Genomic DNA, 62176 nt, shown 5'->3' on the forward strand with positions numbered 1-62176 from the left:
CCTTTTGACCCCGTGAGATCGTGTGAACCTGGTGTGCTTCTAACTTTTGATTTGTTTATCAGTTCATTCTTCTGTCTATTCCAAACGTTATCATTTCCGATATTATTTGCCATACTCCGGTTGACGCTCTCCCAGTAATTCGCGATCTACTACAATGTTCACGACTCCATACCTGTATTATATTGTTCAAGTCATCCATCCCTCCTATCTCTTCTCGTCGAGTTTATTCCGACGCGACCATGCATGCCGCCAGTTTTTTTTCTAAAATAGCAGCCAGTTGTTGATGTCCAGCTATCACCTACATGTAGTTTTCGAATCACGAGGACGTGATTGTATTTGAGAGGGGAGATGTAGCGTATAGTGTATTCCCGTACGTTAGCATATCCCCGTATGTTACTGTATTCCCGTACGTTAGCATATCCCCGTACTGTATCCTCATACGTTAGCGTATCCCCGTACATTAGCGTACGGAGTCTGCCTTTGTATTAAAGCTGCTGCTCACGTATTGCCAGTCAGTTAATTTAGTTGCCAGTCAGTTAATTTCGTTGCCAGTACATTTCAATTGCCAGTTACAGTGTGTTCACTGAGACCCTTGTATTTTTGCCTCCGAGAGACTGCGGCCCGCTACAGATGTAGGCGTCAATCAAAATCATAAACGTTTGCACCACAGCAGCAAAGGAGCGCTCCCCGTCCTATCCATTCTCTGCGATAAGGCTGCCATGACGAAGCTTTCAGTCGTTCACTGCCTGAGCCTCGTGGGTCCCAGGAATACCGTAAGTCGGACGAGTTCCGTGGCAACTGGCGCCTGTGGAACGATGTCGTGGGCAGAAAATCCAAGCAATAGACGCATGGCGAGGGAAAGATGAGCAGCGTGGAGACAAGAGTTTGATAAGCGGACACAAGAACGTTGAAGTAACAAACCAAAATGACCAGTGGGAAAGCGTTTGTTGATGCGATAGCAGATAAATGTATGTTCTCTTCGCCATCTCGTATTCATCAAACTTTATACATGTACTCTCATTGTTGCAGTTTGCAGATGCTGCATGGTAAGGAGTAATTGTGCAGGGGAGGAATCAGAAAAGCACACAAGCCATTCTATGCACTTTGTTGTCCAAATTTCCCTTATCTTCATACTTTTTAAGACCAAACCTGATTGCTAATCTTTTTGAAATGGACTATAGTGCCATTATCTGCAAGAAAAGGCTTGCACATCAATGCTTATAATACGGTATTGAATTTGATATGATGCACATGTAGAGGCGCTACATGTAGGCCATCGTTTAGGGCATTCCATTGGTGACACAACTATTATAATAATCATCCTTAGCCAAAAAAAAGAAGAAATTATAGCAATAAAAACTGCTTTATGGCAGTTTTCTAAAAAAAGTTATTGTGTTCTAGTCCATGGACCCCGTCTAAAAAGTAAGAAATTAACGAAATGTGATAGCCGAAAATTAAAATTTCACACAAAACCTCACAATAATCACAACACTTGAGGATCTTAGTTTAAAAAAAATACTGCTTCAACACTTGTTTAGTCCGACCAAAAGAGTCCATCTTGGTCTGACACTTCACGGGTGACTTGTACGAGTACTGCGCCAACATGCCTTATTATTTGGAAAGAGGACCACGAGGGGAAAAGGTCTTCTCGCTTTTCATCCTGTGTGTGATTATTGTGAGGTTTTGTGTGAAATTTTAATTTTCGGCTATCACATTTCGTTAATTTCTTACTTACTTACTTACTACAGACGGGGTCCATGGACTAGAACACAATAACTTTTTTTTAGAAAACTGCCATAAAGCAGTTTTTATTGCTATAATTATTATTGAATGCAGATGGAGAATGCCCAGTTACTTCTGGGTGTCGAAAATTGACATCAATATTTTATTGGAATTCGTTTTACCTGCAGAAAAGGTGGGTGGGTGGGTGGGGGCTGAAAAATACTAAAACTTTTCGTTTTGTAAAAACAATCGGTAACCCCGGACGGCCCGGCCCCTAAACGGGCGCTCTAAATTAAAAATGACTGGGTGACTAAACGCGCGCTCTAAATTAAAAATGACTGGGTGACTGATCAAGGCGGGCTTATCGTAAGCCTAGGGTTGAATAAGCACGGGCTTATTTTTCTCATGTAAACGGCCCCTAAGTCTAATAATCAATGGAAGACAACCGCCTTTTCAGATTCATCACATTGTTAGAGCTAATAACAACTACTACTGTAGTAGCTATTAGCAAGCATTACAATTACAATAATTCTCAATCAAATTTTCGGCCAGGAGCCATCATCAGGATTGAGGAGAAAAAACAAGTGAGGTGGACCTATAACAGGCAACACAAAGTGGAACTAAACTACACCATACGTGATAAAATTGCACCATCCTTTGGCAGCAAGTCGCCGGTAAGTTAGAGGTTATCTCGCCTTCCGAAGACTCCATATTAGATGTCAATGGCCTGATCGAAAGCATCAAGACCGAAATAGTTGGGACAGTCAAGACTGAATTGGCCGCCCTTCAGGAAGTTTTTTCAGGGATCTCCTCGGCAATCGTCAACATGCAAGGGGAACTCTCCATGATTAGAAGAAAGCAAGCTGACCTTGCCCACACGCATACGCCTATTATACGGTGCAATCAGATTCCCGTATATCTGCGCTGGAGTACAAGTGTCTAAGGAACAGGAAGCGCGCCTCAAGTCAGTAGAGCATGTACTACACACTTGTTGTCAATTCGCACACCAGACAATCAGAGATACCCGTTTACGAGAGTTGGTAAAGTAACGCTCGCAGCTTGTTCAACAAAATGGACGAGATTGCGCAAGTAGCCATAGAAAAGAGACCCAGTCTTATCGCCATATGTGAAACTTGGGCAAACCCCCTAGAGCCAGACTCTCTATACGAACTCCCCGACTACTCCCTTTATAGGCATGATCGGCAGCACTGTAGAGGCGGAGGAGTCGCCGTGTATGTTCACTCATCCATCCCACACAAACACAAAACAAACATCACGATGAGCAACTTCGAATCACTCTGGCTCGAACTTGACCTACCGAATGTATCACTTACAGTCGGATGCTCCTACCGTCCTCCAAACACAGATCCGTACACATTCTGCCAACAACTGGAGCCCTGTCTAGGTCTCTGCAACATGAACTCTCCGTTTCTATTGGTAGGAGATATGAACGCAAAGCACACCTCATGGCTTCCCACTGATATCACTGATAGAGCTGGCGACCTGCTGAGCTACCTACTAGACACTGCAGGATTAAACCAGCACGTGTCTTTTCCGACCTGTATTTCCAGAGGCAACTTGAAGTCCTGCCTCGACGTTGTCATCTCCAACGTACCAGAAGAAGACCTATCTGTCACATCGTATCCCCCTGTCGGAGCGTCAGATCATGTACTCGTCGGAGGACATGTGTCCCTTGCATGCCCACCACAAGCACCAACACCCCAGCAAAACGTCGAAGCTTGGCGCTGGAACTGGGACCCTGATCGCGTCGTCGCACTGAAAGAAGCCCTGAGCTCAATGCAGCTTTTGCCACCAGCTGAGGAAATCCCGCAGTTATCAATGACAGACCTCTGGTCGCATTGGCATGACTCGCTTATCAACACAGCACACTTGTACTGTACTAACTTCGCACCACGACGTACACGCCAGACATGCCCAGGTCGGCGACCATGGATGACTCAACAGCTTCTTTGCAGCATTAAACTCAAGCATCAGCTCTACCGTCAGTATCTCAGAAATCGCAGCGCCGAGAACTGGCTCACATTCGTTACTCAACGCAATAGGACCACAACACTACTGAGAGAAGCTAAATCCGCCTTCGTATCCACTACCACGCAAGGCGACGTAACTGGTGTCCCACAGCGAAACCTGTACAAGTTAATGAAATCACTGCGGTCGTCCCCGAAAAAGGAGCTTCCACCTATTTCAGCGAACGAAACAGTGGCTAGATCAGATGGAGAAAAGGCGGAAGCGTTTAACAATTTTTTCATTTCGGAAAGCCAGAAGTCCGTCTCCGGACCAACTGAAGCCGTGCCAGAGATTGGCGTGTCGCGCATCATCGGAAGCGAACTGAAGGAAATCATCACCACCCAGGAGGAGGTCAGAAAACTCCTTTCCGCTCTTGATTTCCGGAAGTCGGCTGGGTACGATGGCATCCCGACGAAATTGCTCAAGATCACTGCAGACGAAATATCGTGCTCCCTCGCAACACTTTTCAACGAGTCTTTCTCGCGAGGCGAGCAGCCACAGGACTGGCGCGACGCCACTATCAGTCCTCTACACAAGAAAGCCTCTCGTGCAGAGGTCACCAATTATAGACCAATCTCGCTCCTAAGCGTTGTCAGCAAGGTTCAGGAGAGGATTGTTCACCAACGCCTCTACACCCACATTGAGCCCCACCTACCGGCCGACCAATCTGGATTTCGATCTAAGGATAGTACTGAACTACAGCTCTCCCGCCTAGTGCATGAGATTTCCGCCAGCCGAGATTCCGGTCAGGCAGTGTCAGCATGCTTCTTTGACTTATCAAAGGCTTTTGACCGAGTCTGGCATGCTGGCCTCCTGGCCAAACTCGAGCACCTTGGTGTCCGTGGCATTGCCCTTACCTGGCTCACAAGCTACCTGACTCGCCGCCGACAACGCGTCAAGGTTGGCTCCGCTTTGTCATCATGGAAATCCATTCCAGCTGGAGTACCCCAGGGCTCTGTCCTGGGGCCTCTTCTTTTCCTGGTGTACACGATCGACCTCCCCCCAGCATGTACAAACTCTCACACTAAATGCAGCCAGTTCGCCGATGACACGGCACTCATCGCGACGCATTACACGAGGGATTTGTCAGCTGCATTCCTCCAACGTGCCGTGGACGCAGCAGGACGATGGTTGAAGGATTGGCATCTCCTCGTCAACACCACGAAAACCGTCGTCCTTTCCTTCCAACCCCAACACACCATCCACATCACGCTCCACTCGACTCGGCTGCAGCAGGTCCACCAACATAGGCACCTTGGTGTTACACTCCAAGACGATTTACGATGGACCCAACACATCATAGAAACCACCAACAAAGCCAAAAAACTACTACACCAACTCCACAAGACACGTGGCACAATGAACGCTTCCAGCCTATTGTTAATATACACAACCTACATCCGACCCGTTCTCGAATATGGCAGCCTTGCCCTCTCGAACACCACACAGCAACAGCGGGACACACTGGAGAGAATTCAACGCCGTGCTATACGCATCTGCCTTCGGATTCCCCTCTTTCTGTCCCTCCAGGAACTTGCGATTCCGCGGCCGCGTTGTTTTCCGCGATTTGAACAAAAGTCCGTGATATCCGCGATATTTGAAAAATCATCCGCGTTATTGTAGAAAACTGTCCTTGATACTTGAACACCGCGATATTTCGAAAAGCAACCGCGATATTGGGGTCTTTCTTCGATGTTCTTTAGTTCTTCAAGCTCGTCAGTAGTTTACTTGTGAGATCGACACCAGAATGTCGAAGTTTCTGGGCAAATCAGCGGCTGACAAGTCACGAAATAAGGCTCGCGTCGAGTGTTGTCCTAGGATGGAGGAAAGCTGTCTTGCAGTTGAACGCAGTCAGCGCAGCACACGTACGTTCTGCTTTGTCATGCATGATTTATGCTGTACGACTCGTACATCGTACACCACTACAGTACAAGTACCAAAATCGGCCGCAATTTCCGCAATTTTACCACAATAATCCCGCAATATTTGACAAAATCCGCAATATTCCCCGCAATTTGTGGCATTTTACCTCGCAACTTTTTCCGCGATATTTCCGAAATGTCTCCGCAAGTTTCTGGAGGGACAGCTCTTTGCACCAGTTCACCACAGCTCCCTCCTCCATCACGCAAAGCTCCCCACCCTTAGCTCACGACTCCTTGTTAAACAAGCCCTACTAGCATGGGACATCCACCACCAAACCTCCCCACCACACCTGCAACAACCACATCTTGCACCACAACGTCAACACCAACCATACACCCTTCGACAGACAAGGACCTACTCCATCGGACACGCACACACGAACAGGCACCGAGACTCCCCCATCAACAGTGCCCTCACCCTCTACAACTCACTCCCTATCGACATCACAACCCAACCTCGTAGAAATTCTTTCCGAAACAATGCATCCAGTCTTCTTTTGAGCAGTACCTGCTCCTGCTCCGCGCATCCCCCTGGTTTCTGATATCTCGAACGTGTACTTAACTATCTCGATCACCCCTGCTAACATTATTGCCCCCGCTTGTTTTTCATGATCCATTGCTTCTTGCCTCCCGGTTAATTTCCATCTAGCTGTTTCTGGCTAGAACCAGTTCTATCGCACTTATTAATCATCCTTATTGGCGTCACGCCATCGTGGAATAAAAGAATATAGATATAATCTCATAGGACGAGGACAGAATTATTCGACATCAACATTAGGGAGTGGATTCGACTTCTGACTAGATTATCGAAGTTTGGTTATCTTAGAGTGAACTAGAATAGAATGTACGGTACAATGCATGAGCGCGCCCATTTAGCTGGGCGCGTATATTATGTGTATAGCCCGACTATGTACACTATAAAGGGATGTAATTAGATCAAATGTACGGTGGGTTTTATGTGCAGGGGCAGAAGGAGGGAAAACGGGCTACAAATGTGTACGGTATTAATTATAACATGCAGGGGCAGCGGGGAAATGGGTCAAATATGGTTATAAGTGTGTACGTACGAACTACTGCATGCAAGGCTAGGGATAGGGGTAGGGGATAATGGGTCAAATATGGTTATGAAGTGTGTACAAACTAATGCATGCAGGGCCAGGGGTAGGGGGTAATGGAATGCGTATGAACTACAGCATGCAGGGGTAGGGGGTAATGGAATGTGTACGAACTACTGCATGCAGGGGTAGGGGGTAATGGAATGTGTACGAATTACTGCATGCAGGGCTAGGGGTAGGGGGTAATGGAGTGCGTATGAACTACAGCATGCAGGGGTAGGGGTAGGGGGTAATGGAATGTGTACGAATTACTGCATGCAGGGCTAGGGGTAATGGAGTCATGCCGGGGTCGGGATCCAAATATGGGTGTGCGTATAACACACTGAACCGACCCCACTGGCGATACCGTATCCAAGCCGGGTGCACGTGGGCTGCAAATGCAGCAAGCCAACCAAGGGCGCCTCAAGTGAGAATATGTTAACAGCACACTGAACCGACCCCACTCATAAAGGCTGGCGATACCGTATCCAAGCCGGGTGCACATGGGCTGCAAATGCAGCAAGCCAACCACATGGATACCACTACAAGTTGTAGCACTTGCAGATCCACGACCCAGCAGCGCGTATGGGCATCAGTGCTCAATAGCTCCAGTGACAACAGAGCACTTCGGCCCTCCTCCAAGCCATTGGTCACTGCGCAGCCACCTCTCCAACAGGAGCACCGCCAGCAAACTACCCAGCACCAACGACCCAAACAGCGACAACAACAACAACAACAACAACAACAACAACAACAACAACAGCGCCAGAAGCAGCAGCAGCAACAACAACACCAGCAACATCAGCAACACGACGAGCAATGGACTACATTTACCAGCCGCAAACTGAGAGGTTCTCTTGGCTCCCTGCGGAAAGTATACTTTGTTGGAAATATTGATGACGGTTGCGACGCAGACTCAATAACGTCACACTGGGTGCAGAATGGCATCACACCCACAGCTTGCCGCACCTTTCCTTCTCGCAAGCATGTAGGCACAAAAGCTGCTAGGCTTACAGTCCGAGAAGACCAATGTGCAGCCATCGAGGCAGATGGGTTTTGGCCAGCGCCCATTCAGGGTCGGCCATGGGACTTCAGCGAGGCAAATAGGCCCGCCACCAACTAATCGACCGTGTTCCCACTCAATCCCCATGCACCAGTCTTCATACCTCGCACCTATCGTGCCCAACCCCGCTCAACAGCAGCCACGACCGTGGTCCCACTCAATCCCCATGCACCAGTTTTCATACCTCGCACCTATCGTGCCCAACCCCGCTCAACGTGTGTAAGTGGTAATAAGCTCAAAGTCGGCAATGTCAATAAACGTAGCCTCATAAACAAGCAAGCCGAGATCCTAACCCTACTCCACGATCATCCTCGGGGAGCTCCTAAACCTCTCAAACTTGGCCTGGTCAACTGTCGTAGTCTTCTCAGCAAGCTATGCTACATACAGACTCTACTTAGTGAGGAGGCTCTTGACATCTTATCAAGAGTACATGGGGGGGGGGGGTATGTACTCTTGATCTTATGTGTAAACGAAACGTGGCTAAATCCTTCCATACCGGATGAATGTCTAGCTATGCCTGGGTACAAGATATATCGTAAAGACAGAAGCAGAACCTCCCTACCATGGTCTCTGCTGGGCGGAGGTGGCGTAGCAATGTTCGTGCATGAAAGCCTAAACAGTGACCTGCACCTAACCTCCTCTTCAGTTAACGGAGAAATGATCAATGTGGAAGTCAAGCATAAGACTCGATCATTCTTTGTGTCAGTTTGGTATAGGCCTCCTAGGCAAACGATGACATCGATCACTTCCATGTTTGATCAACTCTCTGATGTTTTTGATAATCATGATTGTATCATCACTGGTGACTTCAACGCTAAACATTCCGCATGGAAAGACTCGGACGCTACAGACCATAATGGCAGGGAGCTTCAGTCGTCCTTCATGAACTATGGTTTCACTGTAATCAATCGACAAGTTGGTACACGACCAAACTTGCGTTCTGCCAACAACCCCTTGCTTGACATCATGGCATCTAATGTGCCAGATATTTCCCTCTCCACGCATACCCTTGCTCCATTGTCGGACCATTGCCCAGTGGTCGCTACACTAGCTCTTCAGATACCTACTTCTCACCAAGCAACCCAACTGCGCCAGAAAACGGATTACTCCCGCCTTCGGTACCTCGTGGAGAAGGAGCCATTTCTCGAACGAATTACTGGCTCTGATGAGGTTGAAATGGCGTGGAAAGCTTGGGATACGCACATGCAGAGTCTCATAGATAGATGCTCTTCCTGGTACCTTCACCAACCCCGGAAGAAGGAAACAGTATGGTACACGCCTGAGCTACACAAGTTAAAGCGGAGGCAAAACCGACTCTACAAAGCGTACCTGCGGGATCCGCAATGCACTGTGGCGAAGTCAGCTTACTGCATAGCTCGAAACGTCTACAAGAACAAGCTTAGGGAAGCCAGGAGAATTACGCTAGAGCAGGATGCTGCGAACATCTCCAGCAATTGTAGACGAGTGAGTTTTGATTGGTGGATAAAGGCAAAGCAGTTCTGCAATCTTTCATCAGATGCCCCGAATGTACCCGATCTGACGAACCCCAGCGACCCAAGCATCCAAGCATCAACAGCACTCCAGAAAGCAGACTTACTTGCTCGGCATTTTGCCAGATAGTGTACCGCACCAACATCAGCCAACAGCACCGCAGCAACTTTTGCTAACCCTATAGCCCAACCATTAATCTGTTTTAAGTTACCCAGATTTACCCCGGGACAAGTTTACCATGACCTTGTCCATCTTTCGTCCCGGAAGGCGACTTCAGCCAACTATTTAGTCTCGATACTTAAGAGCATGCCGGACTTACTGTACGAATCGCTTTCATACCTATTCAACATGAGTCTGTCAATGTCTTCCTTCCCATCAGCTTGGAAATTTGCTACTGTAAAACCCATGTATAAACGTAGAGGTAGTGCCCACCTACTTACCAACTATCGCCCCATCTCCCTTCTTCACCCCATTAGCCGCATCTTTGAACATCGTATCGCCTTATGCCTAAGTAATTTTCTAGTCCAAAACAACATCTTATCTACATGCCAGTTCGTATACGTTACCGAAAGATCTGCCACTGACCAACTACTTCTCCTAACTCATCAGATGGCACGCGTCGCAGATAAAAACATGAATTTGATTGTGTATTCTTGGACTTCACCAAGGCGTTTGATAAAGTACACCACGCTAGCCTGATCAGCAATCTGAGCGATTTCGTGGAACAGGAAGCAATTTCCTGGTTTGAGAGCTATCTATGCAACAGAAGCCTATCAGTACGCCTAGAGGACGCAGTATCTGAACGCTATGAGTTGTCCTGTGGAGTCCCTCAATGGTCCCATCTAGCACCCCTTCTCTTCCTTATATATATCAACTCTCTCCCTAAAATTGTAAAGCATACTTCCCCCTATCTGTTTGCAGATGATGCCACCCTCCTCAACGTTCACGCACGTACTGATTCCCTGGCTGGTAACTTAGGCAACGTCCAAGCCGATTTAGCGAGCTGCCAACAGTGGGCAAGAAACGTCCACGGCACGTTCTCTGCAGACAAGACAAGTATAATTATAGCAATAAAAACTGCTTTATGGCAGTTTTCTAAAAAAAGTTATTGTGTTCTAGTCCATGGACCCCGTCTAAAAAGTAAGAAATTACCGAAATGTGATAGCTGAAAATTAAAATTTCACACAAAACCTCACAATAATCACAACATTTGAAATGCTGCTTTCAACTTTAACTTGTACTGCACCAACAATTGGCAACATTCATGCATAGGAAAGAGGATGACGAGGGGAAAAGGTCTTCTACATGTACATGTAGCTTTTAATTCTGTGTGTGATTATTGTGAGGTTTTGTGTGAAATTTTAATTTTCAGCTATCACATTTCGGTAATTTCTTACTTTTTAGACGGGGTCCATGGACTAGAACACAATAACTTTTTTTAGAAAACTACCTCAAAGCAGTTTTTATTGCTATAATTTCTTTTGTTTTTTCTGTCACCAATCAATGGAATGCCTTATAGCAATATGTAAATGATGGCCTTCACATCATATCAAGAGGTTTATGTTAGGCCTCCACCAAATATTCTTGCGCATATTTCCACATATTTTTGTGAGACAGTTCATTATGGCATATTGAGCGACAAAGGGAATTTTGGAATGAAGCCAGCATAATTATAATTCAAATATTCTGAAGAAAATGAGGACAAAACATTCATATTATGAACAAAATGCATTCAGAAATACCTTTTATGGATGAATTTGGTATGGTTGAGGCGTTTGCTACATTTCCCCATGGATGAACACTATCGCTACTGTAGCTGGGGACACACCCCAGCCATACTATTCCGCATGTGTTTTGATTTGCACCATAAGCATGATAGCCGTGAAGCCAATGAATACTCCAAGGTTGTAATTTTACTGAAATGATGTACACTTTCTGCTTATGTCGAGCATATTTTGGCATATTGTGGCATATCTTGCTAAGCCTTTTGGCATATTATGGCCGTTTTCCCTGATATGCGACGAGCATAATATGCTCTTTTTTTTAGCATATTTGTTCGAGGCCTAGTTTATGTACTCTTGATCATATCAAGAGTCCATAACCCAAGAGTATGCAACTGTGATCTCTTTTCTATGGGCCAACCGCGCGGCGCGCTGCCTTCATTACATCATTCAGCTGCAGGCCGCGCACTGCGGAAAATCAAACACCGCACTTTCCCTCTAGTTTGAAATGAACTTTCGTACGGAACTGGAGTTCACGCGCCAGAATTCAGAGATTGTGTAGGTACTGGAACGAATCGAGCAAAAACGAATGGGCTCGTGCGAGAAATTGAGAGTTTGAATGCATGCTTCCAGAGCGTGATGAAGGCAAGTTACGTAATGAAGGCAGCGCGCCACGCATGCACCCATAATCACAGTTGCATACTCTTGGGTTATGGACTCTTGATCATATCAATACCGTATTATACGCATTGATGTGCAAGCCTTTTCTTGCAGAAAATGGCACTAGCATAATGCATGTTCTTCTGCGGGGGAACATGTGAGTAGTAGTGGTTATACTTTCTTTTATACGGAGGTCATTCTATGCATGTTGCTGTTGCAGAATTTCATCACTGTCATAAATTTGTCTTGCCTTTCAGATATTTCAGATTTCCCTACCCTCGATCAGATATATTTGAGAAATGTAGCCATGCGCCAGGTGCGTGTCGCAGATGTTTTTGTTGATTCTGTGTTTATAATGGTTTATAGTCATGGGTTATCGTGGTAAGGTCATCCAGCATCATATTGCACTGAAATCGGTATCCTGTTGATGTCGATACAACTTTTTGTAAGTAGTTCAATGACATCAAACTGTTAGTCCACGATTTTCTAAAGCACACAGCAAAGGAGGAACAATAAACATGTATTAAAATGTAAACAAATACATTGCTGAGTCCGACACCTCGTTCCAACAACTACACTGATCCTGAGGATAAATGGGTCAAGGCTATGGTTGGAGGTACTGATACTGAGAGATAAACAAGGCACTCCATGATAATAAAATCTTACACATCTTTTGGTGAGTATGAATGATATCCAGTCGAACCTCTTTAGGGCGAACACCAAGGGACCAATGGTATTTATTCTGTGAGTTTGTCTTAATCCATTTTATAACCAGTGAATACAATTATTTCTCCAATAGACATACGAATAGATTTCTTCTACAGCGAAAGATTCCAAGCCACACAGACTCATTGACTCGTCTCATATGAAACAAACGAGTGACTGAACCTTTCTTTAGCAACATGACTGCAACTGAAACAGCAAAAGAGAAAGTACGATACATGTACTGCACTTTCTTGCAGGTACTACAAACAGATTGCAGATCGTAATTCTTGCTTTGGCGGCCCGAAACTATATTTGGGGCAGTGCAATTTCGCCGGTACTCACAAATCAAACAGCCCAGACTCTAGTAAACAAATCCAATCATACAAGTACGAGATTTTCACGAGACGAGACTGCACCCATTGGCTTGTTTCGTATGAAGCAAACCAGTTACTGAACCTCTCCACAATGGAGAATTTTCCCTGATATGCGACTTTATTTGGCAAACTCGGTCAATGAGTCCTTGAACCTTTCTCTCCAGATTGGGAACTGCCAACGATAGTATGCCACTGACCAGTGCCTTACTTGTAACGTACTAATGTGCAATGAATATTATTTCGACAACACATCTAACATAGCCTTACCGTCAAGAAGGTGAACTCGCGTTCTTCGCACACTGTAGGCAAGGGCAAAGAGATAAAAATGGATCTAAATCCGAATAAAATCAGCACACGTTTCCGTAAATGAAAGGGTGAGCATAAGCAAATGAATCGAAGGAAACTGGTCAACTCAGAGATCACCTGTCATTGAGTATTCCGTAAAAGGAGGCCTCGGCAGCGGAAAAGCTAAATTTAGAAAAGAGATCCTGTCAGCTTTTCCATTATTAAATTCCACCTAAAATCAGCACACTTTTCGTAAATGAAAGAGTCAACACAAGCAAATTAATCAAAGGGAACTGGTCAACTCACCTGTCATTGAGTAATATTCCGCGAAAGGAGGTCTCAGCAGCGCCGAAACGAAATAAGCCAGGCCAGGAGACGAAATATCCGAAACAGCTCATGCAAGAAGCAGTTCCAAAGAAGGAAGTTCCTCGTGCATGCACATCCGAAAAGGCAACAACAAAAAGTCTGCAATGCACACGCATGCGGCCAGCCGGCCGCGCGATGGTAGGAGCCATGGAGTAGCTCCCTGGTCCAGGACCAGGTACCGAGCATCTTACGTAGAAACTTACGTAGCTACGTAGACAACGTGTCTGAATAGCGGTGTCGTTAGGTAGCGCCATGTGAACACAATAATAGAAAAGCTGACAGGATCGCTTTTCTAAATGTCCAATTACGACCTTCCTCCTGGACACTCTGTGCAGATGGACAATGTAGACTTAAACTTCAAGCAGGATTGTAAACATTTAGGAGTGCAGCTCAGCAGTAATCTTAAGTTCGATAATCATTTCAATACCATATCCAAGAAATTTCAGCAAAGAGTAAATCTATTGTGCTATATGGGTCGCTATCTACCTTACCCCAACATTGCCTTGCTCCACAAATCATATGTAGGCCCACAATAGAATATACCACCCCAATCTGGAGCCTCACCCTAACTACTGCACAGCTAGCTATGTTTGATGTCCTGCATGCTAAGGTGTGTAGCCGGTTACTAAGATCAGCCAAGATAAAATTTGACAGATATAGATCAAAAGATGGTTTAAATAGTATGTGTAACTTAGAATCCCTCCATTTCAGACGTACCCTCATTGCTATTACAATTCTTTTCAAATACATCCACTTTCAACCTCATATCCTAAATCTTTTTGATATCAATATTTCTCGTAGTGAACGCGATCTGCGATGGATGCGTGCGATGCGAACTCGCGAAATACCATTCACAGAAGAAGTCAGCGATGCGACAAAGTTTTGCTGATTTGGGTACGTCACCATGATATTCGCGCGGTTTGACACAACTTGTAAAAATTTATAGGCAACTCTTGCACCTTTGTACAACTTTGCTGTAGAAAAGGTCAAAATCGTACACCAAATCGCTTGTCGCATCGCATCGCATCGCAAAAGTTGAGCCAAGCTCAACTTCTGCGATGGCCCAGTTGCGTGGGCCGCGACATGGCTGCGATTTGGGGTTTTCCCGGTTTCGCGTGTCGCATCACAAAAAAGCTTCTGTGAATCCCGCTTTATGGGAAATTTTCATCTTCCATTTTCTTACATAAAATCGGCAAATTATGGAATTGCCTTCCACCCAAGATTACCGCTTTAGAATCTGTTTCAGAATTTCGTGCTCATCATAAACGGCATAGTTTTGCCTGCACAAGTCGCTTCACTAGTATATCAATCAAAGATCCTTTTCGCTGTTAGGAGATCCCCCGATAGGCTATGCCTTTGGGAAATCCTTTAAATAATAAATATCATAATCCAATTATCCCATGGTACGGTACTATAGGCCTGTTTCAGCCAATCAGGAGCCTTGCTGACCGGGAAATAATAGCCAATACAATCCCGCGCGGGATGATATTCATTATTAACTGGGTTCACTTTTACCGTACCTACTACGGTGCACCCTGCATTGGCATATGCCCCCACCCCCTCTCGATTCGATGCAATGCATCTTGCCACTGGACTGGAGCCTTTCGATCAGAACCCAGCGACAAAATGCACTACACAGAACCGTGAGAGGGTGGAGCATGCCAATGCAGAGTGCACCGTCGGTACAGTAAAAGTTTTACAGTAAAAGTGAACGGAGAGAGCTTACCTCCGTGACTACGTCCAAAACCAGATTCCACACACACAAACAAACAACGAACTCCAATCACTATTCAACTCAACACTACGACACAAAGGAGACTTCGAAGTGCATCTGTTCTCATTCACTCTTTGTAAACTCGAAAAGTACACAAAGTATCACCATCCGAGTGAAAATTACTAATTGCAAGGAGAGATACCGTAACAACTCGAAAAGCACAAGACGTGAAAGTGAGAGGAAAAATCTTGTAGAGAATATTCAACAGTGTGAAAGAAGAAGAGCTCAGCAATCCATGTGTTATGTAGATAAGATAAATAATGGATGCAAGATGTGACCTGCAGTGATTATCGTGACATTGTATCCAGTACGATTACCACAAGAACAATCTAAAACGTAGATGCTGCTACAAATCCAGTATGCCTATAATATAACAAGATCAACGTTCTTCTGGTTGCATAGTGGCCGATAGTGATACAACCAAGAGTCTTGATACAACGAAATGCACTTTACTCACTGGTGCCAATGTCCGACGATATGTACAATGTGGTTACTGCCTGCACGGACAGTGTTCAGCAAGGATCGCAAACCGTTGAAAGTTAGTTCCACGCCGATCCAATGACAAGGAAGTCAGCACCAGCATCCATAATGACGTTGTATCTCGCTGTGACTTGAAGTATGGCCCTTACTTTGAACCAAATGACTATGTATCATAACAGTGCAATCTTCGTCAATTCTCTAGTCCAACTACTAAAATGCAACTTGTCTCCCGAGCTCCATCGTTCTCAAACCTTGACTGGATTGAAAAGAAAGGCAGCATCTTGTTTTTGGTATAGCTGTACCTTGGTAATTGTATTCAGAACGCAGTTGCGTCGATCCCCAAAATGCGTAGATGTACCTGGGATAAGGCCGCGGTCACACCAAGCGCGATTCAGCCATTCAGCGGAAAAAAGCGCTTTTTGACGTCATCGTCGCTACGGAAACGGCTGAATTTTCGGCTTCAGCCCTTTTCAGCAGTCAGCCGTTTTCAAAGCGCTGAATGTAGTCCATCAGCCAGTGGTGCCAAAGTGAGTCCCCTGTTGCACTTACAAATCGAACACCTGGAACTGACATCAATCGACAGCAAAAGCATCACTGAATCCGACCTGCCTACTTTCCCTGGCGAAACTCTTGCACTCCTTTTGCAGTGCGCCGTGGAAGTTCGACAAATTTCTTCTTCTTCGTCAGCCATTACGAGGTTTTCCATCCGTTTTATTAGGACATCCAATGCGTCTTCAGTGAAGAACGTGGAGTTTTGTCAACGTGTGGTGTGGTTTTCCGTGGCGATCGACCTAAAATCGCGAAATAAATCGCCGTCGATTTGAGCAGAGGTGAGTTGGCTTGGAGCACGTACAGATTCAAATAATTGTTGTATGAGCCCTTTAGACCCGTACACATTCCCGTATGCACACACTTCCGTACACATATACATACACATCTGCACATCCCTGTACACACACCCATTCATGCACTCCCCGCTGACCTTTGCCCTGCTAACCCTTTGCCTCCCTTACTGCATGCACCCCTTTTCCCGCTCACCCTATTGCCACTTACTGCATGCACCCCTTTTCCCGCTCACCCTATTGCCACTTACTGCATGCACCCCTTTTCCCGCTCACCCTATTGCCACTTACTGCATGCACCCCTTTTCCTGCTCACCCTATTGCCACTTACTGCATGCACCCCTTTTTACCTCAACAACTTTAGATATAACCAGAAGGCTGCGCTTGCGCAGTGTTGGATTCTCCAAGTAGTTCTCCTAGTCGTTCTCCTGGTTGATTCTCCGAGTAGTTCTCCTAGTGGGTTCTCCGAGTAGTTCTCCCAGTTGTTCTTACAGTTGATTCTCCGAGTAGTTCTCCTAGTAGATTCTCCTAGTCGTTCTCCCAGTTGTTCTTACAGTTGGTAGTCCTCCGAGTTGTCTTCTCCTCATAATTGCCCCCGAGTCCTTTACTTTAGTCCTCTTTGTGCTCAGTGAATATAACTGTTATCATAACCTACAATTCCGTGCTGCCGTGTAAAGAGTGTGATAAGTAGAGTAGTAACGTAGAGTACAGTACCCATATATAGACGGTGTACATTTGATAACATAATATGTGTACATGCGCACCGGGAAGAAGATGAAGATGCTCACCATTTTCAAATAACTAATTCAAAAAACTACATGACTATTGTACTGCAATTGTTGTAGTTACTTGTTTGCAACTACAATGGTATCAAGTAGATAATCAAGCGAGGTACAGAGGGATTGATGGCTGATCAAAGCCCAAGGGACCAGCCCGAAGGGCTTTGATCAGTCATCAAGCCCGACTGTACCTCGCTTGAATATGCTTCAGACGATCCCCAACAATTTTTTTGATTTTGAATTCAATCGCTTTACTCTTTGGGTGATCTCGAGTGGAATGTGTACGAATTACTGCATGCAGGGGTAGGGGGTAATGGAATGTGTACGAATTACTGCATGCAGGGCCAGGGGTAGGGGGTAATGGAGTGCGTATGAACTACAGCATGCAGGGGTAGGGGGTAGTGTAGTGCGTATGAATTACTGCATGCAAGGGTAGGGGGTAATGGAGTGCGTATGAATTATGCCGGGGTCGGGATCCAAATATGGGATGCGTATAACAGTAGATAGTAGTACAACTGTAACTGTACTACTACCTGGTTACAACAAGCTCAAAGCAGCCTTGCCTTTATTTCAACTGTTTGCTGTCAGCATCCAGAGCCATGGCGTTTGCTAGTTTGTCATAATGGAGAAGGGCGGAACTGCAGGGCATTCACTCGATGTACATAACATCCATCGCCACAGATTCCTTACTTTTAGCTCTCCACGTTCCTTATTTTTCCAGGGATCAGGACCTTACCGGGGTGATTCCATTCAGGGTGGAAGCGTAGATCGCTTTTGCCAAACAGTAAAAACTACGCTTCAAACCTGCTTGACATGACTCGGGGTGCATACTTCGGAAACCCGAAGGTGGATGATGTTCAATACTAGCTCATTGTAATCTTCCTGAAGATAAATTCGGATGCTCAATTAAATAGAACAGTGAAAGAGATGCGTAATGGAACAACACTCTGCAAGTAGGCGAACAACAATTTTATTGTAATTTGAATCCAGGCACACGTGTAATACGGAAACTGCAATGGTTTACACTGCAAATCTTCTCGATTTGCAAGATTTTTCCCGTAATTCACAAAAATCTGAAAGTTCATTCCTGAAACCCGCATGGCACTGATTGGAGATTGGGTTTAGGCCACAACAATGGCTGTCGATGAAATGCCAAAAATGGTCACTTTGTCGGCTTCCCCCTGCAGAGCGTGCAAGTCGTGTACTCTTTTTATTTGCGGATTCGGTGTACAGGGTACCTAAACTCCCCATTGAGGCCAAAATCAAGTATTCGATTTCTAAGTGCAACAGGGTGCTTGAATTTGACGACTTCTGAGTTCTTGGCTGATGGACTAATGGGAGCGCTGAATGGATTCAGCCACTTTCAGCCATTCTGGCGCAATGGCGGGAAAATAAACTCGTTCAAAGCGCATCTTGGCATGATCTTGCAGCTTGCATCGTGTTCTGCCACCTTCCGGCTTTCGTTGTTGGTTTCGTTCTTGGTGAAACTTCTCTCCTTGCCTTTTTGTCGGTTATCATGGAATCCTGGACAGTAGCACTGGAGCGGCGACTACTGGAGCTTTGGTTTGAAGCAAAAACCAAGTATGAGACCACTATGAAAAAAATACCAGAAAGAGAGCGTGGATCTTGGACGAACTGAAGAAGTGTGCTGGAGAATTACTACTAGAAGGCGGACGTGAAAACAAGAGAAAATCATATTAAAAAATGAGCGGGAAGAAAAAAAACTCTAGCACACAAAAAAATCCAGCTGATTTCGCGCCGTGGTGTGACCAACCGCCCCATTCAGCACAAGCCACTTTCAGCGCAAGCGGGAAACGGCTTGTTTGGTGTAACCGCGGCCTTAGTAGGATATTGACCCGCGTACTCGGGTGTTACCGTACCCTCATATCATCCCTCCTGCTACGCAGTCGGGATGATACTCGGGTTCGTTTTTCTGGAAATGCGTAGGGGTACCTGGCATAAGTATATGCACCATAGTCCACTTTAAACTCCTACTTTGGCGGAAAATGAACGTCCCTTTTTCCGCCAAAGTAGGAATTGGCCCTGTTTGTATGTGTGACCATACACACGTGGTTCCGCTGGAGCGACACCAGGCTCGCTGCCGCAGAACCTCGCCGCCGCAGAACCTTCCCGCTTAAAATTAATAAGCTCCCGTAGCATATGTACTCTTGGTTTTGTATGTACCGGTACGCGGTACTGGTAGTCTGGTAGTAGGTCCGGTACATACTTCACCAAACCTGGGTTGCACAAAGCAAACCCTGGCAGTACTTAAGTTGGCAGCTCAGTCAATGCCAGCTATCAGAACTAGCTTTGTGCCTACGCTGCCAGCAGCAAGTCAAGACTCTCCTTTCCTTCCAGTATAGTAGTGCTTGTTTTTGGTTTGTGCGTGAACAAATAATCGTTGCCATGGCTCTGATAAGTGCTCACCAGTTTCTCTTGGGTAGTGTGCTGAGCTTGTGGGCGATCGTACTTCTGCTGTCATCTGTTCCCACCAGTGAAGCTCAGCAGCTGGTGTGCCACTCGAACAAGGAGTTGCTGTGTTATGCCAATCAAGTCTACAAGTGCAACAAAGATCTGGTTCCTGTTCGCCGTGATGGGAAGCGTTGCCAACTGTCTTGCTACTTTGGAGGCCTTAAGTACAACGATCAGGAGAACGTGTTTTGCGTACGGAGGGACAATACCAGAATCTCCTGCTCCCGTGCTTTGCTAGCCGAAAACACACAGCAATGCGTGTGCCTCAAATGCAACAATGGGCGCCTGAAGGGGCTCTTTGTTTAAGTTAGCTTCAGTTATCAAGTAAGACTTTCGTCATAAAGTTACATTAATTGCACTTTTGTTAGCCTGCCTGCTGTACCCGATGCAATAAATGTACAGTAATCATATCAGTGATCAAGTTTTCACAGCTGTATGTCACTTCTGCTGCTGCTGCTGCTGCTGCTGATGATGATGATGATGGCTTTTTATCATCATGGGGAGCATGTTGTTGTTGATGATATAGACAATGTACGTGATAGCCACTTGGTATACACATGTGTGCTACCCTGCAGATGCCTAGGTGTATGGAATTATTCTAATACATTTATATTTCTGAACGTTTTCAAAGCCTTGTTATCAGAGGAATTACAGGCAAGTGAACAATAGTAAATAGCAGGCAGGCACTAAGACAACATGCAAAGAATGCAAAGAAGACTTGAAGTTACAGATCGCAGGCCAATGGTGTGCAGAGCATGTGGTACGGATGTGAAGAGTGGTGAGTGTTTGGACTGAGAAATTGGAAGGTTGTCTAATATACCGTAAAGTACCGTTGATCCGCCCCCACGCCATGTCGCTTCCCAGCTGGGTTTTTGGCAGGGGGCGGGAATTAGATCAAGGCTGTCAAGTGCAGTACGATGTACAACAACGTAGAAGTAAGACTCGATGCGCTGGATTGTGCACATTTTGATCCTGGATTGGCAAGTATTGTGTACAGCAGTGCATGCGTCGGTTCAACATCGTATTTCGTTGTATACGCCGAAGTCGCTTCACAAGGAGAAAATCGACAGGGGGCGGGAATAGTCCTTATGCACATTGTACAGATGTACGAAGTTCTGTACTATGGCCGTAGGTGTGTACATACCCGGTTGGGTATTCATTGTGTGCTATACCTGCGCGTTTGACCCATTTAGCCTCACAATTCATGGCAAACGATCACTTTTGAAGCCTTCTTCAATTTGGGATTGAACTAACGACTAGCTAGATCTCTGCCGGAAAAAGATTTCGTATGAAATGCCTTCATGGCCCATTTCATAGTGGAAATAGCAGTAAACACAATAGGGTCCTGCACATTTTTTTTTTTTTTTTTTTTTTATCCAAGCCTCTTGTACGGGCAAAATAAACACAAGTGCAAGGTCAACAGCTTAGTACCGAGAGAAAATGAGCTGAAATGGCTGTGAAAACAGTCTTATACGGAGGAAGCTACAATGGCTGTGAAAACAGTCCAATAAGGAGGAAGCTAAAATGGCTGTGAAGACAGTCTAATGCGTAGCAAGGCGAGCCTCAGCCTGGACGAGGTCGACAGGCACAAGGTTGATGTGACGGCGGCGAACGGAGCGTGATCCTCGAACGCACCGGATCGCAGACCTAGCAAGAGAGAAAGCCAAGCAGCAGCGCATCCAGCAAACGACTTTGCTGTAGCTCTCCTTGCGCTTAGAAGCCAGAGCATCAGCAATCCGCTTGACGACGATGGCTGCCTCTGGACCCATTCCGCCGCAAGAGGAGAAGACCAGTGGTGTGAACGAGCCATGTTCAACTTGGTTAACTCTTTCGCCATACTCCCGCTTCTTGGCACCTTCCAACTTGCGATAAATAGATGCAATGGGCTGGGACCGATAGCTCGCTGCGTGGGGATTGAACACCCTCGTATCGAAATATGCATTGCGGCTATGGTTCCAAAAGCCTCGCACCCGGATGTCCGCTCGCGCATCGGGCTCAACATTCCTGCACATTCAACACCCAACCGGGTCTACGGGATTCTACAAGATTATACGGGATTTCGTGCATCTGTACAATGTGCATAAGGCCTATTAGAGAGGGGGCGGATCAACGGTACTTTACGGTACATATGTCCTTTCGGTGGGTTCCCCTCGATCCGCCACAACGAGATGCGCGACATACTGGCAAGCTCATTGAAGGGTGTCGCCCACAACGTTGCAGTGGAGCCGCATCTCCAACCCCTGACTGGGGAGCAGTTTCAGCTCCGGTCAGCATCAACCGAGGATCAAGCTCGTTTGGATGTGGCGGCCAGTGGAGTTTGGGGGGTCGGTTCGAACGCACTTTTATAGATGTACGGGTGTTCAACCCTTATGCGTCTTCGAACCGCACCTCCTCTCTCTCTGGCTGCTACCGGCACCATGAGCAGGAGAAACGGCGTCGATATGATCGGAGAGTCCGAGAAGTGGAGCGATCCATTTTTCTCCCCTTTGTGCTTTCTTCCACCGGAGGATGCGGCAAGGGTGCCGCTGCACTGGTGAGCCGGATTGCACATCTCCAGTCACTACGTGGGAGGGAGGCGTATTCTGTGCTAATTGCCCACCTCCGCTGCAGGCTGTCTTTCGCCCTGCTGCGTTCGAGTGTCATGTGTCTGCGTGGGGCTCGCCGAGTTTGGCAGCCTCCAATGGATGGCTGTGCCTCCCTGGCTGTCGTGGAGGCTAGGGTGTCTCGTTGAGCCTTGCCCCGTGATTGTGCGGACTATGCTATGCTTCTCTTGCTGTCTGATCACATGCGACGTCATCATTATGTGATTTGTTTTCAAAAAAAAAACTTTAAGGTACATACATGTAGTAGTAGTAGTAGTAGTAGTAGTAGTAGTAGTAGTAGTAGTAGTAGTAGTAGTGGCGGGAGTGCTGCAGGAGGTACTGCCCGATGTGGAGGTTGAGCCACATCTGCTCCCGCTACACGGTGAGGACATCTCTGCCGTCTCCGCGAATCGTCAGCCAGAGGCACGCCTGGACATACGGGCTAGGGGTTTCTGGTCGCGGCAGCAGGACGCCTATTTTGATGTAAGGGTCACTGACCTTGGGCCGTCCTTGCTGTCTCGTCCGGAAATCCTTAGCCACCTGAGAACACATGAGAGAATGAAGAAGGCGGCGTATGGTGCCAGAGTCAACCAGGTGGAGAGGGCATCATTCACCCCACTGGTGTTTTCGACCTCGGGTGTGGCGGGCAAGGAAACTTCTATATTTCTGAAGTCGCTAGCTGCTCTCGTTGTAGACAAAAACAAAGACTTGGTATATTCTACTGTGATGGGTGAGTTACGCACCCGAGTTTCATTTTGCCTGCTGCGATGGGCAGTCACGTGCTTCAGGGGCTGCAGGGCCTCTTACATTCGCCGCAGGGTCGGGAGCCCCTTTGCAGCTTATTGCCGCCGGCTCTGCTGACACGGCCAGAGCTCTGACCGTTCGCCTTTGCATGCCCGTAGGCATTGTTATTAGGTGATGATTTCGTGTGAAGCTTTTCAGTTCAAAGTTTTATATTTCAATTGAGTCTTCTATTTTATTCCGAAATTGGGTTGTCTTTTTGCTTTGACTCTTACTTCATGGTGTTGTGAATAAAACCGTTCTCAAGTAGTAGTAGTAGTAGTAGTAGTAGTAGTAGTAGTAGTAGTAGTAGTAGTAGTAGTAGTAGTAGTAGTAGTAGTAGTAGTAGTAGTAGTAGTAGTAGTAGTAGTAGTAGTAGTAGTAGTAGTAGTAGTAGTAGTAGTAGTAGTAGTAGTAGTAGTAGTAGTAGTAGTAGTAGTAGTAGTAGTAGTAGTAGTAGTAGTAGTAGTAGTAGTAGTAGTAGTAGTAGTAGTAGTAGTAGTAGTAGTAGTAGTAGTAGTAGTAGTAGTAGTAGTAGTAGTAGTAGTAGTAGTAGTAGTAGTAGTAGTAGTAGTAGTAGTAGTAGTAGTAGTAGTAGTAGTAGTAGTAGTAGTAGTAGTAGTAGTAGTAGTAGTAGTAGTAGTAGTAGTAGTAGTAGTAGTAGTAGTAGTAGTAGTAGTAGTAGTAGTAGTAGTAGTAGTAGTAGTAGTAGTAGTAGTAGTAGTAGTAGTAGTAGTAGTAGTAGTAGTAGTAGTAGTAGTAGTAGTAGTAGTAGTAGTAGTAGTAGTAGTAGTAGTAGTAGTAGTAGTAGTAGTAGTAGTAGTAGTAGTAGTAGTAGTAGTAGTAGTAGTAGTAGTAGTAGTAGTAGTAGTAGTAGTAGTAGTAGTAGTAGTAGTAGTAGTAGTAGTAGTAGTAGTAGTAGTAGTAGTAGTAGTAGTAGTAGTAGTAGTAGTAGTAGTAGTAGTAGTAGTAGTAGTAGTAGTAGTAGTAGTAGTAGTAGTAGTAGTAGTAGTAGTAGTAGTAGTAGTAGTAGTAGTAGTAGTAGTAGTAGTAGTAGTAGTAGTAGTAGTAGTAGTAGTAGTAGTAGTAGTAGTAGTAGTAGTAGTAGTAGTAGTAGTAGTAGTAGTAGTAGTAGTAGTAGTAGTAGTAGTAGTAGTAGTAGTAGTAGTAGTAGTAGTAGTAGTAGTAGTAGTAGTAGTAGTAGTAGTAGTAGTAGTAGTAGTAGTAGTAGTAGTAGTAGTAGTAGTAGTAGTAGTAGTAGTAGTAGTAGTAGTAGTAGTAGTAGTAGTAGTAGTAGTAGTAGTAGTAGTAGTAGTAGTAGTAGTAGTAGTAGTAGTAGTAGTAGTAGTAGTAGTAGTAGTAGTAGTAGTAGTAGTAGTAGTAGTAGTAGTAGTAGTAGTAGTAGTAGTAGTAGTAGTAGTAGTAGTAGTAGTAGTAGTAGTAGTAGTAGTAGTAGTAGTAGTAGTAGTAGTAGTAGTAGTAGTAAGGCCTCTTTTACGGGCAAATGACGCATATGCGTAAACCAAAAGCAACAAGAAACTCAATAAACAATGTCCAACAAAAGAATCTGCTGACTGCAAAAAAAGGACACAAGGTAAAACTCAAGTCCAATAGATCGCGTATGGTACGTATGTGTGAACAAACCAAAAGCCGATTGAGTGGTGAATGTGGAATGTGTAAGTTGAAAACTCGAGTCTGATAAATAGCCTATTGGGGGTATATGTGTAAAAACATCATAAACCAATAGGGTGGTGGATGTATAATTTGTCTGCGTGTGAATGCTTATTTCGATCTGTCCGATAAACAAAACAAAACAAACTATTATAAAAGTAGAACCAAAAAAACAAAAAAAAAACAAAAAAAACAAAGACATGCTCAAACACAGATATGTCCGTTACGTCACAACATCCGTTTAGGATCGGCCACACAGCCCCATGCCACTACCGGAGCAGCCTGCACTCCGTGACAAACGAATTGCCACGGCGTACGCCCCGAGCTCCCCGGCATCCACGCAGACAGGTTACGGCCCAGCGGAGGAGGCAGAAGGCAATCTTGGCACGAAGATGGTGCATGACGACGGAGTACTGTAGGTCAGAGTGCTTCTCCACCACGCGCTGAACAAGCCGCTTCAGGAACATTCCACACTCTGCCCCAGCCATGCCATTCGTAGCAAACACCAACGGAGTGAAGGCACCTCGCTCGACGTCCGTGATCCTCTGGCAGTATTTTCGCTTCTTCTCCAACTCGTTGGTGCGCAGTTGGCCAAGGGCTTCCGAACGCGACAGCAGGGACGCTTTAGGGTGGGTGACCCTAACATCAAAGAAAGCGTCCTGCTGCCTTGTCCAGAAACCCCCGGCCCTGATGTCCAAACGAGCTTCAGCGCTGCGATTGGCGGTCCGGCCGGCGAGCACCTCGCCATCGAGAGGGAGCAGTCTAGGCTCGACCTCCACGTCTGGCACGACATCGCCAAGGACAGCCGCCAGGGTGTCCCGGATTTCGTCATGACGTGCCATCGGGTACCCCCCATGTGGACACGTCATCGAGTGGTGTAGGGTGGTGTCCGCTCCACAAGCGCATTTGCACGGGACATCCAGTGGCAGGTACCCATAGCGTATGCACACCGCATCTCGAAAGTCGGACTTGTTCAGAATTGTCCGGTGCGCAGTAAGCGGGGCACACGTCAGCCATGACGACACGCCCTTCTCACCGGCGATATCTGTGAGGCATTTCTGAGGCGGTGGCAGATCGGGATACAACGCCGCGACTAGTGCCTTCTGCGACTTCTCCTTGTCCTTGCGACGTGAGACCGCTCGCTTGCGGGACTCGGTAACGGCTGCGACCGACGGGTTATCACGAACCGGCTGGGTGGTGTGGACCCCAGGTTCTGGCCGGGTCACAGGTCCAGGAGGATCACGAACGGACGCAGCAGAAGACGCAGCAGAAGCAGAAGCAACCGACAATGGTGGATTCCGGTGCGATGCTAAAGACACCTCCTCGCCATCGGGCACGGACGCAGCAGAAGCAGAAGCAACCGACAAGGGTGGATTCTGAGGCGATGCCAAAGACACCTCCTCGCCATCGGGGACGGCACTCCCCGAACCATCACCGACCATCAGACGTACAAGCGGCTCCGTCACCGCAACAGAAGTGGAATACTCCCGCTCCGCCTCAGCCGCCAGAATCGGGATGTTTAGGCCTCCAAGGCGGGTGGGCACTGAGAGGAGTCGCCGAAGGCTTGCCTCATCAGGCACCTCCCGACCCAAGAGGAGGGGTAGCAGGTCACGGTTGACCAGGGTATCCAGGCGCTCTAGTAACGCAGGCGGGCAGGATGCCACTCGGAGCACGTAGCGCCACTTGGAGTAGACACCCTGCAGCGTGGCGTAAACTGCATGAGGCTGAGTACGGGCCACAGATACCAGGTTCACCACCTGCTTGCACCAGGCGGATACCGCCTCCTCAAGGTACGCGGCCTTGAAGCTTCCTGTGCCGAGCACTCCTCCCAGATATCGACAACCGGAGGTGATGATTTTGATGCCGGTGCCGGCGAACAGGGTGGACGCCTCCTCCAAACACTCCTCCTTGACCAGCAGCACCGTTTTTGTTGGGTTAGGGGTATATCCGTAGGCCGGGCCAAGCTCCTTCACACTGTTCCAATAGCGCAACAGAGACCGGACACGGCCAGCGGCGGAATCGTCGTCAGCGTACCACTCCTGCACGATATCGGGGCAGAGCTCTCCCAAGCGGCGTATGAGAGGCGTTATGGCCACAGCGTATATTCCCATCGCCAAGGGATCGCCCTGACAGGTACCCTCGCGCGACAGCACTTCGCCACCACCAGCAACAAACAATCGGCTTGGCGAACGGTAGGTGTTGTGGAAGATCTGGCCAAGCGGCGGGCAGACCACGGGTACATTATGCATGGCGACGGCACGGTTCAGCGAGTTGAAAGCGTTCCCTGCGTCTACCAGTAGGATCGCCTCAGTCGCTGGTTGCTCAAAGAGGTGCTCCATGGCATGTACCGCAGCCTCGCAGCCAGATGGGACACCCGCGCACAGCTGCAGAGGAGCCGTGACCATGAGCATGTCAGGCTCTATCACTCGGGCGACAGCCTTGCAGACGATCCTACGGAACACCTCACCCACTGCGATTGGCCGCACGCCCGGGTTCTTATTGAGCGGAATCAGCCGGGCCGCAGTGAAGGCTGCCAAGGAATCCGGGTCAACATCCTCCCTGCACAGAAGCCTGGCGGTCTCCGCCATGGAAGAAGCCAGCCGGTCCGAACAAGCTCCGTAGCATGTCAGCATTCGCTGCCAAGCCTCTGCGTCAAGGCCAGACGGGCCGGATGAGCCGGACATCTCGCGAGCGACGCGTTTAATCAAGGCGGGTGTCAGCCTCTCAAACAGAATGGGATCACATTCAGGCCTGTCCGCCGCATCAACCAGAACGCTCGGGTCAGGGCTAGCAGGTAATGGGTGCTTTTCGAGAAGTGCATCTCTCACGGTCTTCCCAGTGTCGGCGTCCATGACCTCATCCATCGCCAATACCCCACCGGACGAGGCTGATGAGGCGAGACGAATGGCCGATTGTATTCTGCCGGAGAAGACCAGCTTGCTGAATCTCATATCATCAATTTGCCCATCTGCCTCCCGAGGCCCAGAGTCCCGAAGAGGGGGCAAATGTGCCTGGAGGCACCGTCCCTCGCGCAGCAGCTCACCAATCCGCCCAGATTCCCATAGGCCGAGACGCCGATCAAGGTGCGGTGCCGAAGCCCCGTACTGGGTAGCACATGGCTTCTGTAGGAGCAACTGGGAAGCCACGACCACAGCCGCCCAGGCATGCCGGCGCGCTGCACCACCAACAGCAAACGAGTGGATGAGGTCAGCCAGTAGAGCCACAAACCGCCGACCCACGGCTCCATGTGGCACAATAAATAGATTCCGACGCCACGTGATGACCTCCTCATATGCGCTGAGAACAGACTCAGTAGTAACAGCAGCAGCAGCAGCAGCAGCAGGATCCGGTCCCGGATCCGGCACAGAACCACGTGCACCAGGGGCGTTAGAAACCGGCTCTGATCCAACAGCAGAGCGCGGTGCCACATCCGGGGCTCCAGGCCGCGGAACAGGCTCCGAAACTGGGGCACTGTCATCCCTCGAACTGGGATCCCTGGAATCACGGCTGGGGACATTCATCGCCGCAATGGAGACAGCAGCAGCTGCAGCACCATCAACACACCCGGCGGGCGGTGGAGTGGAAGCGCCACGCACAGGGCCATCAATGGGTCTCAATCGGGGCGAAAGTGCACGACGGCTACGACCACGGCGTCCCGGTACACGAGCCACCGGAGACCTGGAGGTCGACCCATCCCGAGCATGACTCCTGCCCCTTCCGACAGCGCCAGGTGATGAGCGGCGCTGAGCGGCGCCGCCGCCTGCCCAATAGTAGTAGTAGTAGTAGTAGTAGTAGTAGTAGTAGTAGTAGTAGTAGTAGTAGTAGTAGTAGTAGTAGTAGTAGTAGTAGTAGTAGTAGTAGTAGTAGTAGTAGTAGTAGTAGTAGTAGTAGTAGTAGTAGTAGTAGTAGTAGTAGTAGTAGTAGTAGTAGTAGTAGTAGTAGTAGTAGTAGTAGTAGTAGTAGTAGTAGTAGTAGTAGTAGTAGTAGTAGTAGTAGTAGTAGTAGTAGTAGTAGTAGTAGTAGTAGTAGTAGTAGTAGTAGTAGTAGTAGTAGTAGTAGTAGTAGTAGTAGTAGTAGTAGTAGTAGTAGTAGTAGTAGTAGTAGTAGTAGTAGTAGTAGTAGTAGTAGTAGTAGTAGTAGTAGTAGTAGTAGTAGTAGTAGTAGTAGTAGTAGTAGTAGTAGTAGTAGTAGTAGTAGTAGTAGTAGTAGTAGTAGTAGTAGTAGTAGTAGTAGTAGTAGTAGTAGTAGTAGTAGTAGTAGTAGTAGTAGTAGTAGTAGTAGTAGTAGTAGTAGTAGTAGTAGTAGTAGTAGTAGTAGTAGTAGTAGTAGTAGTAGTAGTAGTAGTAGTAGTAGTAGTAGTAGTAGTAGTAGTAGTAGTAGTAGTAGTAGTAGTAGTAGTAGTAGTAGTAGTAGTAGTAGTAGTAGTAGTAGTAGTAGTAGTAGTAGTAGTAGTAGTAGTAGTAGTAGTAGTAGTAGTAGTAGTAGTAGTAGTAGTAGTAGTAGTAGTAGTAGTAGTAGTAGTAGTAGTAGTAGTAGTAGTAGTAGTAGTAGTAGTAGTAGTAGTAGTAGTAGTAGTAGTAGTAGTAGTAGTAGTAGTAGTAGTAGTAGTAGTAGTAGTAGTAGTAGTAGTAGTAGTAGTAGTAGTAGTAGTAGTAGTAGTAGTAGTAGTAGTAGTAGTAGTAGTAGTAGTAGTAGTAGTAGTAGTAGTAGTAGTAGTAGTAGTAGTAGTAGTAGTAGTAGTAGTAGTAGTAGTAGTAGTAGTAGTAGTAGTAGTAGTAGTAGTAGTAGTAGTAGTAGTAGTAGTAGTAGTAGTAGTAGTAGTAGTAGTAGTAGTAGTAGTAGTAGTAGTAGTAGTAGTAGTAGTAGTAGTAGTAGTAGTAGTAGTAGTAGTAGTAGTAGTAGTAGTAGTAGTAGTAGTAGTAGTAGTAGTAGTAGTAGTAGTAGTAGTAGTAGTAGTAGTAGTAGTAGTAGTAGCAGTAGCAGTAGCAGTAGCAGTAGTAGTAGTAGTAGTAGTAGTAGTAGTAGTAGTAGTAGTAGTAGTAGTAGTAGTAGTAGTAGTAGTAGTAGTAGTAGTAGTAGTAGTAGTAGTAGTAGTAGTAGTAGTAGTAGTAGTAGTAGTAGTAGTCACATCCTTTATTGCTGAACCCACAAATAATTGTGATACAAATTGTAAACCATCCGAGGAAGAAGAGAAAGCCATTAAAAATAAAAAATAAAACAAAAAAGGTTATTGTACCATGCCAAACGGCTATTATTAAGTCATGTACCAATTGTAATACATGACGTAGTATAGTAGTCAAGCACCTACAAAATACTTTGCAGGATAATATTTAAATTGCCTAGCATGCCTACAAATCCGCAGAGCATGCCAATGTTAAATAGGCCAACATATGAATACCGAAGGCGGTTACATGGACAGAAGGCGACATTGGTCGAGAAAAGATGGGCCTATTCTCTTCCTCAAGTAAGACGCTCTGCAACCACGGAGGCACGTGATTGACCACCTCAGCAAAACAAATGCAATTTTGCAGCGTAGCTGTGCCATCACAACAGCATACTGGAGGTCACTATGCTTGTTTACCACCAGCTGAACAATGTTCTTCAATGCACGAGAGCACTCCGTGCCACATACGCCGTTTGTCGAGAATACGAGCGGAGTGAATGACCCCCTCTCGACATCGACAACACGCTGAAGATAGGCCCGCTTCTTCTGATGTTCATTCCGGGAAATCTGTGCAAGGACTTCCTGTCGCGACAGCAAAGATGCCGAGGGGTGAGTAACCCTCACATCAAAGAATGCATCTTGCTGTGGCGACCAAAAGCCCCTTGCACGGATATCCAATCGAGCCTCTGCAGCACGATTAGCGGTAGCGCCGTGAAGTTGTTCACCATCCAACGGCAAAAGCGGTGGCTCTGTCTGAACATCCGGGATGGCAGAAGTCATCACCTCCACCAGCACATCACGAAGCTCATTGTGTCGCAGACTTGGGTAGCCCCCTGTAGGGCATGTCAATGCATGGTCGACAGACATGTCTCTACCACACACACAAGTTGGTGGGAGGCCATCAATACCCCAGCCATAGCGCAGGGCGAGACCATCCCGGAAACATGCTTTATTTAGCGCAAAGCCGTTCACAGCCAGAGGCTCAGCCGTTAGCCAACTGGACACGCCAGCATCAGCAGCAATCTCCAACAGCACTCGCTGACATGGGCTGAGCTCAGGACGCAAAGCAACCTGAGCCTCCTTAGCCGCAGTAGCCATTCTCCGACGTTCGGCATTTCGCAACGCTATTACCTCCGCCTGCAAATCAGCCGGAGCAATGTCAGCATCAGGGCGACGAAGCAAATCAATCACCGGCCGTGCCGAGGCCATACTGGAGGTCCACTGATGCACTGCATGGGGCCCAATGGCAGGAATTGAGAGACCACCGGACTTAACAGGCAAGCCGATGAGACTCCGCTCAATGGCGGACATGTTCTTCCGACCAGTGATTGCTGGTATCAAACTGTTGTCAATCACATTATCTAGCCTGCCGAAAGCATCCGGCTCCGGCAAGCCATGTGAGGACATATGATAGCGCCAACGCGACCTCAATCCACGGGAGAAAACAGAATATGCAGCATGTGGCTGGGTTTCCGCCAGAGTGGAGAGAGTACCGACCTCCCTGCACCATACGGAAACATGACGACACAGACTCTCCTGTACAAATTCCTCCTCACCAATGGCCCCACCAAGATAACGAACACCATTGGTCAGCACACGTATACCCGTTGGGTCGAACAGCTCTCGGGCTTCTGACTCCAGGGCGGGTTTCACCAGCAGAACTGTCTTGGCTGCATTAGGGTAATATCCATACTTCGGGCCAATCTCCTCGATTGATTTCCAAAACGAATGCACGGCCGCCAATCTGCCACCAGACTCGCCATCATCCGCGTACCAGCATTGGTTCACATCAGGGTGCTGTTCACGGAGTTTACAAATCATAGGAGCCACCGCAAGAGCAAACATGGCCATGGCCAGAGGGTCTCCCTGACAAGTTCCCTCGCGCGAGTACAATACCACGCCACCAGGAAGAAATAGTGGAATATCCGCACCATATGTATTACGACAAATTTTTTCCATCGGTGGACACACACGTGCGATATTATGCAAGGCGGCCTTCCTGTTGATTGCGTTAAAGGCATTAGATGCATCGATGAGTAAGATTGCATCAGTGTCATCGGCGAGATATTGTTCCTGGACGGCACGCACAGCCGCCTCACAAGCCGCCGGCACACCAACACACAGCTGATGAGGGATCACGGCTGTCGCGATATCAGACGATATACACTGCAACACAGCCTTAGCGATGATCCGGCGAGCGACTTCCCCCACCGCAATCGGGCGCACACCTGGTCTCTTGTCCAATGCCACGAGCCGTGCCGCAACAAAAGCCGACAGAGAAGCAGGGTCTATATCCGTCGTGCATATCCTCTTGGCAGCAGCAGCAAGAGCGGCAGCCAAATTTGAAGAAGCACCTTTAAAGGCCGAGAGCATACGCTGCCAGGCCTGCACGTAGTAGTAGTAGTAGTAGTAGTAGTAGTAGTAGTAGTAGTAGTAGTAGTAGTAGTAGTAGTAGTAGTAGTAGTAGTAGTAGTAGTAGTAGTAGTAGTAGTAGTAGTAGTAGTAGTAGCAAATTGTAAACCATCCGAGGAAGAAGAGAAAGCCATTAAAAATAAAAAATAAAACAAAAAAGGTTATTGTACCATGCCAAACGGCTATTATTAAGTCATGTACCAATTGTAATACATGACGTAGTATAGTAGTCAAGCACCTACAAAATACTTTGCAGGATAATATTTAAATTGCCTAGCATGCCTACAAATCCGCAGAGCATGCCAATGTTAAATAGGCCAACATATGAATACCGAAGGCGGTTACATGGACAGAAGGCGACATTGGTCGAGAAAAGATGGGCCTATTCTCTTCCTCAAGTAAGACGCTCTGCAACCACGGAGGCACGTGATTGACCACCTCAGCAAAACAAATGCAATTTTGCAGCGTAGCTGTGCCATCACAACAGCATACTGGAGGTCACTATGCTTGTTTACCACCAGCTGAACAATGTTCTTCAATGCACGAGAGCACTCCGTGCCACATACGCCGTTTGTCGAGAATACGAGCGGAGTGAATGACCCCCTCTCGACATCGACAACACGCTGAAGATAGGCCCGCTTCTTCTGATGTTCATTCCGGGAAATCTGTGCAAGGACTTCCTGTCGCGACAGCAAAGATGCCGAGGGGTGAGTAACCCTCACATCAAAGAATGCATCTTGCTGTGGCGACCAAAAGCCCCTTGCACGGATATCCAATCGAGCCTCTGCAGCACGATTAGCGGTAGCGCCGTGAAGTTGTTCACCATCCAACGGCAAAAGCGGTGGCTCTGTCTGAACATCCGGGATGGCAGAAGTCATCACCTCCACCAGCACATCACGAAGCTCATTGTGTCGCAGACTTGGGTAGCCCCCTGTAGGGCATGTCAATGCATGGTCGACAGACATGTCTCTACCACACACACAAGTTGGTGGGAGGCCATCAATACCCCAGCCATAGCGCAGGGCGAGACCATCCCGGAAACATGCTTTATTTAGCGCAAAGCCGTTCACAGCCAGAGGCTCAGCCGTTAGCCAACTGGACACGCCAGCATCAGCAGCAATCTCCAACAGCACTCGCTGACATGGGCTGAGCTCAGGACGCAAAGCAACCTGAGCCTCCTTAGCCGCAGTAGCCATTCTCCGACGTTCGGCATTTCGCAACGCTATTACCTCCGCCTGCAAATCAGCCGGAGCAATGTCAGCATCAGGGCGACGAAGCAAATCAATCACCGGCCGTGCCGAGGCCATACTGGAGGTCCACTGATGCACTGCATGGGGCCCAATGGCAGGAATTGAGAGACCACCGGACTTAACAGGCAAGCCGATGAGACTCCGCTCAATGGCGGACATGTTCTTCCGACCAGTGATTGCTGGTATCAAACTGTTGTCAATCACATTATCTAGCCTGCCGAAAGCATCCGGCTCCGGCAAGCCATGTGAGGACATATGATAGCGCCAACGCGACCTCAATCCACGGGAGAAAACAGAATATGCAGCATGTGGCTGGGTTTCCGCCAGAGTGGAGAGAGTACCGACCTCCCTGCACCATACGGAAACATGACGACACAGACTCTCCTGTACAAATTCCTCCTCACCAATGGCCCCACCAAGATAACGAACACCATTGGTCAGCACACGTATACCCGTTGGGTCGAACAGCTCTCGGGCTTCTGACTCCAGGGCGGGTTTCACCAGCAGAACTGTCTTGGCTGCATTAGGGTAATATCCATACTTCGGGCCAATCTCCTCGATTGATTTCCAAAACGAATGCACGGCCGCCAATCTGCCACCAGACTCGCCATCATCCGCGTACCAGCATTGGTTCACATCAGGGTGCTGTTCACGGAGTTTACAAATCATAGGAGCCACCGCAAGAGCAAACATGGCCATGGCCAGAGGGTCTCCCTGACAAGTTCCCTCGCGCGAGTACAATACCACGCCACCAGGAAGAAATAGTGGAATATCCGCACCATATGTATTACGACAAATTTTTTCCATCGGTGGACACACACGTGCGATATTATGCAAGGCGGCCTTCCTGTTGATTGCGTTAAAGGCATTAGATGCATCGATGAGTAAGATTGCATCAGTGTCATCGGCGAGATATTGTTCCTGGACGGCACGCACAGCCGCCTCACAAGCCGCCGGCACACCAACACACAGCTGATGAGGGATCACGGCTGTCGCGATATCAGACGATATACACTGCAACACAGCCTTAGCGATGATCCGGCGAGCGACTTCCCCCACCGCAATCGGGCGCACACCTGGTCTCTTGTCCAATGCCACGAGCCGTGCCGCAACAAAAGCCGACAGAGAAGCAGGGTCTATATCCGTCGTGCATATCCTCTTGGCAGCAGCAGCAAGAGCGGCAGCCAAATTTGAAGAAGCACCTTTAAAGGCCGAGAGCATACGCTGCCAGGCCTGCACGTAGTAGTAGTAGTAGTAGTAGTAGTAGTAGTAGTAGTAGTAGTAGTAGTAGTAGTAGTAGTAGTAGTAGTAGTAGTAGTAGTAGTAGTAGTAGTAGTAGTAGTAGTAGTAGTAGTAGTAGTAGTAGTAGTAGTAGTAGTAGTAGTAGTAGTAGTAGTAGTAGTAGTAGTAGTAGTAGTAGTAGTAGTAGTAGTAGTAGTAGTAGTAGTAGTAGTAGTAGTAGTAGTAGTAGTAGTAGTAGTAGTAGTAGTAGTAGTAGTAGTAGTAGTAGTAGTAGTAGTAGTAGTAGTAGTAGTAGTAGTAGTAGTAGTAGTAGTAGTAGTAGTAGTAGTAGTAGTAGTAGTAGTAGTAGTAGTAGTAGTAGTAGTAGTAGTAGTAGTAGTAGTAGTAGTAGTAGTAGTAGTAGTAGTAGTAGTAGTAGTAGTAGTAGTAGTAGTAGTAGTAGTAGTAGTAGTAGTAGTAGTAGTAGTAGTAGTAGTAGTAGTAGTAGTAGTAGTAGTAGTAGTAGTAGTAGTAGTAGTAGTAGTAGTAGTAGTAGTAGTAGTAGTAGTAGTAGTAGTAGTAGTAGTAGTAGTAGTAGTAGTAGTAGTAGTAGTAGTAGTAGTAGTAGTAGTAGTAGTAGTAGTAGTAGTAGTAGTAGTAGTAGTAGTAGTAGTAGTAGTAGTAGTAGTAGTAGTAGTAGTAGTAGTAGTAGTAGTAGTAGTAGTAGTAGTAGTAGTAGTAGTAGTAGTAGTAGTAGTAGTAGTAGTAGTAGTAGTAGTAGTAGTAGTAGTAGTAGTAGTAGTAGTAGTAGTAGTAGTAGTAGTAGTAGTAGTAGTAGTAGTAGTAGTAGTAGTAGTAGTAGTAGTAGTAGTAGTAGTAGTAGTAGTAGTAGTAGTAGTGGTAGTGGTAGTGGTAGTGGTAGTGGTAGTGGTAGTGGTAGTGGTAGTGGTAGTGGTAGTGGTAGTGGTAGTGGTAGTGGTAGTGGTAGTGGTAGTGGTAGTGGTAGTGGTAGTGGTAGTGGTAGTGGTAGTGGTAGTGGTAGTGGTAGTGGTAGTGGTAGTGGTAGTGGTAGTGGTAGTGGTAGTGGTAGTGGTAGTGGTAGTGGTAGTGGTAGTGGTAGTGGTAGTGGTAGTGGTAGTGGTAGTGGTAGTGGTAGTGGTAGTGGTAGTGGTAGTGGTAGTGGTAGTGGTAGTGGTAGTGGTAGTGGTAGTGGTAGTGGTAGTGGTAGTGGTAGTGGTAGTGGTAGTGGTAGTGGTAGTGGTAGTGGTAGTGGTAGTGGTAGTGGTAGTGGTAGTGGTAGTGGTAGTGGTAGTGGTAGTGGTAGTGGTAGTGGTAGTGGTAGTGGTAGTGGTAGTGGTAGTGGTAGTGGTAGTGGTAGTGGTAGTGGTAGTGGTAGTGGTAGTGGTAGTGGTAGTGGTAGTGGTAGTAGTAGTAGTAGTAGTAGTAGTAGTAGTAGTAGTAGTAGTAGTAGTAGTAGTAGTAGTAGTAGTAGTAGTAGTAGTAGTAGTAGTAGTAGTAGTAGTAGTAGTAGTAGTAGTAGTAGTAGTAGTAGTAGTAGTAGTAGTAGTAGTAGTAGTAGTAGTAGTAGTAGTAGTAGTAGTAGTAGTAGTAGTAGTAGTAGTAGTAGTAGTAGTAGTAGTAGTAGTAGTAGTAGTAGTAGTAGTAGTAGTAGTAGTAGTAGTAGTAGTAGTAGTAGTAGTAGTAGTAGTAGTAGTAGTAGTAGTAGTAGTAGTAGTAGTAGTAGTAGTAGTAGTAGTAGTAGTAGTAGTAGTAGTAGTAGTAGTAGTAGTAGTAGTAGTAGTAGTAGTAGTAGTAGTAGTAGTAGTAGTAGTAGTAGTAGTAGTAGTAGTAGTAGTAGTAGTAGTAGTAGTAGTAGTAGTAGTAGTAGTAGTAGTAGTAGTAGTAGTAGTAGTAGTAGTAGTAGTAGTAGTAGTAGTAGTAGTAGTAGTAGTAGTAGTAGTAGTAGTAGTAGTAGTAGTAGTAGTAGTAGTAGTAGTAGTAGTAGTAGTAGTAGTAGTAGTAGTAGTAGTAGTAGTAGTAGTAGTAGTAGTAGTAGTAGTAGTAGTAGTAGTAGTAGTAGTAGTAGTAGTAGTAGTAGTAGTAGTAGTAGTAGTAGTAGTAGTAGTAGTAGTAGTAGTAGTAGTAGTAGTAGTAGTAGTAGTAGTAGTAGTAGTAGTAGTAGTAGTAGTAGTAGTAGTAGTAGTAGTAGTAGTAGTAGTAGTAGTAGTAGTAGTAGTAGTAGTAGTAGTAGTAGTAGTAGTAGTAGTAGTAGTAGTAGTAGTAGTAGTAGTAGTAGTAGTAGTAGTAGTAGTAGTAGTAGTAGTAGTAGTAGTAGTAGTAGTAGTAGTAGTAGTAGTAGTAGTAGTAGTAGTAGTAGTAGTAGTAGTAGTAGTAGTAGTAGTAGTAGTAGTAGTAGTAGTAGTAGTAGTAGTAGTAGTAGTAGTAGTAGTAGTAGTAGTAGTAGTAGTAGTAGTAGTAGTAGTAGTAGTAGTAGTAGTAGTAGTAGTAGTAGTAGTAGTAGTAGTAGTAGTAGTAGTAGTAGTAGTAGTAGTAGTAGTAGTAGTAGTAGTAGTAGTAGTAGTAGTAGTAGTAGTAGTAGTAGTAGTAGTAGTAGTAGTAGTAGTAGTAGTAGTAGTAGTAGTAGTAGTAGTAGTAGTAGTAGTAGTAGTAGTAGTAGTAGTAGTAGTAGTAGTAGTAGTAGTAGTAGTAGTAGTAGTAGTAGTAGTAGTAGTAGTAGTAGTAGTAGTAGTAGTAGTAGTAGTAGTAGTAGTAGTAGTAGTAGTAGTAGTAGTAGTAGTAGTAGTAGTAGTAGTAGTAGTAGTAGTAGTAGTAGTAGTAGTAGTAGTAGTAGTAGTAGTAGTAGTAGTAGTAGTAGTAGTAGTAGTAGTAGTAGTAGTAGTAGTAGTAGTAGTAGTAGTAGTAGTAGTAGTAGTAGTAGTAGTAGTAGTAGTAGTAGTAGTAGTAGTAGTAGTAGTAGTAGTAGTAGTAGTAGTAGTAGTAGTAGTAGTAGTAGTAGTAGTAGTAGTAGTAGTAGTAGTAGTAGTAGTAGTAGTAGTAGTAGTAGTAGTAGTAGTAGTAGTAGTAGTAGTAGTAGTAGTAGTAGTAGTAGTAGTAGTAGTAGTAGTAGTAGTAGTAGTAGTAGTAGTAGTAGTAGTAGTAGTAGTAGTAGTAGTAGTAGTAGTAGTAGTAGTAGTAGTAGTAGTAGTAGTAGTAGTAGTAGTAGTAGTAGTAGTAGTAGTAGTAGTAGTAGTAGTAGTAGTAGTAGTAGTAGTAGTAGTAGTAGTAGTAGTAGTAGTAGTAGTAGTAGTAGTAGTAGTAGTAGTAGTAGTAGTAGTAGTAGTAGTAGTAGTAGTAGTAGTAGTAGTAGTAGTAGTAGTAGTAGTAGTAGTAGTAGTAGTAGTAGTAGTAGTAGTAGTAGTAGTAGTAGTAGTAGTAGTAGTAGTAGTAGTAGTAGTAGTAGTAGTAGTAGTAGTAGTAGTAGTAGTAGTAGTAGTAGTAGTAGTAGTAGTAGTAGTAGTAGTAGTAGTAGTAGTAGTAGTAGTAGTAGTAGTAGTAGTAGTAGTAGTAGTAGTAGTAGTAGTAGTAGTAGTAGTAGTAGTAGTAGTAGTAGTAGTAGTAGTAGTAGTAGTAGTAGTAGTAGTAGTAGTAGTAGTAGTAGTAGTAGTAGTAGTAGTAGTAGTAGTAGTAGTAGTAGTAGTAGTAGTAGTAGTAGTAGTAGTAGTAGTAGTAGTAGTAGTAGTAGTAGTAGTAGTAGTAGTAGTAGTAGTAGTAGTAGTAGTAGTAGTAGTAGTAGTAGTAGTAGTAGTAGTAGTAGTAGTAGTAGTAGTAGTAGTAGTAGTAGTAGTAGTAGTAGTAGTAGTAGTAGTAGTAGTAGTAGTAGTAGTAGTAGTAGTAGTAGTAGTAGTAGTAGTAGTAGTAGTAGTAGTAGTAGTAGTAGTAGTAGTAGTAGTAGTAGTAGTAGTAGTAGTAGTAGTAGTAGTAGTAGTCATTTATTCCCGGGAGGGTACATGCCAAGGGGATCCTCTTGCCATGGCGTTCTACGCTCTCGCGACTGTGCCCCTGGCATCTCGGCTGTCGCGTCGACTTCCAAGCACCAGCCAGATTTGGTACGCGGATGACGATGCCGCAGCCGGAGAGCTCCTGCCGCTGCGTGGGTATTGGGATTGCATCGTGGAGGAGGGGCCCCGGTATGGCTACCACCCCAATGCCATGAAGACGGTTTTACTCGTCCGTCCACATTTAATGGAAAGGGCCCAGGAGGTATTTGCCGGCACTGATGTCCGTATCCGGAGCGACGGCGTTCGTTACCTTGGCGGGGCCATTGGAGACCAACAGTTCCGAGAGAATTTTGTGAAGAGCCGTGTTGAGGAACTGTCCACACTGGTTAGGCGCCTTGCTGGTCTGGCTGTCACCCAGCCTCAGGCGGCCTTTCGCGTCTTCTCTGCCTCTCTGCAGTCCCGTTGGACCTATCTGCAGCGTGCAGTCTTTGTGGACCCTGTCCTGTATACGCCACTGGATGACGTCATCAACAAACATCTGCTGCCAGCATTGACAGGCCATCCTCTTGCGGCTGATGGTGTACTCCGTCAGCTCTTTGCAATGCCTGTGAGGAATGGAGGGTTGGCTATCCGCATTGGCAGTTTGCGTGCGGAGGCTGAGTACCTCCTTTGCCGGACGTCGATAATGCCCATGGTGGATTGCGTGCTGACTGGTGCTGTTGATGGTCCTGATGCTATCGACGGTCCTGTTGCCGATATCATCGCTGCCTCCAGGGGCTTGGCCACGCAGGCTCGCCGGGAACGCCGGGCGCAGCACAATGCTGCATTGGAGGAGATCAGGCCCGCTCTGACGGATGAGCAGCGCCTACTAGTGGATGTCGCGGGTGACGGCGGTGTGTCAACGTGGCTGGTTACGCCTCCATCGGCTTCATTTCCTTTAACTATATTCAACAAGTCTGATTTTCGAGACGCATTGTGCCTGAGGTATGGCCTGCCGCTTGATGGCATATCATTATCCTGTGTTTGTGGCCAAGACATGTCAGTTCATCACGCCCTCACGTGCCCAAGCGGGGGATACCCTACCCAGAGACATAATGAACTTCGCGACCTCCTAGCGGACGCACTCGCTAGTGTTGTTTGCGATGTCGAGATTGAGCCACCGCTGATGCCGTTGGGTGGTGAAGCCGTCTCTGGGGGCTCAGCTGACGGTGCTCGTGTGGATATACGGGCTCGTGGCTTCTGGACCAGGCAGCAAAACGCCTTTTTTGATGTACGGGTCACGCACCCAAGGCCGTCTTTGCTGTCTGGAGAAGTGTCGAGGCAGTTATCCCAACACGAGCGTCAGAAGAAACGTCAGTATTCCGATCGAATCAACCAGGTGGATCGAGGATCGTTCACTCCGCTTGTTTTCGCCACCAGTGGACAGTGTGCTCCCGAATGTGGCATCTTCCTCAAGACCCTCGCAACACAATTGCACCATAAGAACTCGGACATACCGTATCGTCTCATCATCAGCCACTTGCGCTCGAGAATCAGTCTATCTCTGATGCGGTGGCAGATTACTTGCTTCCGGGGGTCACGTGCATCATACCTACGCAGTGGATCCGGCATTGGCCGACATTGCTTTGTAACGGAGTGCCGTACATTGGCTCATATGCCGCGCTGACGGGCATCAATGGACCATAATATTGTCATTGGTTTCATTCTGTCTCAGAGTGTTCTGTTGTATTTGTTTTCGTTTTAAAAGCGTTTGAGCGGTTGGGTGAATGGAAACGTCACCGTACTGGTGGTAGCGATGCTTGGATGGTGTTTGCGGGTTTGCTCTTTGTTTTTGTATTCCCTAGTTGGCTTGATTCTTTTATTTTATTTTATTTTATTTTCTGATTGGATTTTCCTATTTATTTGATTTGATTTTTCTTGAATGGTTTTGTCACCATTGCTTTTCTTGCTTGCGCTTTTCAGTTTCTTCTTTCTGATACCCGTTTTGTTTTCAAATAAAGGCGAAGTTCAGTAGTAGTAGTAGTAGTAGTAGTAGTAGTAGTAGTAGTAGTAGTAGTAGTAGTAGTAGTAGTAGTAGTAGTAGTAGTAGTAGTAGTAGTAGTAGTAGTAGTAGTAGTAGTAGTAGTAGTAGTAGTAGTAGTAGTAGTAGTAGTAGTAGTAGTAGTAGTAGTAGTAGTAGTAGTAGTAGTAGTAGTAGTAGTAGTAGTAGTAGTAGTAGTAGTAGTAGTAGTAGTAGTAGTAGTAGTAGTAGTAGTAGTAGTAGTAGTAGTAGTAGTAGTAGTAGTAGTAGTAGTAGTAGTAGTAGTAGTAGTAGTAGTAGTAGTAGTAGTAGTAGTAGTAGTAGTAGTAGTAGTAGTAGTAGTAGTAGTAGTAGTAGTAGTAGTAGTAGTAGTAGTAGTAGTAGTAGTAGTAGTAGTAGTAGTAGTAGTAGTAGTAGTAGTAGTAGTAGTAGTAGTAGTAGTCATTTATTCCCGGGAGGGTACATGCCAAGGGGATCCTCTTGCCATGGCGTTCTACGCTCTCGCGACTGTGCCCCTGGCATCTCGGCTGTCGCGTCGACTTCCAAGCACCAGCCAGATTTGGTACGCGGATGACGATGCCGCAGCCGGAGAGCTCCTGCCGCTGCGTGGGTATTGGGATTGCATCGTGGAGGAGGGGCCCCGGTATGGCTACCACCCCAATGCCATGAAGACGGTTTTACTCGTCCGTCCACATTTAATGGAAAGGGCCCAGGAGGTATTTGCCGGCACTGATGTCCGTATCCGGAGCGACGGCGTTCGTTACCTTGGCGGGGCCATTGGAGACCAACAGTTCCGAGAGAATTTTGTGAAGAGCCGTGTTGAGGAACTGTCCACACTGGTTAGGCGCCTTGCTGGTCTGGCTGTCACCCAGCCTCAGGCGGCCTTTCGCGTCTTCTCTGCCTCTCTGCAGTCCCGTTGGACCTATCTGCAGCGTGCAGTCTTTGTGGACCCTGTCCTGTATACGCCACTGGATGACGTCATCAACAAACATCTGCTGCCAGCATTGACAGGCCATCCTCTTGCGGCTGATGGTGTACTCCGTCAGCTCTTTGCAATGCCTGTGAGGAATGGAGGGTTGGCTATCCGCATTGGCAGTTTGCGTGCGGAGGCTGAGTACCTCCTTTGCCGGACGTCGATAATGCCCATGGTGGATTGCGTGCTGACTGGTGCTGTTGATGGTCCTGATCCTGTTGCCGATATCATCGCTGCCTCCAGGGGCTTGGCCACGCAGGCTCGCCGGGAACGCCGGGCGCAGCACAATGCTGCATTGGAGGAGATCAGGCCCGCTCTGACGGATGAGCAGCGCCTACTAGTGGATGTCGCGGGTGACGGCGGTGTGTCAACGTGGCTGGTTACGCCTCCATCGGCTTCATTTCCTTTAACTATATTCAACAAGTCTGATTTTCGAGACGCATTGTGCCTGAGGTATGGCCTGCCGCTTGATGGCATATCATTATCCTGTGTTTGTGGCCAAGACATGTCAGTTCATCACGCCCTCACGTGCCCAAGCGGGGGATACCCTACCCAGAGACATAATGAACTTCGCGACCTCCTAGCGGACGCACTCGCTAGTGTTGTTTGCGATGTCGAGATTGAGCCACCGCTGATGCCGTTGGGTGGTGAAGCCGTCTCTGGGGGCTCAGCTGACGGTGCTCGTGTGGATATACGGGCTCGTGGCTTCTGGACCAGGCAGCAAAACGCCTTTTTTGATGTACGGGTCACGCACCCAAGGCCGTCTTTGCTGTCTGGACCAGAAGTGTCGAGGCAGTTATCCCAACACGAGCGTCAGAAGAAACGTCAGTATTCCGATCGAATCAACCAGGTGGATCGAGGATCGTTCACTCCGCTTGTTTTCGCCACCAGTGGACAGTGTGCTCCCGAATGTGGCATCTTCCTCAAGACCCTCGCAACACAATTGCACCATAAGAACTCGGACATACCGTATCGTCTCATCATCAGCCACTTGCGCTCGAGAATCAGTCTATCTCTGATGCGGTGGCAGATTACTTGCTTCCGGGGGTCACGTGCATCATACCTACGCAGTGGATCCGGCATTGGCCGACATTGCTTTGTAACGGAGTGCCGTACATTGGCTCATATGCCGCGCTGACGGGCATCAATGGACCATAATATTGTCATTGGTTTCATTCTGTCTCAGAGTGTTCTGTTGTATTTGTTTTCGTTTTAAAAGCGTTTGAGCGGTTGGGTGAATGGAAACGTCACCGTACTGGTGGTAGCGATGCTTGGATGGTGTTTGCGGGTTTGCTCTTTGTTTTTGTATTCCCTAGTTGGCTTGATTCTTTTATTTTATTTTATTTTATTTTCTGATTGGATTTTCCTATTTATTTGATTTGATTTTTCTTGAATGGTTTTGTCACCATTGCTTTTCTTGCTTGCGCTTTTCAGTTTCTTCTTTCTGATACCCGTTTTGTTTTCAAATAAAGGCGAAGTTCAGTAGTAGTAGTAGTAGTAGTAGTAGTAGTAGTAGTAGTAGTAGTAGTAGTAGTAGTAGTAGTAGTAGTAGTAGTAGTAGTAGTAGTAGTAGTAGTAGTAGTAGTAGTAGTAGTAGTAGTAGTAGTAGTAGTAGTAGTAGTAGTAGTAGTAGTAGTAGTAGTAGTAGTAGTAGTAGTAGTAGTAGTAGTAGTAGTAGTAGTAGTAGTAGTAGTAGTAGTAGTAGTAGTAGTAGTAGTAGTAGTAGTAGTAGTAGTAGTAGTAGTAGTAGTAGTAGTAGTAGTAGTAGTAGTAGTAGTAGTAGTAGTAGTAGTAGTAGTAGTAGTAGTAGTAGTAGTAGTAGTAGTAGTAGTAGTAGTAGTAGTAGTAGTAGTAGTAGTAGTAGTAGTAGTAGTAGTAGTAGTAGTAGTAGTAGTAGTAGTAGTAGTAGTAGTAGTAGTAGTAGTAGTAGTAGTAGTAGTAGTAGTAGTAGTAGTAGTAGTAGTAGTAGTAGTAGTAGTAGTAGTAGTAGTAGTAGTAGTAGTAGTAGTAGTAGTAGTAGTAGTAGTAGTAGTAGTAGTAGTAGTAGTAGTAGTAGTAGTAGTAGTAGTAGTAGTAGTAGTAGTAGTAGTAGTAGTAGTAGTAGTAGTAGTAGTAGTAGTAGTAGTAGTAGTAGTAGTAGTAGTAGTAGTAGTAGTAGTAGTAGTAGTAGTAGTAGTAGTAGTAGTAGTAGTAGTAGTAGTAGTAGTAGTAGTAGTAGTAGTAGTAGTAGTAGTAGTAGTAGTAGTAGTAGTAGTAGTAGTAGTAGTAGTAGTAGTAGTAGTAGTAGTAGTAGTAGTAGTAGTAGTAGTAGTAGTAGTAGTAGTAGTAGTAGTAGTAGTAGTAGTAGTAGTAGTAGTAGTAGTAGTAGTAGTAGTAGTAGTAGTAGTAGTAGTAGTAGTAGTAGTAGTAGTAGTAGTAGTAGTAGTAGTAGTAGTAGTAGTAGTAGTAGTAGTAGTAGTAGTAGTAGTAGTAGTAGTAGTAGTAGTAGTAGTAGTAGTAGTAGTAGTAGTAGTAGTAGTAGTAGTAGTAGTAGTAGTAGTAGTAGTAGTAGTAGTAGTAGTAGTAGTAGTAGTAGTAGTAGTAGTAGTAGTAGTAGTAGTAGTAGTAGTAGTAGTAGTAGTAGTAGTAGTAGTAGTAGTAGTAGTAGTAGTAGTAGTAGTAGTAGTAGTAGTAGTAGTAGTAGTAGTAGTAGTAGTAGTAGTAGTAGTAGTAGTAGTAGTAGTAGTAGTAGTAGTAGTAGTAGTAGTAGTAGTAGTAGTAGTAGTAGTAGTAGTAGTAGTAGTAGTAGTAGTAGTAGTAGTAGTAGTAGTAGTAGTAGTAGTAGTAGTAGTAGTAGTAGTAGTAGTAGTAGTAGTAGTCAAAGAACTTTATTGAAAATCCATGATAATTTGATCGGAAAGATGATGGAAGAAAAATCCGAACTCGAGTCAAATCCAGGCAATTATTAGCAGTCACTACTATCAAAGCAGAGTAGTAGTAGTAGTAGTAATAGTAGTAGTAGTAGTAGTAGTAGTTTTTTTTTTTTTTTTTTTTTTTTTTTTGACTCAATCACAACTCTTTATTGCACTCAGAAAAATAATAAGGCACCCATTTTGATAGTCCAGGGGATGGCCCACGCCTGGTAAAAAGAATAATAAACAGAAAAAGAAAAGTAGTAGTAGTAGTAGTAGTAGTAGTAGTAGTAGTAGTAGTAGTAGTAGTAGTAGTAGTAGTAGTAGTAGTAGTAGTAGTAGTAGTAGTAGTAGTAGTAGTAGTAGTAGTAGTAGTAGTAGTAGTAGTAGTAGTAGTAGTAGTAGTAGTAGTAGTAGTAGTAGTAGTAGTAGTAGTAGTAGTAGTAGTAGTAGTAGTAGTAGTAGTAGTAGTAGTAGTAGTAGTAGTAGTAGTAGTAGTAGTAGTAGTAGTAGTAGTAGTAGTAGTAGTAGTAGTAGTAGTAGTAGTAGTAGTAGTAGTAGTAGTAGTAGTAGTAGTAGTAGTAGTAGTAGTAGTAGTAGTAGTAGTAGTAGTAGTAGTAGTAGTAGTAGTAGTAGTAGTAGTAGTAGTAGTAGTAGTAGTAGTAGTAGTAGTAGTAGTAGTAGTAGTAGTAGTAGTAGTAGTAGTAGTAGTAGTAGTAGTAGTAGTAGTAGTAGTAGTAGTAGTAGTAGTAGTAGTAGTAGTAGTAGTAGTAGTAGTAGTAGTAGTAGTAGTAGTAGTAGTAGTAGTAGTAGTAGTAGTAGTAGTAGTAGTAGTAGTAGTAGTAGTAGTAGTAGTAGTAGTAGTAGTAGTAGTAGTAGTAGTAGTAGTAGTAGTAGTAGTAGTAGTAGTAGTAGTAGTAGTAGTAGTAGTAGTAGTAGTAGTAGTAGTAGTAGTAGTAGTAGTAGTAGTAGTAGTAGTAGTAGTAGTAGTAGTAGTAGTAGTAGTAGTAGTAGTAGTAGTAGTAGTAGTAGTAGTAGTAGTAGTAGTAGTAGTAGTAGTAGTAGTAGTAGTAGTAGTAGTAGTAGTAGTAGTAGTAGTAGTAGTAGTAGTAGTAGTAGTAGTAGTAGTAGTAGTAGTAGTAGTAGTAGTAGTAGTAGTAGTAGTAGTAGTAGTAGTAGTAGTAGTAGTAGTAGTAGTAGTAGTAGTAGTAGTAGTAGTAGTAGTAGTAGTAGTAGTAGTAGTAGTAGTAGTAGTAGTAGTAGTAGTAGTAGTAGTAGTAGTAGTAGTAGTAGTAGTAGTAGTAGTAGTAGTAGTAGTAGTAGTAGTAGTAGTAGTAGTAGTAGTAGTAGTAGTAGTAGTAGTAGTAGTAGTAGTAGACATTGGCATGGTCAACATCTAACCGATCCCAGGAAGCGCGGCTTGACGTCAGGGCTCGTGGCTTTTGGACGCGGCAGCAGGAGGCCTTCTTCGATATCCGGGTAACGCATCCCAGGGCCACCTTGCTGTCTCGTGAAAAAGCCATGAGCCAATTGGAGCGCAATGAGCGGGAAAAAAAGCGGCATTACGCAGAGCGAGTGAATCAGATCGATCGGGGCACATTCACCCCTCTGGTATTTGCCACCAACGGCATGATAGGGAAGGAGTGTTCCGTGTTTTTGAAGGCATTGGTTGGCCGTATTCTAGAGAAAAATGCTGATTTGGTGTATTCTGTTGTTGTCAATCATTTGCGATGCCGTTTGTCATTTTGCCTACTTCGCTGGTGTATCACCTGTTTACGTGGCTCTAGGTCCTCCTATCGCTCTAAGCGCTCGGCGAGCTCTGTGAATGACTGCCGTGTGCTCTCTAGGGCATAGTTTTTCTTTGTCATCATCTCGTATAATGTCAAAATGTGATCTAAAGTTTGTTTTCCGGTGTCCTGAAGTTTTTTCTTTTGTATGAATCTCGGTTTCATTTCTGGCGGTGTTCAAGCAGTTCTGGTTTGGATGTTTTTCTTTCCTTTTCCTTCCCCTTTTTCATGTATAACATTGCTGTTGCCATTAATATTTGTTATCTTTCTATTTTGTTACAATTTTGCTGTTCGCCTTTTGAATTCATTGCCCTCCTTGCATTCACATCTTCATTGCTTTGTGCTTTCAATAAAAACACATTTCAGTAGTAGTAGTAGTAGTAGTAGTAGTAGTAGTAGTAGTAGTAGAATTTATTATGTACAGTAGGCTCAGGTGGATTATGCTCTCGAAATCATGCAATTATGCTTTCATGGATACTCGCATTATGCTCACAAAATCCTCATATTATGCTGCAATACATAATATTCACTTTGTTGTGCTTATGGATAGGGTCCAGCGGTTAATGCCGGCAATATTAGATTCGGTATTATGCGCCTATCGGAACATTATGGAGCATTATAAAGGAACAAGACGAGCATAATGTGATTTTTGAGCGGTATAACGAGTTTCATAGTGGATAATAGAGAGGTTCCGCACTACGTAAAGTTGAGCAACTTTACGTTAGTGGGCGGGGAAAACCCGTGAATTCGCGAGTTTGCACTCCACTTACGGAAAGTTGTCTACGTAGAGTACGTAGATAGGGCTCTGATAACGTAGCTGGTCCGTAAGTGGATTGGGGTACAAATTTATGACTCTCTCCCCAGGTCGATCTGGTCGTACACTGCCGCATTCGGAGTTGCCAAGGGCAGCTACGTGATTTGAAAACTCCGTATGGCGGAACACAGATGCGCATGCAGTTTACGTAAGACTTTCGTAGATCGACTACGTTTTTTACTAACGTAATTACGTTATGCGGAACCTCTCTAATAGAGAGGTTCCGCACTACGTAAAGTTGAGCAACTTTACGTTAGGGCCCGGTCACACATGCACTCGAAAGTAGCGTATACGCTGAAGCGAGGTCGCAGGAGCGAAAAATGGCATGGCAACGGCGAAAAGCGGAACTTCCGCTTCAGCGGAAACTCCAATCCGCTTCCGCCAAAATTTTCGAAGCGAGACTGTCGCTTCTGCGGATTCGCTTCCGCGGAAAACACCACGGTCTGCTGTATATACAAAAAAATTTGTAGACTTGCTACGAGAAATTTGTATGCGTATGATGTCCATGCAACAAAAATGCGTGCAAGATAGTCATTGACCTCGTCTATTCTCCGTACCGTATGTACCACAGTCCACTTTACTCTCATTCTCCAACGCCTTCAACCGGTTGAACCGCAAAGCCTGCCTCCTGAACATCCGCCATCTCTGCCCGGCACTGGCCCCAGTGGTCATTAATACGTACCGATCCCCTGCTCGTCTCTATGTCGACGGAGAAAGTATTCTATCGTGTGAAGGCACCACCCAGGGTGACCCCATTGCCATGCCTATGTATGCCTTGGGTGTCACCCCGCTTATCGCTGATGTTGCTTCTGCCGACGTGGTACAGGAATGGTACGCGGATGATTCTTCAGCTGGCGGCCGCCTACGCCCGCTACGGCGATGGTGGGATGACCTGAATGCAAAAGGGTCGGATTATGGGTACTTCCTGAATGCAACAAAGTCGATCCTGCTCGTGAAACCCGAGGCGTACGAGGAAGCCACTGTGATTTTTGCTGGTACTGGTGTGCGTATTGAGAAGGATGGTTGTCGTCATCTAGGAGCAGCCCTTGGCACGCCGTCCTTTGTGGAAGAGTACGTTGCTAATAAGGTCACCGACTGGGTCCAGCAGATTCGTCGTCTAGCTGAATTTGCATCGACTCAACCTCAGGCAGCCTACAGTGCCTTCATTCAGGGACTACAGCCGCGGTGGTCCTTTCTCTCAAGAACCCTTGAGGATGCTCCTGCACTGTTTGGTCGTCTTGAAGACGTGATTCGGGACATCCTGATCCCAGCTCTGACAGGCCACGCGCCACCGTCTTCTCAGGAGCGTGCACTGCTGGCCTTCCCATGTCGCCATGGTGGTCTTGGCATCACCGACCCGACATCTATGGGCGGCAACTACCGCAATTCACGCAAGATCACGACATCCCTGTGGGAGAAACTAATCGCCCAAGATTCCTCCCTAGATGGCACCGCGGCGCAAGTTCTCCGCATGAAGGCAGAGGTACGTACGACCTTGCGAACCAACCTCCTGGCAGCCGTGAAGTCTTTCAAGGATGGTGCTGGAGCAGAGCTTGAGCTGCAATTGACCCTAGCTTCGGAGAAGGGGGCCTCCAGCTGGCTGACTTGCCGCCCTCTAGCCATCCATGGATTTCGTTTGTCCAAGGCGGAGTTTCGCGATGCCCTCTGTCTCCGGTACGGGTGGACACCAGCACGCCTGCCATCAGGATGCGTCTGTGGCCACGGTAACTTTGACGTCACCCATGCCTTGTCCTGCAGTACTGGGGGATTCCCCAGTATTCGACACAATGAAATTCGAGACCTCACGGCTGATGTTCTGCGTCAGGTCACGCATGGTGTGTGCACAGAACCGATGCTGCAGCCAGTCACCGGAGAGAAATTCCGGCTTCTGTCCACAACGACCGCTGATCAGGCTCGTCTTGATGTTGCCGCCAACGGAATCTGGGGTGGCCGATTTGAGCGCACCTTTCTTGATATAAGGGTTTTCAACCCCTACGCTGCCTCAAATCGCGCTGCCTCAGTTTCCTCAGTGTATGCACGTCATGAAAAGGAGAAACGCCGGAGATATGAGCAGCGTCTGCTTGAGGTTGACCGCGCCACGTTCGTGCCAGTAGTGCTGTCAGCCACTGGTGGCACTAGCAAGTGTGCATCGGCCCTGTTCAAGCGTCTTGCCAGCATGCTATCTGACAAGCTGAAGGAGCCGTACTCCGTGACGATGGCATGGCTTCGCTGCAAGCTAAGCTTTGCATTAGTCCGAGCTAGCGTGATGTGCCTTCGTGGGGCAAGATCATCCGCACACCGTGTCACCAGGGACCCCGCGTCTGTAGTGGTAGCCGAGGCACGTGTTTCCTTGCAGGACTGTTGAACTAAAGTCAGACATGTACATTTTTGTCTAGAGGTCTGTCATGTACTTGTCATGATTCTTTTCTATTTTATTCTTTTTACCAGGCGTGGGCCATCCCCTGGATTATCAAAATGGGTGCCTTATTATTTTCTTTTTTTCTTTTTCTTTTTCTGTTTATTCTTTTTACCAGGCGTGGGCCATCCCCTGGACTATCAAAATGGGTGCCTTATTATTTTTCTGAGTGCAATAAAGAGTTGTGACTGGTCCGTAAAAAAAAAAAAAAAAACTTTACTCTCATTTTCCGCCAAAGTAGGAGTTGTGCCCTGTTTGCATGTGTGACCATACACACGTTGTTCCGCTGGAGCGACACCAGGCTCCCTGCCGCCGAACCTCGTCGCCGAAGCGAAACCCCAGTGCATGTGTGACAGGGCCCTTAGTGGGCGGGGAAAACCCGTGAATTCGCGAGTTTGCACTCCACTTACGGAAAGTTGTCTACGTAGAGTACGAAGATTTTTTTTATTTTTTTATTTTATTTTTTTTAGGTTCACTAAAGCGGGATTCACAGAAGCTTTTTTGCGATGCGACACGCGATGCGACGCGATCTGCGACGGACGCGTGCGATGCGAACTCGCGAAATACCATTCACAGAAGAAGTCAGCGATGCGACACATTTTTGCAAAGTCTTGCTGATTTGAGAACGTCACCATGATATTTGCGCGGTTTGGTACCACCTGTACAAATTTATAGGCAACTCTTGCACCTTTGTACAACTTTGCTGTAGAAAAGGTCAAAATCGTACGCCAAATCGCTTGTCGCATCGCATCGCATCGCAAAAGTTGAGCTAAGCTCAACTTCTGCGATGGCCAGCGATGGCCCAGTTGCGGCAGTTGCGTGGGGTGCGACATGGCTGCGATTTGGGGTTTTCCCGGTTTCGCGCCTGTCGCATCGCGTGTCGCATCGCAAAAAAGCTTCTGTGAATCCCGCTTTAGCCTCTTGTACGGGCAAAATAACACATTTTGTGAAGAATCAACACATAAAACGAATCATCAGATACGCGAAAGGCTTAGGGCCTGGTCAGACTGCGGCAAAATCGAAATAATCCTAGGATTATAATCCGAATCTCCATAGTAACTTGCCGCCAGAGCGGCAAAAGCGAGAGTTGACGCTCCAAAAAAAAAGCAAGAACGGGCCACGCTTTTCCGCTCCAAACAGGATTTGACGCTGATACGCCATTGACGCTGATAATCACTGATTTTTCCATCTCGATATCGAGGAGCTAATTGGCCACGGACAACAACAAAACTCATAAGGATGGTTGCAAGGATTGCACTGAAGGTGTTGGCGATCCCAAGGTGAAGGAATTTGACGTCGTTCGTGGAGATTACCACTTGACGCTCGAAATGAAGTTTGAATTTTCATTCTCCCCACATGTGTAGTGTGATCGCGATTCGAATTCTGGACGCTGTTCTTTTTTCGTCAGGCAACCAAAAGTTGCCGCAGTCTGACCAGGGACAAGCTTATCTATTTTTGCGGATTTTCTTTCATAAAAAATAAACGTCACAGGCTGCTCTTCGGAGGTGTCCGCGTCACAGCGGTCCGGGCAAGCGACCGCATCTCAGTGGGACACTTGTCCGTGGTCTTTGTACTGGAATTTGTGGGAGAGCCTTTCCAGGGACTACACACCTGGGTACCGGGTACGCGGGTACCGGGTATGGACAAATCTCTGGCGCGCGGGGCTCCTTTTTTGTTCCTTTCCTTCTTATTTGTTTTTGCTGAGAAAGAAACGTTGCTGGATATGGAAAGCTTTCTGTTCCCGCCAGGGCCTTTGCTCTAGTAAAACATTGCTGGCTGATAATGGTCATTGCTCGTGATGTCAGCTTGCCATTTCCAACTTCCTGACTCTGAAAATGTAGCTTGAACTACTTGTAATAATAATAATAATAATAATAATGACAGTTCGCATTTCACTCATTGCATGAGGTCAACGCATCTGTTAACAATTTCGAGCCAAGCAGCTCTATCAGAAGCAGATTGCACAGCATCCAGAAGCGACAGATTAATGCATTGTAAGTCTTTCTTGACAACGTCGATCCATCTCAGACGTGGTCGTCCTCGGGGTCGTCGTATGTCTGTTGTGTTGATTGACATTAGGAGGGCTTGGAACGAGGACGATTCTTCGCCTTCCCTCACTACATGGCCGAACCACAGCAGTCTCCGTTGCCTGCAGACTTGAGATAGTGGGGTCTGCTCGGTTCTGGCATACAGCGCTGTGTTCGAGATTCGTTGTGGGTACGTGATACCAATGATGGTACGTAGTTTTTTCCGGTGCCATACATTGACGACGTCGGTTAATGTTTACTTGTAAGAGCTCCAAATATTTCAGTTTTTCGATGAGCCAGACCTATTGTTGCGACCTGCAGAGATGAGGAGCAAGTGAGGCGTTGGATTAATGCCAATAATGGTGTTTATGGCTCGGACGACGCAAGCGGTTTTCACTTGTCAGGAGGACAGCCAAGTTGGAGCTGGCAGATGACAGATTATTAACTTTGAGCATTTATAGCAGAGTGGGTGGCTTGCCAAAGAGAATCGTCTCAGTACTTCATGGTTACTAGTATCTGACAAATGCCTCTTATTGCTAGTCTGCACTAGAGCATTAGCAGAATTGATCATGTCACAAGTAGTGTCAAGACTTGATGTCCTACGATTATACTCAGATCATGTTGCTACTTCACGGGAATATTCGTCCTGCCACTGTACACTCTTCCAGAATTGCATGCAGAAGTCACATGCCTGTCACAGTTTGCAAGGGACAACGCGTTTGCACTGCTTACGGATTCAAGCGGATGGAGTGCAGACCAGATAAGAAGACATAATCCGGCTATTCAAATAGCTTGGGCTGCTAGACTCCTGGAAACATGGACAAGCATCTAAACCAGTCCACGGAAACAATATCACGCCACACAGGAAGCTAAATGGCAAACCAATCAAGTTCTTTGGTAGTGAAGCCGTTCACCAACATTGTCCGGTTGCATGGCTAATGTCACTCAAACTAGACCAATGGATGTCACATGTACCTAAAAGATACGCTGTTGATCAACCACAACTCTAATACCACTGAGCAGCGTCTTCTATACAGATCCGATTAGATATTCAAGTATATGAGTGGAAGTTGCTGGTATAGTCTCTCCTAATGACTGCGGATTTGGCATAATGTTCTCTATACTACACTCTAGAGCTACTTACCTTTTCCGACATTGAACTCAGGCAGTGACCACTCGCCCGCAGAATGAGCCAATTGACACAGAAGCTAAGTACCATGTGCATCCGTCGCGAGAGAAACACGCAAGTCTGCAAGTGAAGTGGATGTACACCCACTGATTTTCTCTTATGCCGGAACGTTAGATGCTCATCGATTAGTATACCGAGATATTTCACAGTAGAGACAGGGGAAATGACAATACCTTTACAGGTCAGGTACAGGGCTGGGCTCAGTGCAGGCAGGGCAGGACGCCGTATCAACATGAACTGTGTTTTAGTGGGGTTGAGCAGAAGGCCTTTCTCATCAAGGTATTGCTCTAGCAACCGCATACTATCCTGCAAGCGTAGCATAATTGTAGCCACATCAGAGCCGAATACGTAGAACGCAATATCATCAGCGTGCAGCTGCACGACACTCTGGTGAAATATATCGGGTACCCGGCGAATGTAGACGCAGAAAAGCAAAGGCCCAAGAACAGACCCCTGGGGGACCCCTCTTGTACAGGGTTTGGTGTCACCCTTCTCACCATTGACAGTAACCTGCTGGCTGCGGTTCGTGAGATAGTCTGAGAACCACTTGAGGACAGTGCCGCCTAGCCAGTGGTGGCTAGCTCTCCCAGCAGACCTGTGTGCTGCACACGGTCAAACGCCTTGCTCATATCCTTTCCGTAGATCGACTACGTTTTTTACTAACGTAATTACGTTATGCGGAACCTCTCTAATGTCGGGAAATATCAGGTTTTTGGCAACAATCGGCTAAAGCCATGACACGGCATGAGGTGCAACGCAATGATTGTATTGTACCAAGTGATTTGGCTTTTTTTAACATTTGGCATTTTTTAACAAATGTGTAAAATTTGCTTTTCTTCTGGCTGTTTCTCTGCTTCTGATGACTGTATCGAAACATGGGTGGTGGCAAATGAGAGCCAGTCTATCGTAGATCAACATTGACCAGAAAATTTGGTGCATATAATTTAATTCTCCCTGCTACGTCGGTATAACTAGTGGTGGGTGCTTTGCCATTTTGTGTAAAATGAGCCCCTGAATGGACGAGCAGGGCAGTGAATTGCTTCCGCAGGGCCTTTGGACGACGTCAAGCCGTCTTGCCATCACTAAAGACAGTAATGAAGAACAGTAGGTCACGGAATACACTCTGTGAAAACAAAAACATGGCTGCTATGCTATGCTACCTATCCAATTCCACCAAATAACACAGCCACTAGTTACAAATACAAAAACACGGCTCTCGCAGCATACAATGCAGTTCACTCCTCTGTTGACAGATTAATTTTCATCCACTAGCCATCCTTGAAGTGATATCTATCAACTTCAGAACATTGATGACCGAATATCCCAGTTCGTGATATCATTTTACAAATTTGTTAAAAAATGACACACCAATTATTTGAATACTGAGAATACTATGAAAGTAGGACATGATTCAAGACACTTTCCAAAGTGGGATCATTCCCATTTTGGACACAGCGGGCATGAAGGATAGCACTTCCACTTGCAACAATTCATTTGGACGTAGCTGGTCTAGAAGTAGGCACCGGCGGATAATGCTAGTTATATGAGGAAATTGTGCTACTAGCACTGCTAGTTATTTGGAGCGATTATGCTAGTTATAATGCTAGCAGTGCCGATAGTGCTACGAAAATGTCAATCCATACGGTGGGAAATAATGACTTCCCTATGCAGTCACTCGGAATATGGCAGTATCACAGGACAACTCCAGACCTGCCAGACTCTTTGCCAGTACATGGAAGCGAACAAATCTCTGATGAATCTTGAAATCTGCATCCACATACCGCAGAACCACTGCAAGTGCCTCTCCCAGGCGGGAAGTTCCATCAAATATGACAGCCACATACGGTGCACCTGATATCTCCTTCTTTAATTCATCTTCCTCCTTGCAGTGCAGGAATGGAATCAGCTGAGCCATGTGAGTGCTATATGTTAAACGTCCGTAACCACTCTCCAGGAGAGGGCGCAGGTAATCCACCTTACTGAGCGGAATTCCAGCCTTTAGGAAAGTCTCAACAACGTTGGCCCGCCGAACAACATCTTCGGACACAGCTTGTGACAGACCGCTTCCCGCCAGGTCAGACGTGCTTTCACTTGAAAACTTTTTCCACGAAATAGTTATTGCCTGTTGGTGAAGTTTCGCCCGTTTCTTACTCTCCTTTCCTTGCACATGTCGTTGGCTATTCACATGCGCTTTCACAATGCTGTGCTTGATACTGATCGTCAAGTTACAAGCTGTGCAGTAGAGTTTCCCCGCAGAAACTGAGAGGTACTCGCCTGGGAATTCTGCTATCCGATCGTGGGTGCTGCGTCGAGGAGCTGCGGTGGATTTCCCAGCTGACACTCTCACGCGCTTTGCTTCCGAATTCTGGCTCGAGTCGCTTGACTTTCCACTTCTTGCAAACGACCTTTTGCGGGCAATAGCAGCTGGTTGTGCTGCTGGAAGACTGTCGGCTGCCGCGTTCTTTTCCAAGTCAGAGCTTCCCTCTTCGCAAACAAAGCCATCACTCTCACTGCTCTCATCTTCTGTTTCAAAACCAGAGCCTCCGTCTCCCGTAGCTGCCTTCGGACCAACAAATTACGACAAGCTACGACAGTACAACTAGTTTGCTCACTTATAGCGAAGGACTCACCACTTTTATAATTAATTTCACTGTCAACAACGACTCAACATGCTAAAGTTGAAGGCCAAAATAATTACAAACTACCGTTCTTACTTGGAAAAGACTCGCCGTTTCAGACATGGCACGTGCTTGTTGCCAGGAGACGGCCAATGAGCGGCCAGAATAAGCAGTCAAGATCAGTCGATCTTGACCGCTTAGCCGGTCAAGAACAGCAGTCGTACAGCACCGCGCCGCACATGCGCATTTACCATTTTTCGAAGTCCTTGCCTTGGGCAACATCTCCGACGAGGACTAAAAAATTGTCTCCCTTCTCCAAAATTATTATACTCACTACTGTCTTGAACGTCTGCAGGGAGACCAGAAACGCCAACCGACCTTGCAGCTGATCCTGTTTCTCGCGGCGAAACGTACACAAGGGAAGCAGACCTCCACAAGTACATTTTGTACCTGCCCTAAGGCTGCAGCTTCTCAGCACTCGCATTTGAACCTTACTCTGGCAATCATCTAACTCGAAGAACGGGTTTATTCCGAATCCGTCATATTACTGGTACTAACGTTACTACTGCCTTCACTGTACTTGAATACTTTTATCTCAAAACTGGAAAGTTCCGACCAAACAAATAGCTGTTTGTTATGATCACTGCACACAATGTGACATCAACTCATTTGCCGTCAAGGCTTTCTTTCTGTTTGAATCTGTACTGGGCCTTGTTGTTTGTGAGGTGGGCCTTGTCTGAAGCGCAATCCTACACAGTTGCGTCGGGCATGCCGCTCTGATCAGGCCCTCGGTCATGTGAGTAATCTTGCCCTCGGTCGCGACGCCCTCGGGGCTACGCCCCTTGGGCGTCGCGACCTCGGGCAAGATCACTCACAGACCTCGGGCCTGATCAGAGCATCATGCCCTCGCAACTGTGTAGGATTATGTATATCATTGACATTGAACTTCAATACAAGCATTGCAAATTTGGAAATCAAATTTGCAAAAAGTGTGCACAATGCTATATTTAGCTCCAAGTACAAGTCAGTGCAGTTTGAACAACTCCGTAAACGCAGTAAACAGTGCCAAACACGCTTCTGGCAACGGTGGCATCCAGCATACACTTTCATCTTGACGTAGTGCTAGTTTCACACATCGATTGTGCTAGGCAAGGTCACATTAGGAGGCTTTATGCTAGGGCAGTGCCGGTCTTCCCCACATGGGCCATTATGCTAGTTATTATGCTAGCATTATCCGCCGGTGCCTATCTAGAAGTGACTGAAAAAACGTCATTTTACAACCATGTTAAAAAAAGCCAAATCACCTCGTACTGGCACATGACTATGTGATTGTGTAGACACGTAACACCAAGAGTACAACCTTATGTACTCTTGGTATAGTATAGTATTTATTTATATCCCATGGTACGGTACTATAGGCCTATTTCAGCCAATCAGGAGCCTTGCTGACCGGGAAATAATAGCCAATACAATCCCGCGCGGGATGATATTCATTTAGAAAAGCGATCCTGTCAGCTTTTCTATGGGGCTGTTAAGTGTGACGTCACGGCTCCTTCGATACGCATAGCAACGGAGAGCACTGGGGACAAACAAAAGTCGCGTCCTTTGGATGGAACCAGATGTCAAGGGCAACAGCATCTAAATGACTGGAGAGAGAGCAGTTTTTCTTTGCTTTTTCTTCAAGCGATTGTTGTCGCTCTTTACTCCTTGTTCTTTCCTCTACAAAACTCCTGTAGTCGTCGAGTGCCTTCATGATGGCTGCGAAATTGTCTGCCCACAGTAAAACTCCGTGTTTGAGAGGGCTTTGAAGATGTTTCGCGACCTGATGGATCAAAGTATGAGCGCTCCTTGTGGATTCGATTATAATATAGGTGAGTTGTTCAAGAAATCAGTGTCTTCTTTCTGTCTCTGCCCTCACGCTGGCACAATATCAGCCTCTATATCCATGACAGCTCGCACCTCCCGTAAACTGTATGACTTAGATATATTTTCGCCCTCCGTGGTGATTGAAGACCCATGGAAGAATTTATTGTGTTCAGAATGATGTCCTAAGAATATAAAATAAAATAATTCTAGGGAATTGTCATAGGGTATTTTTGGAAGGATGGAGACAGAGAGAGAGAGAGAGAGAGAGCACTGTTTGAAGTGTTTGTCTCACTGTAATTACTCCAGATTATTGAATGTTGTATGATCTATATTTTCCACAATGGTTTTTCCTGATTTGCGGGATCTCTTCTTTTGCTGTTTGCGTGTTTACAGGAAGTGGCTGTCTGGTGTAACTGCACCAGATCCTGGGGAAATTAAGTCAGATGCAGAGGCAGGGTCGTCCAGTGATGCAACACTGCAGTTCTGTGTGCAACGTTACCGCTAATACATGTACCCCCGGCGAAAACACAAAAAGACAAACACGTGAAAAGACTACAGTATTGACCGTTCTGCTAATAAATGCATGACTGCTCCGACAGTCGATAATCGAAACACAGAGCACCAGCATGATGTTTTCATATTGAGAACCACACAATAGCTCAATTCTCAAGCCCAAAAATTGATGAATACAAATACAGAGCGACGCAACAAGAGATCATCCGGCAACCAAACAAACCTGGGTCTAAGTAATGCACTGAATAGTCCTGAAATATGCAGGCCAGAAAAAGCAGTGCAAGCACATAATGTTACAAGGTACATGCATTGCAGAACAAAGTGTAACCAAAGATACACAGGGTTATAGCTGCACACTTGTGCATGTGCTCGCTCAGCCCAAGAACACACGATCATGATGATAGAAACAATCCGGGGGAAACACGCTAACACCGAAGTAAGCATCAACACGTAAATAGTGCAGCTCTGAAAAAATTACATAGACATGAACATTGGTGTGTCGAGTAGTATCAGGCTTGAATAATCATCCAACCAAGACTTCATCAGGTCCCAGACGCTGAGATCGCCCGCCGAATGTGAAGTGCATCTAGCCTTGAGCCTGTCGCACAGGGCACACATATATGGCAAAATGACATCCACTCTGATTATTTCCAGAGGCCAATCATGACAGAACACAGAAATGAAACCACGGGCTCAACCAAGTAAACGCGAAGGAAGTTAGTCAAAATAATGCATGCAGTGCTCTTTTAATTGCAGCGCTGATTGCAGTGTTGCGTCATAGCCCGATACCCGCTGAGCACAGACACAACTCCATTCGTCAGGGGCAAGACATACTCTTTTGGAATAAAGTCATAAAGTACAGCGTTCCAATGACATTACGGACACCTCGTGCAAATGCATGGTCTGTTCATCTGGCCGACTCGGCCACGCATGAGAGTCTGTGCATGTACATGCACGCTTGCGCGCACACACACACACCATGTGTTCGGTGCGTATGGTGTACCAGTTACGGGACAATGAAGATGTAATCATTATCATGATGTTACATGTACATCTACAGTGTATGTTTGAGTGTAAAGTAAATTTTATTTGATTGCACATTTCTTCGACACAACTAATTACTTACTTCACATGTTCGCATTTCTCACAATCGATGCACCTGCACTCCGTATCAGTCGAGGAAAAATTCTCCCAGATATAGACTAGTCACCACAGCCATGTGATGACATTGGGGTGGGCCCCAAGCACGATTGCACTCTCTAGTTACAATAAATTTGGCCAGATTATCTGTGAAGACAAAATGCAATGCATAGCGGCAATCGATGGATGAAGAGAGAGTTTGTAAATACCCATATCTTTCCACTTGTGCAGGAGCTTACCTTTTGGAGTTCACATCGTTTACACGATCTCTCATGCTGTCTTGCATCTTGGTTTTGTTGACCATGGATACGCCAACCCAGAAAACATTCTACAGGAGCTACTAATGCAGAGCGTTTTTCACGCTCGATCTCGGCGATCTACCTCGTCACGCCAATAAAATCCTCCGTGACACTGGCTACAGTCACAAGAGACGTCTCAGTAAGGTAATGAGCACGACAACATCGTCGAGATCAAGGACAAAGAGAAAACAAAACACTCACTGAAAACAGCAAAGAAGAAACGAAGAAATGTACACGATTCCCATATGTTGCCACTGACAACTGGTTCGGTGGAGACGACGCTACTTTTGTTTGTCCCCAGTGGGATCGTTGTTATGCGTATCGAAGGAACTGTGACGTCATCACTTAACAGCCCCATACCGTAGTGGGAATCGGCCCTAAGGGCCGAATCTAAGGGCCGATTCCCACTACGGTACCGCTGTGTTTACATGAGAAATTTCAACCCGGGTCGAGTTCAGCCCGGGTTGAAAGTCTGTACGATAGACAAAAGAGGTGAGCGTTTACATGAAGACAGTTGACCCGGGTCAAATACTGATATGCCGCCAAAAGTCCACTTCTCCAGTCCTGTATGGTCACGTGAATCCGTTCGCGCGAAATTTGCATCTGCAGTGCCGTTCAAACCTGGCGCGAGATACGCACAGAAGTACGTTTGTACGATTTTCTTGACCCGCGTTGATTTCAACCCGGGTCAAGCGCAATGCGTCATGTAAACGCGCCATTCATTTTATGCACATGGCGGGTTGAAAGCTGACCCGGGTCGAACTCAACCCGGGTTGAAACGCCTCATGTAAACACCGCCTAAGGCGGTGTTTACATGAGGCGTTTCAACCCGGGTTGAGTTCGACCCGGGTCAGATTTCAACCCGCCATGTGCATAAAATGAATTGCGCGTTTACATGACGCATTGCGCTTGACCCGGGTTGAAATTTCGCCACTTGGGTTGATTTCAACCCTCCCCCCAAGGGGAGGGTTGAAATCAACCCGGGTCAAGAAAATCGTACAAACGTACTTCTGTGCGTATCTCGCACCAGGTTTGAACGGCACTGCACTGTGACTGCAGATGCAAATTTCGCGCGAACGGATTCACGTGACCATACAGGACTGTAGAAGTGGACTTTTGGCGGCATATCAGTATTTGACCCGGGTCAACTGACTTCATGTAAACGCTCACCTCTTTTGTCTATCGTACAGACTTTCAACCCGGGCTGAACTCGACCCGGGTTGAAATTTCTCATGTAAACACAGCCTAAGGAGACCATAGGTCTGTGGGGACTGCATGAATAAATACTATACTATACCAAGAGTACATACGGTTGTACTCTTGGTGTTACGTGTCTACACAATCACAAAGTCATGTGCCGGTACAATACAATCATTGCGTTGCACCCCATGCCGTTTCATGGCTTTAGCCGATTGTTGCCAAAAACTTGATATTTCCCGACATTATCCACTATGAAACTCGTTATGCCGCTCAAACCTCACATAATGCTCCGATGCTCGGATAGGCGCATACTACCGAATCTAATATTGCCGGCATTATCCACTGGACCCTATCCATAAGCACAACAAAGTGAATATTATGTATTGCAGCATGCCCAAGCATAATATGAGGATTTTGTGAGCATAATGCGAGTATCCATGAAAGCATAATTGCATGATTTCGAGAGCATAATCCACCCGAGCCTACTGTACATGTATGTATATTAGACAACATTCCAATTTCTCAGTCCAAACACTCACCACTCTTCACATCCGTACCACATGCTCTGCACACCATTGGCCTGCGATCTGTAACTTCAAGTCTTCTTTGCATTCTTTGCATTTTGTTTCAGTGCCTGCCTGCTATTCACTATTGTTCACTTGCCTGTAATTCCTCTGATAACAAGGCTTTGAAAACGTTCAGAAATATAAATGTATTAGAATAATTCCATACACCTAGGCATCTGCAGGGTAGCACACATGTGTATACCAAGTGGCTATCACGTACATTGTCTATATCATCAACAACAACATGCTCCCCATGATGATAAAAAGCCATCATCATCAGCAGCAGCAGAAGTGACATACAGCTGTGAAAACTTGATCACTGATATGATTACTGTACAATTATGGTATCGGGTACAGCAGGCAGGCTAACACAAGTGCAATTAATGTAACTTTATGACGAAAGTCTTACTTGATAACTGAAGCTAACTTAAACATGTTTCGCCTTCAGGCGCCCATTCTGGCATTGGACGCACACGCATTGCTGTGTGTTTGCGGCTATCCAAGCATCGGGGCAGGAGTTTCTGATATTGAACCTCTGTACGCAAAACACGTTGTCAGTATCATCGTACTTATGGCCTAGAAAGTAGCAAGGCAGTTGGCAACTCTTCGGACGGCGAATCGGAACCAGATTTTTGTTGCACTTGTAGACTTGATTGGCAGAACACAGCAACTCCTTGTTCGAGCGGCACCGCAGCTGCTGAGCCGCTTCACTGGTGGGAACAGATGACAGCAGAAGTACGATTGCCCACACGCTCAGCACACTACCCAAGAGAAACTGGTGACCACTTATCAGAGCCATGGCAACGGTTATTTGTTCACGCACAAACCAAAAACAAGCACTACTAAAGGAGAGTCTTGACTTGCTGCTGGCAGCGTAGGCACAAAGCTTGTTCTGATAGCTGGCATTGACTGAGCTGCCAACTTAAGTACTGCCAGGGTTTGCTTTGTGCAACCCAGGTTTGGTGCAGTATGTACCGTACCTACAACCAGACTAGCAGTAC

General features: G+C 46.2%; 2 protein-coding genes and 1 long non-coding RNA gene across 4 annotated transcripts; 2 read left to right on the top strand and 1 right to left on the bottom strand.

Annotated features, from left to right (window-relative positions):
* Positions 1 to 37029: 37029 nt before the first annotated feature.
* On the top strand, positions 37030 to 38136 carry LOC135813168 (uncharacterized protein DDB_G0271670-like; the record flags this gene model as incomplete). Its single annotated transcript, XM_065326387.1, has 1 exon — positions 37030 to 38136. A coding segment is annotated over one exon (1107 nt), but the record flags the coding sequence as incomplete, so codon positions are not given.
* A 9965-nt stretch (positions 38137 to 48101) lies between these two features.
* On the top strand, positions 48102 to 49935 carry LOC135813092 (uncharacterized). Its single transcript, XM_065326310.1, has one exon. It carries the CDS (start codon positions 48102 to 48104, stop codon positions 49704 to 49706), a length of 1605 nt encoding a protein of 534 aa, XP_065182382.1. The 3' UTR covers positions 49707 to 49935.
* Positions 49936 to 58001: 8066 nt separating this feature from the next.
* On the bottom strand, positions 58002 to 59644 carry LOC135812766 (uncharacterized). Of its 2 annotated transcripts, XR_010552960.1 has the most exons (3): positions 59350 to 59644; positions 59097 to 59257; positions 58002 to 58568 (listed from the first exon to the last, which is right to left on the bottom strand). It is a non-coding gene; the product is annotated as an uncharacterized LOC135812766 (long non-coding RNA). The 2 variants fall into 2 exon arrangements; XR_010552959.1 differs by having other exon boundaries at positions 59097 to 59644.
* Positions 59645 to 62176: the final 2532 nt, after the last annotated feature.

This window comes from Sycon ciliatum, chromosome 3 (assembly GCF_964019385.1).
Source record: "Sycon ciliatum chromosome 3, ocSycCili1.1, whole genome shotgun sequence".
Taxonomy (NCBI): domain Eukaryota; kingdom Metazoa; phylum Porifera; class Calcarea; order Leucosolenida; family Sycettidae; genus Sycon; species Sycon ciliatum.

Coding starts and splice junctions, on each gene's coding strand:
- LOC135813092 (XM_065326310.1), top strand. CDS start 48,102: ATGCCTATGTATGCCTTGGGTGTCACCCCGCTTATCGCTGATGTTGCT.